General features: G+C 42.3%; 1 protein-coding gene across 1 annotated transcript; it reads left to right on the top strand.

Moving 5' to 3' along the window:
• The first annotated feature begins 7,891 nt into the window (after positions 1-7,891).
• LGMN (legumain) lies at positions 7,892-50,785 on the top strand. Its single transcript, XM_084630776.1, has 14 exons — positions 7,892-8,044; positions 14,928-15,097; positions 35,127-35,224; positions 36,351-36,432; positions 38,963-39,048; positions 41,009-41,084; positions 41,686-41,748; positions 42,763-42,829; positions 44,192-44,310; positions 45,000-45,089; positions 46,212-46,409; positions 47,129-47,299; positions 48,415-48,482; positions 49,983-50,785. The coding sequence occupies exons 2-14, from the start codon at positions 14,960-14,962 to the stop codon at positions 50,020-50,022; spliced, it is 1,296 nt and encodes a 431-aa protein (XP_084486902.1). The 5' UTR covers positions 7,892-8,044; positions 14,928-14,959; the 3' UTR covers positions 50,023-50,785.
• The last annotated feature ends 8,218 nt before the right edge of the window (positions 50,786-59,003 follow it).

Genomic DNA, 59,003 nt, shown 5'->3' with positions numbered 1-59,003 from the left:
GGGAAAGCAAAGAAATCTGTGAGGGACAAAAATTCTGCACATGCGCATTGGCGCAGAATTCTCGCAGGTGTAATTAAAGTTAAGAGCATATTTGTTTAAATAGTTACATACAATTTAAGTGTGAGAACCCAGGAGATGAGGTGGTTTCAATATCAGAAGACTCTGTACTCATGGGGAATTTGGAACTAGAAAATCCAGCAGAGCTTGTTATAGGATGAGTGTGACTTAAGGACCTTTCCCCCTACGTTTGCTTTCACAGCATTGTTAAAACAAATACAGGCTGAATGGTTTAGTAGACCCCACACCAAAAGAGGCAGGACATTCATTACCTTCTGTCTCATATAAGGATTGTCTCCAATGGTTAGGGCATTAGCCTGGGACCTCAGAGATACAGATTCAATTTCCTTCTCTACCACAGATTTTTGTGCACGTCACTGAGTCTCTGTGTGCTGCAGTTCTTCTTCCAGTGGGTTTGCGATGATAAATACATTAAAAGATTGTGAGGCACTCAGATACTACAGTAATGGGGGCCATACAAGTACCTTAGATAGATGTATCCATCTACCACTAGCATATGGAGGGATGTTTGGGTAAGCTAATTAGTAGAGGTGGGCCGTAATCAGAACCTTAAACTGGAATCCCTTAGAATGTATTTCTGTCACTGAAATCAGCACATGTGACTGAATACAGAAGGAGTTCTACTGAGTAAGGTGGTGCTATTTTTACACAGACATTTTTAGGCCTATGTTTTTAGAAATGACTAGTGATTTGGGTTGCCTCCATTTTGGACCCAAAAGAGGTCTGATTTTCAGAACTGCCGAGCACCTGCCTTCTGAGAAGCAGGTCACCTTCATGTGTCTCAAGTTGGGTACCCAAAAACAGGCTCTCAAAATCACAGGCTACCTCTGGAAATTCAGGCCAAAGTTTCCTTGTCTACAAGCACTTTTTCCCCCTTTATGTTTATGTTGCCCCCAGTAATGCAAGATGTAACAGCTATGATTAACGTAGCGCTATCTTGAAACTATTGTATTTAATGTATGGTTATCTGTATGTTTGTGATATGGTTATCCCCTGGAAAGCATGAAAACTTTGAAGTCCATTATATTAAGAAGGGCCAGATGATATGGGCCCATCAAATATCCAGACTTTTGTATGTGTGTGTTTCTGGCTTATTGGGGAGCAGAGATGGGGTTGAGTAATGCAAAATCCCAAAGCTGGTTATGTAGATACCTAGCCTTTTGAAGTTTGACCTTGTGGGAAAAAAGGGCAGTGATTGGTTTTACCTCTTTTCGGGAGGTTGGAAGATAAAGCAAGTGTTTTGGTATAAAAGTCTGAGTTTAAGCTGACACGGGGGAGGTCTTCTTTTTGATTTAACGGGTACACATGACCTTTTGTCCAAGAGGAAACTCCTGAAGGATTGGAAAGAATAGAATCTGCCAGAGTCTCCATAGGACTATTGGGGGGCTACTGGTAAAGCAATTAGATCCTGTTATTGCTGTATATGTTTTCTCTGTATGCTTTTGTCTTTAAATAAATGTACTCTGCTTTGAAAGGGCTGTTTGATTCCTGGTAAATCACTGTCATTGTCCTTGGAGTGAAGACAAAGAGCCGGAGTTGGACGTTTACCAAAGCTGTTTGGGGTGAAGGCAAGTGACGCTGGAAGTCTAACCTCCTGGTTGTGGGGAGTGGGACATGGGTCCCATCCCAATGACAGGTGGTAGCTAGAGGCTTGAGACAGCGTTCCATGAACACACTTCAGAGGGTCTCAAAGGTGCAGTTACCCTGAAACTGTGACACAATAATCTGAGAAAGAGAATGAAGCATGAACTCCTTTAGCTCCCCAAGCTTGTTTAGCTTGAGTTGACCTCCCTGTGTTCTTATGTCTGACTTTAGTTCTGTCATTATTTCCTTCAGAACTATGGGAAAGTCAGTGAAGTTCCCTCTTATTTTTTCTGCATAAAAATGGACTTTCTTTTCTTTGTTTCTTTGAGTAACTAAGATCATCCATTCCCTGGATAATTTTGCTGTAAAAATGTAACCAGAACTAGATCATAAGTCTTTTCAAGGGTTCTGGATGTCCAAGGGGACCAGGATCATCATGTCCGACCTCTGCATGGATTCACAAGATAAACAGTTTTGCATTTCTGCCACCTACACCCATCTGCCAAAATCCTGTCTTGCTGATTTTATAAGCTCAGACTCACTACACTGCTTCATTAACCATGTGATTTTTCTTCCTTTCTCATATTGCATCTGACTTTGCTTTCAGAGTTTCATTTCCTCTTTTTATTTTGTTAATAAACACAAGTTATTGCAGACCCCTAACAAAGGGATGAGAACTATGAAGGGCTCTCAAAACAAGTCAGGACAGACTAATGCAATGTGAATATTTCTACAGCTCAGGACTGGTTTTAGGCAATAATTTAGCCAAAGCACCCAGCACTTAACAACACTGTGATCCTGCCAAGACAGAGTTTGTTGACTTCAGGGCAGGGTGAAAGGCGTAGCCCTTCACCTAAGCCCACTGCTTGTTGGTGGCTATGAAGGAAATCTTTGAAATTTTAAGGAGAAGTTGGGGTGGATAAGATATTGTCTGTAACCCCACCTATTTAGGCAATGTGTTGGTATTTTTGCTATGTAGATATGCAAATAGGCTTATGCAGTCCATCACCTTCACGCTATCGTCAAATTTTTTGTCCTGTAATAAATGACAGCAGAAACAAATCTATAGTCATTTTTAACAGTATAAAATTAGTTGCTGAATAGGCACACTAGTCTAGATTAGGTTAGGTAGAACTGCTCTGGTCTGGGCTCTGAACTGTCCTAGGGATCCTGTTATTGAATCAAAAGACTAATTTTAATAGATAACATGCTTTTTAAAGCAATTACATCAGCACAGTTACAATGGTCATAATTTTGTACCATTTTCCTGTTTGAAAATGTTCAGTGACAATTTTCCCAAGACGTAAACAGGAAACATTTTTTACAGAAAGTCCCTGTAGGGTTTAAAATGTACAGTCTCTAGAAAATTTTCTTTATAGATTAGCAAACTCACTAACTTCATATGCTACTTTTTCAATTCATTCTATTAATGGTGTAAGCTAAGCATTTGGTTCAGTGGTGTAAGACCTACATTTGATTTGTGGCTCATGTCTGTCTCCCCCAGACTGAGAGGCTTCATATAGATAATCCCTGACCCATGGGAGGGTTGCTGAGGTAGAAATAGCCTACTTAGCCTCAGGTTTGATACATGTTTTTATAGAAGCCCTTCTGGTTGATTAAAAACAGCATTGATGGGTTCCCAATCCAGTTCTCCTTAGCTGTAAGGATAGTGAGTTGGTACCATAACTCTATGTATGTTAGAACATCTTCAAGACTACACCAGAAATGCAGAAGACTTTTTTGTGGGAGAGATGGCAAACTGTGCCATTATCAGTCTCCAAAGCTTCAGCCCAACCTTGCACTATAAAGCTGGGATGCAAAAGTGAGACTTCTGTTGGAATGATATTTTCAGAAAAGGAGAATTTCAGGTAAATTATATAAACTTACCACATATGACTGTGTACAATACCAACGTGACTGTGTTGGACTTTCCATTCTGTGTTTACTGAAACCTCACATGAAAGCTGCAGTTAAGGACTTTTTGGTTTTTAAGAGCAGATGCATGTTCTGTTTTGGTCAGCAGTTTCAGAGTTTTCTAGCCAATTAGTAATTCACAGTTTTCAGTTCTCAAATAACCTCTGGCAATGTTGGTCTGGTGGAAATGCATTCAAATGCATCAGGAGTTTGTCATGCGATGTCTGGGTGACAGCTGTGTTTGCTTTCCAGAACTGTTACAGCACAATCAGAATGTTTTATGTGTATGATATTCTTCCCAACTGACACACACACTCCTCTCTCTCTCTCTTCTCTTCCTCCTCCCCTTTCTCAAAACAGAGTATTTTTCTCACCAACCTGCCAACAGATGCACCTTTTTCATCGCTCCCCTTCCACTAGGGGGTAATGGCCATGCTAGATTGTTAGCTCTCCTTTCTATCCCTTGACAGCTCTTTTAATTATTACACTGCTGCTTAATATAACTAAACATATTTGGAGCAATTCTAGTAAGAGTCACATTTAAGTTTTTCATTCATCTTGGAAAAGGGTTTCAAATATTTACTATTAATTATTGTTGTTATCATGCACAAAACCATCAAACTCCTTTAGTTTTCTGCTGCTGTCCAACCCATGGACACAGGATCATACAACTATGTTAGAATAGTCGATGTTTGACTCTCAAATCTCTCCCTCTTCCTCTATTAACTTCAGTCTAATGTCTCCAGTGCTGTCTTGTATATCTCATCCTGATTATCATGATTAGGCTGACAATATTTTCCCAAAGGGAAAATGGGACACCACATGGGGCTGACCCAAGGTACCCCCTCTGATTTCCCCTGGCAAGAGCCGGCCTGAGCTCCCCCACGGCCTGCCTGCGCGGGGCCAGCCTGAGACATGCCTCTCTCCCTCTCACGTGGGGCGGACCAAGCCCCCCTGCTGCCCACCCGTGTTGGGCCAACCAGAGCTTGTCCCCCTTTCCCCCCCCTGCGCCCGGGGCCAGTCCCAGACGTCCTGCCTCCTGCCTATGTGGGGCCAGTCCAGCCCAAGACACTGTCCTGAGCCCTCCCTCTCACGCAGGGCTGGCATTGCCGTTTGCCCTCTGCATATTCCTCCGCACTCCACGAGGGGTCGCACCTCACTTTTTTGGCAAAACTGGGCATTTGTCCAGTTTGCTCTTGCCAACTGATGAGCAAGAGCAAGAGCAAATGGTACAAATGCCCAGTTTTGTCAAAATGTTGTGATGGCCAGGGCAAGGCTTAAAGAAGGGACTGTCCTGGCAAAAACAGGACGTGTGGTCACCCTAATAATAATGCCAGTTCAGACATGGCAAAATTGCACACTCTATCTTTCCTCTCAAATCCTTCCTCAGTGTCAAAATTGAAAATTCCATCATCTCTTTTACCAAGCTTGCACCTTCAGTGTTTAATAGGATTCTTCCTCTCTCCTTCTCCAAAAGGCAATCTATTGCCAAATCCTTCCATCTCCAAAATCTATCCTTTACTGCTCTTTTCTTACCATGAAGTCCTGTCCATGACTTAGTCCCTTCTTGCCTGGACTACACAAATCTCGTCCTCACTGGCATTCTTGATTCTCCCCTCACTCTCCTTTAGTCCCATGAAGACTTTGCTCTTAAGATTGATCTACCTCTCCTACATCTACTGATGTTACTCACTTGCCTTCCTTTCACCTGCTGCATCAGATCCAAGCATCTTGTTTTTCCCTTTAAGCTCTGCACAACTGCACCCCTTCTCTGCTCTCTTTCTTCTTACTCCTTGCTCTGCCTATGTCTGTCCCAAGCTTGCCTGCCTACTCAGACCTTTTATATCTTTCCCCCACTTTTGTCTTCTCACTGTCATTGCCAGGGTCATTACACTTGAAACCCTCTCCATATCCAAACACCCACTCACTCCACTGAAGAAGCCTCTTAATGTTAACTCCATCGGAGAAAGAAGTGTATTTAATAAAAAAATCTGCACCACTTTGATCAGTGATATTATGCATCTGATCTAAGTGTATAAAGGTTAGACTAAGCTCATGGGGGGCAGAGATCTTGCCTTCTATATTTTACACATTGCTGAGCATCACATATAAAGGGTGTTTAACTATGTAGCTGCTAATTTCATTGGAAGCAACACACTTAAATCCCAGCATGCTTATCCGGTGTAACCCAAGTACGACAAACAATATGAAAAAAACCCTTGGACTTGAAATTGTTGGGTTAAGCAAGCACTCAACGACACCAGATAGATAGCAAGCACTCAACAGACACTAGAGCCAGAGGGTGTAGTTCAGGATACAAACCATAACCCTTGTAATGCAAATTAAGCTCAAAATAATGTTTTTTTCTGTTAGAAAATACAGTGTTGGGGACTTTGGCAGATCAGAAGGGTGACCTATGAGACACAATTAATCAATTTTAACAGTTTAGCCATAAAAGTTTGGGAGAAATGTGTTTGCTTGACAAAGACATCAGCATCCAAAAAAGGATTATCTCCAACATTGGTTAACCATGACCTTTTAAACTTATAATCAGGTGATAGGTTGAGACAGTTCAACCATACGGATTCCTCAGTTTTCTAACAAATTTCTGCCAAGGTCAGAGCAGAATTATGTAATTAAAATTAGTTTTCTTGTATTCATGTTAATGGATACTACAATGATCACAGATGGAGTCTGAAAAAAAGATAATATACCTTCTTGAAAAGGGGAAGGGTGAATTTAAAGGTTACTGTACTTGAAAAGGGAAAAATGGGCTTGTGTTGTTTTATGCTTTTTATGATGCAAAAAAGAATATGAACTTTTTAAAGTGTTTTTTTTCCATTAGAAAGTCAGGTCTTGTGTAATTTAGACTCTATTGGGACAAGAAACCTAGTGAATAGCTATTTTAATTTGAGAATGAAAGCTGAGTAATTAAGAAGGCAACGGAATCTTATCCCTAGTCTACTAGAAACTGTTGCTTGTATAACAATGTCAGTTTTTATACTGGCAAAAGGCCTAGTGTAGACAGCTATACTTCAAAAATGTGCTTTTTCTCACATAACATTTTGTTCAGGGAGCTGATATAAGCTATGCTGGCAAAAACACATTTTTGCTGCTAGAAGTTGTGTCTACATTAGGAGGTTTGCCAATATAGCTATATATATATATATATATATATATATATATATATTTGTAAAACTTGAAAGTTTTCTGGTATTTTTTGTTTTAATTTCTTAACACATATTTAATTGAAATGACTAATTAATATTTTGGGAGAGAACTTCTTTGTTAAAGGTTCAAAACTGCAACCCTTACATTGACTCAGCAAAGTTGTAAGGTCTACAGACAGTTTTTGTACTAATTTAGCTATTTCAGTCTGGGATGTGATTTTACACTTATTTTTAAACTGAAATAGCTTTTACTTGTATATCTAATGGGAACAAGCTATACTGGAAGACAGGGTTGCCTATGGGATTATGCTCATAGGGAAATATTGCTATAGTTATACCATGGTAACAGGATAACTCCCCAGGGGACACTCTTATTCCTGAACAATGGCGCCTTTTTCTAGGTTAGTTTATACGGCTTCCAAAGCAACATACGTTTAGCTAAAACAGAAAAAGGCACTCAGAATAATATCCACGTGGAGAATTAAGGCTATAACTACAGCAATATAATTATACTGATATAATGATGCCAGTAAATTTATCCTGTTGACAAAACCCTATAATATTTAGCACTTATATATCACTTCAAAGGTCCAAAGCACTTTACAGACATGTTATGGTAGGGCAACGACCCAATCCCTTATTTTAAGGGACACACCCTTATTTCATTGTTTTGTCCCTTAGAGTGACCACTTGTCCCTTATTATTTTATGGTATATTAAATGTATTAAAACGTATAAGTAAAAATCTAAAATTAAATAGAAGCTTATGCTAATTGCATTGCATACTTGTAGAATCGTACACAAGAGAAAAATATATACTATGCTAAGGGAAATGGCATTTCCCTAAAATGCTCCTTAAAATAAAGTGTTGTCCCTCAATTTGCATGTGGTTTCCCCTTACTTCCACCCAAGAAAGATGGTCACCCCAGGGGTGGCCTGTAGCCTAGATCACACCCAGGTTGGATTCTCCGTCGGGCACAACCATCACGTGCCAAACGGTGCCGAGCCCTTATCTTTCGCACTGAACACCTGAGCACTACGACTCCCAGCATGCATTGCACCGAGGGCCGTTGGATTTGCTGCCGGAGGCAGAGCACAGCATTCTGGGAACTGTAGGACGGCCTCTGGCTGCGCCTCTGCGCTGACAGGATTGGCCGATGGCGCCGCCACTCACCCGTCTCCCCGCCCAGCCTGAGGCCGGCTGGCTCTATACAAAGACCCTGGCCGTCCGCCGCAAATCACAGCGGTCGAGGTGCGCGTGAGGAGTTAGAGGCGTTTCCCGCCTAGTACCCGGTCTGGGTAAGAGCCGGCCCGAAGGGAGGCAGCGCTGCCTGGGCGGGCGAAGGGAAACCAGCCTGCGCCCTGGGCACGCGGGGCGGGGGCAGAGCTGTGGGGGGCTGGGCGGAGGGGAGCCCTTCTGGAGAGTGGGGGCGGGGCAAGAAATGGCTGTAGGGATGGGAGGGGGCGGGGGAGGTGAGGGACCTCGCCCTGCGAGGGGTCTGGACACCAGCGGGCAGGGGCGCGTCGCGGATCCACCCTGTGCTGGGGGGCTGGGCACTGAGCGGGGAAAGGGGCAGAGCAAGACTCCGGCCTGTCCGGTCATTAGCAGCCCGCTGGGGGCAGTGGGTACAGGGGAGTTCTTCTTGAGGGGGGAGGAGGGGATTTCCTCAGCTCGCAGTGGACCTGGACCACATAAAGCATAGATAGGGGTGATGTCTCATTCCCACTAATACTGTGCCAAGACCCCTTAAGTCAACAGGCTACAGCTACTAGGCGTTGACCCACCAGTCCAGCCAAGGGGTTTTATTCAAATATATAAGGGGCTAACAGTAATTCTGCTTGGTCTGAAATGGGTGTCCATTGCAGTGTCCAGCCTCTGTTAGTGGTGTAAAACCAACCCACTGAAAATGGCATTACAAGTTGTTTTTAAATAGAGAAACAACTGATCAGCTACAAAATCCAGGTGCAGCTGTTTGCACTGAGATAAAGAAATGGTAAAGAGGAACTGAAAGGAAACACCACCTGTGTGACCTGGGGCTTTGCTAAGGAAACTTTTGCACAAGACAGAGTTGTAGGGAAGTAATTTACTTAGGAGCCTGGTGTATGTAATTGGTCGGTATAGTTAGTAATAATAAATTCATACAACCTTTTATGAGCACCATTGACAGACTTAAAAACTAGATCCACTGTTTCCAAGAGAAACTATAATGGGTTAGGCATTGAATAAACAAAGGAAGCTATAATCCCTGCACAATCTAAAAGTAGATGCAAGTGCAGAGGAAAAATATACAAATAAAGTGATCACAGTAAGGAATAGCTTCAGCTTGAGCGTTTGTTTATTGTTGTTAAACATAAGGCCATTATCAGTTGCACCTCAGTCTAGCCGTTATTAGTCAGTTTCTTTTCTCACACTTCAAGTTGTTCATCAGCAGGGATGAATGTGGAGGGAGGTACTGGTTTTGAAGAGCAGCTCAGGAAAAGCATTCCATGCATAAAGGGAAGGGCATAGAAGAAAGTGGGAACATTTTTGTGGGAGAAGAAGTCTCTTACTATCTGGCATGCATAGATTTGGTCCTCTAGGACAGTGGTTCTCAACCAGGGGTACACGTATCCTGGGAGTATGCAGAGGTCTTCCAGGGGGTACATCAGCTCACCTAGATATTTGCCTAGTTTTGTAAGCGGCTACATAAAATGCATTAGGGAAGTCAATACCAAGTAAAGTTTTATACCGACAATGACTTGTTTATATTTCTTAGTATACTATACACTGAAATGAAGTACAATATTTATATGGTAAAAATGAGAGAGTAAGCCAATTTTCAGTAATAGTGCGCTGAGACACTTTTATATTTTTATGTCTGATTTTGTAAGCAAGTCGTTTTTAAGTGAGGTGAAACTTGGGGGTATGCAAGACAAATCAGACTTCTGAAAGGGGTACAGCAGTCTGGAAAGGTTGAGAGCCACTGTTCTAAGGTAAGGTTTTCATTAGAACACTAGTCAAAAGAATTTAAAATTTCCTGCATAGATAATGGACTTTCCCCACACTCTGTGGATTAAGTTGGAAATGCCCTATTGCACTTACATGCATTTTTTTTTTTTTATAGTTGAGGTGGACAGTATTAGCTTTATATGAAAATCTGTTAAACATTTATATTATAGTAGTGCCCCAAACTCTAATCAGGGTTGGACTGAACACTGTAGAAGTACACAGTATGATACTGTTCCTGCCCTAAAAGTCTAAAAGTATAAAATGGCAAGACAAATCATAATGAACAATTAGAAAAATGTTAAGTATAAAGTTTTCTAGTTATGTTTCCCCAAACCTCCCTCCTCGCTATAAAAAGGTGTCATAACCAACTTGATCTACCATGGCTGACCAAAGTGCTTATTTTTTACTGTTCACGCTCAAAGTAGTGGTAGTCCTGTTTACAGAATGATGCATAACACATTATATAAATTTTTGCATTGATATGTACCTGCAGCTTGGACAACTATTTCATGATAAAAAAATTACTGACAAAATGTCCCTACATGTTAAGTATGTGAGTAGGTGGATTTGAAAGTAAACAGCTGAACCAATTTCACTGAGACCTCGAGAACTGTCATGTTACAACCTGGATTTCTTAGGATGTTAAGAATAGGGCTATTAGTTTGTCTCAGTCACAGGGAGGAGCTGCTGTCTCATTTTTGCTGGGAAATGGGGGCATGTCACTGCTCCTGCTCCTGCTGCTGTAGGAATGGATGAGCTAGCACTGGGATAGCAGTTTGAAGCAATTTTAAACTTAAGGTTAATTGTTAAATTGCTTTACACAATTTTTATTGTAAAATAAAGGCTGTCTTGATTAAAATACGGACTGGAATACTTTCTATTTACTGTAAATATGGCCTTTGCACATTTTCAATGACTGTACCATTTTTTGCATAAATGATCACAAGAAACCACTAATTCCAGTAATAATTAATGCATATATCAGTCACTAGTGGATTTAGTAAAGCTTCATGCCGTAATTATCAATATCTAACCCCAGCCTCTACTGCTTGCAAAATATATTTTTAAAAGGGAATTAAAGCGGGAAAATCCCCACTGAATTATAGAAATTAGGAGATTTTCTACATGCTGATTTCAGTGAGAGCTGTGGTTACTTTGCACTTCTGATCCAGCCACTTACCGTAGAACCTTAGTTACAAACAACAGAGTTACAAATTGACTGGTCAACCACACACCTTATTTGGAACTTGATGTACGCAACCAGACAGCAGCAGAAACAAACAAAAGCAAATGCAGTACAGTACTGTGTTAAACATAAACCCCTAAAAAAAAAAGGGAAAGTTTTAAAAAAAAAAAACAAGATTTGACAAGGTAAGGAAAGTGTTTGTGCTTGTTTCATTTAAATTAAGATGGTCAAAAGCAGCATTGTTTTTTGCATAGTAAAGTTTCAATGCTGTATTAAGTCAATGTTCAGCTGTAAACTTTTAAACAACCAAAATGTTTTGTTCAGAGCTACACACATTTCAGATTCACAAACTCTGAACAAAAAAACATTATGGCTGTTCTTTCAAAAGTTTACAACTGACTTACTACAGCTTTGAAACTTTCCTATGCAGAAGAACAATGCTGCTTTTGACCATCTTAATTTAAATGAAACAAGCACAAACACTTTCCTTACCTTGTCAAATCTTTTTTTAAGTCAGTTGTAAACTTTTGAAAGAACAGCCATAATGTTTTTTTGTTCAGAGTTTGTGAATCTGAAATGTGTGTAGCTCTGAACAAAACATTTTGGTTGTTCAAAAGTTTACAGCTGAACATTGACTTAATACAGCATTGAAACTTTACTATGCAGAAGAACAATGCTGCTTTTAATCATGCTAATTTTAAATGAAACAAGCACAGAAACAGGTTTCAGAGTAGCAGCCGTGTTAGTCTATATCCGCAAAAAGAAAAGGAGTACTTGTGGCACCTTAGAGACTAACAAATTTATTTGAGCATAAGCTTTCGTGAGCTACAGCTCACTTCATTGGATGCATGCAGTGGAAAATACAGTGGGGAGATTTTATATACACAGAGAATATGAAACAATGAGTGTTACCCTACACACTGAGAGTGATCAGCTAAGGTGAGCTATTACCAGCAGGAGAGGAAAAAAAACAACAACCTTTTGTAGCGATAATCAAGGTGGGCCATTTCCAGCAGTTGACAAGAACGTGTGAGGAACAGTAGGGGGGAAAAATAAAAATGGGGAAATAGTTTTACTCTGTGTAATGACACATCCACTCCCAGTCTTTATTCCAGCCCAATTTAATGGTGTCCAGTTTGCAAATTAATTCCAATTCAACAGTCTCTCGTTGGAGTCTGTTTTTTGAAGTTTTTTGTTGAAGAATTGCGACTTTTAGGTCTGTAATCGAGTGACCGGAGAGATTGAAGTGTTCTCCAACTGGTTTTTGAATGTTATAATTCTTGACGTCTGATTTGTGTCCATTTATTCTTTTACGTAGGGACTGTCCAGTTTGGCCAATGTACATGGCAGAGGGGCATTGCTGGCACATATCTACCATTGTGTAGTTTCCACTGCATGCATCCGATGAAGTGAGCTGTAGCTCACGAAAGCTTATGCTCAAATAAATTTGTTAGTCTCTAAAGCACAGAAACAGTTTTCTTACCTTGTCACACTTAAAAAAATTTTTTTTTAGTTTGTTTAACACAGTCCTGTATTGTACAATATGTGCTTTTTTGTGTCTCTGCTGCTTGATTACGTATACTTCCAGTTCCAAATGAGGTGTGTGGTTGACCAGGCAGTTTGTAACTCTGGTTTTCGTAACTCTGGTGTTCTACTGTAGCTGTAAACAACTGCAATGTTTATCATTCTAAATATAGTGAAGACCTCTTATCAGTTATTAAAATTGCTGTATCTAAGGTGACTAGGTAATTAGATCTAAATTATCACCATCATCCGGGTCACCCAGCACATTTGATCTTTGTGAATTTTAAACCCTTCAGGGGAGAGACCATTTCTTTTTGTCATGTATAACAAGACATACTGCACATAATATGTATATTCCCACGGTTCTACTTTTATTACTAGACTGAGAATTGCAGTTGTCTTTTATTTTTAAAGCAAATGAGAGGAATTTATTACAATTGTACTTCTGTGTACCTGTGAATTCTTGGTAATCAAATTAATTGAACAGGTTTCCTGTTGCAGTTTGTGACCTGAAGGTTAGCATGTGACAAGGAATATTTTCCCCCTCACATTACTGGTCTGGTTTCCTCTTTCAACACAGCACAGCACACTGTCTTTTTAATCTACCTAACATCTTTTCAACAGTCTAGGCTTGTCCCTCAGATAGACATTTTTTAAAAGTTAGAATCAAGCAGTGAATTAGCAAATGTGTAAAAGAGCTACTATACCTGTTTGAGTTTGTTCTAAAAGCTATTCAGAAAACCCTGCAGATGTTAGCATTTATAATTTCTTTTTGTACCTTGCTAGTATTGCTGTCTAGTTTACTTTTTTCTGCTTTAAATTTAAAACCGAGGGACTAAATCATGAAACAGAACGTGACAGACGAATAGGACTGATGAAAAGTAAACACTGCAAATGTTGTATAGAAATTAATCTCTATTTAAAATTTAAGGTCTATTAGACATTGAGCTGAACTCCATTTTGCTTTGAGATCTTGAATATGCCTATGACACTGCCTTGTTGACTCAGTTTGGCCATCAGCTGTAGTGATTCACCAGTCTGGTTGAGCAAGAAGCAGCACACATTGGTGGTCTCATTAATCCAGATAAAATTAAGTTCCTGGCCATTACCATCAAGCAGACTCCAGCTCCAGATTACAACCAGCTCAGTATTAACCTGTCCAGATGAGACATCGAGCAGGTAGCAGCTGTAAACAGTTGAGCAGAGTCATAGATAGTGCTGCAGGGTGCTTGAAAGATGTAGACATGTATGGCAGCAGCTGCTGCTATGTTTTGGGCCCTTCAACAGGCTCTGTGGTGTGGTTGTGGCATCAAGCTTGCTGCAAAGCTGCAGATCTATAGAATCACTCTTATGCAAACTATTGTGTGGAAGGTGGGCACTGAAGAAAGCCAAAAACCACTCCTTTAAAGTTTTTGATTCTTACAATCTTTGTCAGCTGCTTCATATAAAGTAGCGGGACAAGATCATAAATGAGGTTATTTGAAGCCAAACCCAGCAACTGCCACCATCAGCACTGGTTTGGTTTTGATGGCTTTCTTGGTATGGACATATCAGAATGAGGACCAACAAAATTCTGAAGCATGTGTACCAAGGAATATAACTATATGGCTGATCATGTAGTCAGGAAAAGCTTTGGTGGTGCGACAAAATTGCCAGTGGCGGACAAATTGAATAGATCATTTTAAGCACCTTGCCAGAGATCGGTTTGGGTGATGCTCAATTTGCCAGGAGGCTGTAACGCTTCGGGATTTGCCTAGGAATAGACATTATTTGGTTTCCACAATATAATTTACAGTGAGTAATTTACATGTCCTAAATCCCTAGTCTTGGGTATTTTTTTTTCCTTGTACATGTCTGCCCAAGGCAGGTTCTAGAATAGCAGGCCTGGGGCCATGTTACCCTCTGGTTATCCATGTAACAGTAAGAGGTCAAAATGATTATCAGTTCTGTCTGAAAGGAGACCAGCATTGGAGTGGGAGTAGTTTAGTCTCCTCTTTTTTGCGTTACGCCAAAGGTGAATGATTATTATGAAAGAACAGTGGAAAATACAGTGGGGAGATTTTATATACACAGAGAACATGAAACAATGGGTGTTACCATACACACTGTAAGGAGAGCAGGGACTGAAGAAACCAAATAGAATGAAAAGTGTTATGAAAAGTCTCATGGGTTTTTATTTCAGAAGATTTTTATCTGTAAAATGTGGATGATAGTGATACTCATTTCACACATATGGGTCCTAACCAATTTACTAGCTACTGTAGAACAAAATATCCAGGTCTTTTGGCTTCATTTATTTTGGTTCATTTGTATTCCTTCAAAGACTTTTTTATTCTGGGTAGTTGTATTTTCACTTCAATGTCAAACTAACAGGAACTGAATCGCACCTGTATTGCAATGTGCTGTATTTTTAAAATGCAGAAATTGCTGCTTTGGCTTTATTCTACCATCTTCTGACCTAGTCTTTGAAATTTATTCCTTAGTTTCTGGAATTGTGGAGTAAAGAAAGAAGAGAATGATTTTGAAAGCAATTGTATTGCTAGGCTGTATCCTGGGAATCAACACATTTCCTCTCGAGGATCCTGAAGATGGAGGCAAGCACTGGATTGTCATCGTAGCAGGGTCAAATGGCTGGTACAATTACAGACACCAGGTAAGGATGACCTGTCCAATTCATTACGACATTCTAACAGTGTTTCATGGCATAGTATACAAATACCAGTCACTGTGCAATGTAGTTTCTTCAAATACCTGTCCCATAAACTTAGTTAGATGCTCAAATGGATGACCTTGTAAACTGGAGTAATAGGAATAGGATGAAATTTAATAGTGAGAAGTGTAAGGTCATGCATTTAGGGATTAATAACAAGAATTTTAGTTATAAGCTAGGGACGCATCAACTAGAAGTAACGGAGGAGGAAAAGGACCTTGGAGTATTGGTTGATCATAGGATGACTATGAGCTGCCAATGTGATATGGCTGTGAAAAAAGCTAATGTTGTCTTGGGATGCATCAGGAGAGGTATTTCCAGTAGGGATAAGGAGGTTTTAGTACCGTTATATAAGGCACTGGTGAGACCTCACCTGGAATACTGTGTGCAGTTCTGGTCTCCCATGTTTAAGAAGGATGAATTCAAACTGGAACAGGTACAGAGAAGGGTTACTAGGATGATCCGAGGAATGGAAAACTTGTCTTATGAAAGGAGACTCAGGGAGCTTGGCTTGTTTAGCCTAACTAAAAGAAGGTTGAGGGGAGATATGATTGCTCTCTATAAATATATCAGAGGGATAAATACCAGAGAGGGAGAGGAATTATTTAAACTCAGTACCAATGTGGACACAAGAACAAATGGATATAAACTGGCCACTAGGAAATTTAGATTAGAAATTAGACGAAGGTTTCTAACCATCAGAGGAGTGAAGTTTTGGAATAGCCTTCCGAGGGAAGTAGTGGGGGCAAAAGATCTATCTTGCTTTAAGATAAAACTCGATAAGTTTATGGAGGAGATGGTATGATGGGATAACATGGTTTTGGTAATTTAAATATTCATGGTAAATAGGCCCAATGGCCTGTGATGGGTTTTTGATGGGGTAAGATCCAAGTTACCCGGGAAAGAATTTTCTGTAGTATCTGGCTGATGAATCTTGCCCATATGCTCAGGGTTTAGCTGATCGCCATATTTGGGGTCGGGAAGGAATTTTCCTCCAGGGCAGATTGGCAGGCCCTGGAGGTTTTTCGCCTTCCTCTGTAGCATGGGGCACGGGTCACTTGCTGGAGGATTCTCTGCTCCTTGAGGTCTTCAAACTACAATTTGAGGACTTCAATAGCACAGATATAGGTGTAAGGTCTTTTTTAGGAGTGGTGGGTGAAATTCTGTGGCCTGCATTGTGCAGGAGGTCAGACTAGATGATCATAATGGTCCCTTCTGACCTAAATATATCTGAATCTATGAAATGTCAGAAGTATTTACTGTGGTATGTAACCTATCACTTAAATTAGCTTCTGTACCAGATGACTGGAGGATAGGTAGTGTGACACCCATTTTTAAAAAAGGCTCCAGAGGTAATCCTGGCAATTACAGGCCAGTAAGCCTAACTTCAGCACCAGGCAAGTTAGTTGAAACTATAGTAAAGAACAGAATGAGCGGACACAGATCAATATGATCTGTTGGGGAAGAGTCAACATGGCTTTTGTAAAGGGAAATCATACCTCACCAATTCATTAGAATTCTTTGAGGGCATCAATAAATGTGAACAAGGGTGACCCAGTTGTTACAGTGTACTTGGATTTTAAGAAAGCCTTACAAGGTCCATCACCAAAGGCTCTAAGCAAAGTAAGCAGTTATGGGATAGGAGAGAAAGTCCTCATGAATCAGTAACTGGTTAAAAGACAGGAAACAAAGAGTAAAAATAAACACAGTTTTCAGAATGGAGAGAGGTAAATAGTGGTGATCTCCAGGGATTTTTACTGGGACCAGTACTGTTCAACATATTATAAATGATCTGGAAGAAGGGGTAAACAGTAAGGTTGCAAAATTTGAAGACTATACAAAATTACTTATGGTAAGTTCAAAGCAGATTTTGAAGAGTTACAAAGGGATGTCGCTAAACTAGGTGACTGGGCAATAAAATTGCAGATAAAATTCACTGTAGATAAATGCAAAGTAGCGCACGTTGGAAAACATCATCCAGCTATACATACAAAATGATGGGATCTAAATTAGCCGTTATCACTCAAAGATCTTGGTGTCATTGCAGATAGTTCTCTGAAAACATCTGGTCAGGTGAAGTGGCAGTCAAAAAAGCTAACAATGTTAGCAACCATTAGGAAAGGGATAGATAAGACAGAAAATATCATAATGCTGCTATATAAATACATGGTGCACCCACACTTTGAATACTGCGCACAGTGCTGGTTGCCCCATTTTAAAAAGATATATTGGAAAAGGTACAGAGATGGTCAGCAAAAATGATTAAGGGTATGGAATATCTTCTGTATGAGGAGAGATTAAAAAAAGCTGGGACTATTCAACTTGGAAAAAGAGATGACTAAGGGGGAGGGAATATGCTAGAGGTCTATAAAATCATGAATGGTGTAGAGAAACTGAATAAAGTGTTTGTTTAGTCCTTCACATAACACAAGAACTTGGGGTCATCCAATGAAATAACTAGGCAGCAGGTTTAAAACAAACAAAAGCAGTACTACTTCACACAACGCACAGTCAACCTGTGGAATTTGTTATTGGGGGGCTGTTGTGAAGGCCAAAAGAATAACTGGGTTAAAAAAAAAAGCTAGATAAGTTCATGGAGGATAGGTCCATAAATGGCTATTAGCCAAGATTGGCCAGGGATGCAATCCCAGGCTCTGGGTGTCCCTAGCCTCTGAATGCCAGAAGGTGGGTGCTGGGATAACAGGGAGTGGATCATGAGATAATTGCCCTGTTCTGTTCATTCAGTTTGAAGCACCTGGCATTGGCCACTATCAGAAGACAGGATACTGGGCTAGATGGTCCATTGGTCTGATCCAGGATGGCCATTCTTATGTTCCTATGTAAATTTTGAATTAGCCTGGGCATGAACAACTTTCTGCTATCATCTCCCTCTCAGTTTCAGATTAACAGGTGTTTCCTTTTTTCATATTTAATTTGGAATGTTTTTCTGAAACTAAGTGAATTACATAAATAAACTTTAGTAATCTAAAAGCCAATCTCCACTTGATCTTTTCCTTTATCATTCTAACCCTCCAACACCTTTCCACTATTCCTTTTATTTTTTTTAATTATTTTCTTGTTCAGCCCTCTTCTTTCTTGACTTGACAAGCCAGAATAGTGTTGTCTTCTTTAAAAAATAAATAAAGGCCAGAGAAGGCCATGACCATCATCTTGTCTGATGTCCAGCTAGCAGGTCATAGAATTTCATTTGGTCATTACTGCATCAAATTGTGATGATTGAACTAGAGCAGGTTTTTCTGAAAGCAATTCTGTATGCTCTTGTCCATTATGTTCTCTCGACTCTCACTTCCAACTATTTGGCAACTTTCCCCTCTCTCTCTCTTTTCCCCCTTTACATCCCTACCAGTAAAACATTCAGTTAAATCTCCCACTGTATAGGTGTCCTGTTCAAGTACCTGGTCCTGGGACATCTAAGCTTAAGGGTTTTGGAGGCTTGCTTTAAGCTATGTTTTGAGGTTCTGTTGCTGCATAACAACTTCACCAGCTCCCTTACACACAACACTCTGGTGGGAGAACACTCATTTAAAAAGACTGAGGTAGGAATAACATTGTATTTAAAATCTTCAGGAAAAGTTGTTCCTGTGCAAGCTCAGTAGCAGCTTTTAAAAGATGGCGATTGTTGTTCAAATGGTAGGTTTTTTTTGGAGGCTTAAAAATCCTTTTTTTTTAATCAGTGGACCCAAGTTCCCTGTAAGCTGTGTGGTGGCGCAGCAACCTATTTAGTGCTGTGCAGGCACTTAGGGAACACGCCCAGGGACCTGCCGGTCCCATCACTTTCTAAGTGTATATCTTGGGAATCTTGTTGTTTTTAATCAACATGAAATGTAGACAGCAGAAAATTATCCTTCCATTAAAAAAATTCTGTTAAGATTAAGAAAATCAAAACAGCAAACCTTTACAATTTCACAGCTTACAAATACTTATGGGAGACCTTCTTTATAATAGAATTGGTCTAGCCAACATACAGTAAAACCTGCTCTAATATCACCATGAGACCCCAATCAAAACCAGATGCCCAGTAGGTCTAACCTTTAACTAAAGGTGGAACAAAATAGTACTTTGGACTACTATCACACCTTCCATCTCAGAGCATGACATAAATATTGTTTATGCCTCACGACATACCTTTGAGGTAAGTATTTGTTCCCCAATTTCCAGATATAAACTGCAATATAGTGAAGGTTGAATGATTTGGCCAAGTCACATGCTAGAGCCAGGAATAGAACTCAGGTCTGGACTCCCCATCCCATGCTTCCTCTTTCTAGAAATCCTTGAAACTACTTTAAAGTGCTCACATATGACACTTAATTGCTTGGTGGAGATAAAAGAAAGGGAATTCTAGAGCCATCCAGGAATGAGCTCAAAATTATTCCAGAGGAGAGTGTGTCGAAGATAGTGTTGTGACAGACTATAATTGCAGTTAGAATTTTTATCCTATTGACAGTAATTAATTCAGCTAGATATTAAATCTTTTAAACCAACCCATTGCTCATTTGTCAACTTTGTGTAACTTGGTTGCTATTTCTGGCAGAGAAATTGAAGAGGATTACATCACATCTTGTATCTTTTAATTAAATATTTCCCCACACACAGTCCAGTCTGTGCAATTAAATTACAAAATATGAATTGTCCTCCGCAGTATCTCTTACTCAGCTTGTCTGCTTTCATTGCCTCACTGAATGTTATTCTTGGAAAGCTTACTGTTTACTTCAATTGTTGTTAACTCAGTAAAGTATGATCACTCACAGCTTTTTACTTTGTCAAGTAAGAGTCCTTCTTCTTCCCTTCTCCCCCCCCCGATGTTTAACAGCTCAGGTGTCCGAGGCAGACAGTCCGTTTACGCTTCATCCAAGGTGCAAATTTCAAGTAATAGCATGCAAAATGTATATCTATATACAGCACCACTGAAATGCATCTTGTAGCCACCTGCAGCAACTCCACCCTAGTAACTCATTAATGCACAACATGCTACAGAACAGTGGAGGTCTTTTGCAGGAGGAAGGAACATTTTGATCAACTCCTCTGAAGCTAACCCTCCTCTTATATAAAGTACCATGGGATTTTTGATATCCATGCTCAATGGATGAGACCTCACCTTTTTAAAATATTATGTGAGAGATTTCATACACAAAATACTTCAGGGAACTCAGTTTCCATACTGTACCTTGTAAGGATGGAGGATTGAGTCATCCATGATAGGATATGTACCTATAGTTTCAAGTAATCTAAGGCCTTCTGTATACTTGAGATTCAGCCACAGTGGCCAGCAAATGGTGTCACTGCACTGGTGCAACCCCAACTGTAAGTAAGGCAAGTACAAACAGGAGAAATTGTTGCTTTCCTTATCTACACTGGGGATTTGCACCTTGAAGCTACAGTTTCTGGACATGATGGCTGAATTGGAACTAGTTCCAAATAAAGCCAAGACCTAAGCTATTCATTTATTTTCATCTTTCATAAACAGATCATTTTGGCACCTTGACATTTTTATAAAACATCCACAACCCAAAGTAATGAGCTTGTCCTTGCTGCAAAGTTAACTTAAGGGGTTTTCTGTGTAGAGGGACTCAACTCAGGAGTGGTGGTGTTTTTAACTCAAGGTAGTTGGCCTGTCGGGGAGTATAGAGTAAACCTTGAGTTAGCACAATTCAGCAGCTGCTAATGTGACTGCTCTGCAATCCTCTAATGCCTTCCACAATTCTCCATGGGTGCCCAAAAAGGACAGACAAGTTCTCTACAATGCACTTGGAAAAGTATTCAGAGAGTGGCTCAATTTATAGCATTTGCAAAAAACCCAGGGTTATTAGTATTAGTGCCACACATGTGAGTGCATCTTGTGTTGTGCAGTGTGACTGCTCTTGCTCAAGCTAGGCTAATGTCAGTTAACGGCCGTGAAGACCTACCCAATGAAACAAACATACAGTTGGCCTCACAACAACCCATCACCATATAATCCACCAATCTCTGTGAAGATACCCAGACATTATATCATCCCTCCCCAGAAGTCCAGGGAAATAGATAGGCTTTGCAGGACACCCTGAAAGTCAATAGATACAGGGCAGATCTGTACTTACTACAGTGATGCAGCTGAGCTGATGCAGTGTTTTGCTTTAGGAAAGACAGTTCTCCCCTTGGCGTAGTTAATCCACCTCCGCGAGAGGCAGTAGCTATGTTGACAGGAATATCCCTATCTACATCAGTGGTTTTCAAACTTTTTTTTTCTGGCGACCCAGTTGAAGAAAATTGTTGATGCCTGCAACCCAACGGAGCTGGGGATGGGGGTGAGGGCTGTGGGGTGAGGCTGGGAATGAGGGGTTCAGGGTGTGGGAGGGGGATTTGGGCTGGGGCAGAGGGTTGGTCTGTGGGAGGGGGTCAGGGCTGTGGGCTGGGCATGCAGGCTCTGGGGTGGGGCCAGGGATGAGGGGTTTGGTGTGCAGGAAGGGGCTCACCTCAGGAGGCTCCTGCTCAGCAGCTAGGGTGCTAAGGCAGGCTTCCTGCCTGTCCTGGCATTGTGGAGCGTGCCGCACCCCAGAAGCCACTAGCAGCAGGTCCGGCTCCTAGGCAGAGGTGCACAAGCGGTCCGTGTGGCTCTCGCCTGTAGACACTACCACCCCAGCTCCCACTGGCCGGGAACCAGCCAATGGGAGTGCCAAACCAGTGCTCAGGGTGGGAGCAGCACAGGGAGCCCTCTGGCCTCTCCGTCTAGGAGCCAGACATCTGCTGGCTGCTTCCAGGGCACAACGCAGTGTCAGAACAAGTAGGGACTAGCCTGCCTTAGCCGGGCAGCACCGCTGATGGGACTTTTAACGGCCCGGTCAGAGGTGCTGACCAGAGCCACCGCAACCCAGTGCCTTATATTCAGCTTGCAGTTTGAAAACCACTGCTATAAGAGGTGGCAATAGAATCTGAGGTCTTTATCTCTGGGAATACAGCTGAAGAAAATTAAGTGAAATCCTCCTCCAGGAAAATTCAAATGCTGAAGACAAAAATAAATGTACATAAAATATCTGAAATCTGTTATCTTGGAATCTGCTAAAAAAAACTGGTTTTACACTTTTTCTCTACCATGCTTTCCAGCCACTGTTTGCCATTTAAGTCGGAAAAGATATACATTGAGTAACATTCCCCTAACATGCCAGATAGAAAAGCTTTTACTGTATTAAAATCCCTACTGTTGACAGCTAGTTTTGCTGCTGGTTCCATTTTCAGCACCTTGTCATCTAACTTACTAGGAACAAGTCTAATGGATGTGGTTATGAACGCTGTAATGGTAGCCTTGTCTACACTAGCGCTTCCAACATTATTAACACTGTTACAGTTAAACCAACATTAGCAACTGGGAAATCTTTCAAGAGTGTCCGTAATACAGATCAGGCTATTGAACCAGTGGAGCACAGTTAGGGAGGCTAATGAAACAGCAGCAGGTATTTTTAGAAATAGTTGACATTTTTAATATATATCTGGTATAAGAATACTTCACTATCAGAGATGTTATAGCCTCTCATTTATTACTTCAGATCACTACACTGTTCCTTTAACAGGACACAAACCTAAAAATTTAGTGTAGTGAAACGAGCAATTCTTGAGAGATTTTTGCAGAAAAAAAACACACAGCCTCATACCAACACTAATGAAATATTACAGGCATGAAAGAAGATGGGGGGCATGCTGTATTTAGGGATTTTCTCACATACTGGAGGAGAGTCTAAAGCTTCCACTTATAAAGTGTTTTTGGTTTCCATCTCCACGATGAAGAAGCAGCCATAGTGGAACCCATACACTATTAGCCATAGTAGCTCCAGCCAGCCATCCTAGCACAAAGGTGGGAACTCCATCCCTCCTTATCCCCTATATAGCTGGTTTTGACTTTCAAGTTTAAAGGAGACCATTTAAAAGCTATTGTAGTTATACATGAACAGGGTAAGATCAGGTCTGCATTAGAAACTTTGCCAGTATGCCCTGAGCCTACCAGCTTCTATACAAGGACTCTTTTACTGGTATAGCATATTGGCAAAGTGCTCCTATTGTGGATGCAGATTGCTGGCAAAGTTGTATAATAAAACCACTCACCATGAACAAAACAAGCTGTATGGGTAAAATGAAGTTTTATCCATATTTCTGTGCCTATATGAGGGGCTTTTAGCAGCACGGCTATGCCAGTCAGGATCCAGTGCCCCAAGCTGACACAGCTGTGCCAGCAAAAGCACCTAGTGTAGACCTGGCCATAGTAAAGTCAGCAGGGGTATGTGCAGAAACTTAACTTTGACCCCTTTTGGGGTGGAGGGTGCGTGTTCTGTTCCTTCCCCTCGTCCCAGTCTTGGGAGGAGCCCACTCGTCCTGTCCTCCTGGCAGGAACTCGCTCACGTTGACATTCAGAGCACTGGGCAGAAATCACATTACATCAACACTCACCGTTGGCCTTTGCAGTGCTTTGTCTTAATTAAAACAGTCGGATTCCCCTGGTCTGCATCAGTTTTAAGTCAGCTGCCAACGCTGGCCAAGGTAGAACACCTCCTCCCCACATCTCCATGGAGTGGGAGAGGCAAGCGACCCTGTCAAAGCTGGGGTGATCCACAGGAAGGGCCCAGCTCGTGTCCAGAGGAGTCGCCGCCCCCCGGGAGAGGGCGGTGCCTTATCCAGCCGTGGCTTGCGCCCAACCCTGCTTTGCGCCTCAGGCCTCCCCTGGCCTCGGCAGGAGCTCTGGCTTCACTCCCACCCCCTGCCCTGGCCCAGCAGGAGCTCGCTCTTCCTTCCCCCTGCCCTGGCCCAGCAGGAGCTCGCTCTTCCTTCCCCCGCCACCACAGCCTCAGGGCCGAGAGAAGCTCACTCTCCTATCCCCCCCACCACTGTGGCCCCAGGGCTGGAGGAGTTTTGTGCCCCCAACAATTATTGGGGGGGCCTGTGCCACTGCTTTCCCCCCTCCACTTGCACATGCCCCTGAATGTCACTTAGGAATGTGATTTTTTGAGATTTCTAAACTTCCAAAAGTCCTATTCTAGATGCAGTTATATTGGCATGAATGTTTATTTTGCTTGCCAAACTGATCTAAGCTATACCTGGAAAAGCACTCTTGCCCCTATAAGCCGCACCAGTGCTAGCAGGCCTTTTTATCTGTATAGCCATCCTGACAAGCCTTTTCAAATATAGACCTGGCCATGGGCGGCGGGTATCGTAGACAGGGGGAGGCCATGCCTCCTCAAACAGCCTAGCGTGGTCCTGCCCATGTTCCACCAGACCCCCTCCTGCCTGCTGGTCCCTTCTGTGGCCGAGAGGCTGGGGCAGGTGGGCAGGCTGGGGGCAGTGGTGCGCAAGACCATGCCACACCATGTCCCCCATCCTCCTGCCACTGGGACCAAGCTGGGGCAGGGGGAGCTCCGGCCGTGCTGCCCGCCCAGTGCTGGGGCCAGGGGCAATCCAGCCACACCGCTCACCTGCCCAGTGCTGGGGCGCGTGGTGGGGCAGTGTGCTCCGGGCTCTGGCGGGGGAACAGAAGGGGGGGAGGGGCCAGGGACTAGCCTCCCCCTAGGGCGCGTTCACCCCGCCGCCCATGGACTTGGCCAAAATAACTAGCCCAGTGGTCCCCAACCTTTCTGTGGGAATAGCATATTCCTATTCCCAGAAGACTGGTGGGCGCCAGACCCCCCCGCCACTGAAATGCTGCCGAGAAGCGACAGTGACAAAAAGCGCCGCTGCCAAAATGCTGCCGAAAAACGGCCAAGCTTCTCAGCAGCATTTCAGCGGCCGGTTCTCCGGTGGCTGCGCTCGGCAGCGGTGGCATGTCCTGTGGGTGCACACAACTGACCTGGCGGGTGCCATTGCGCCCGCAGGTACTGCATTGGGGCCCCATGAACTAGCCACTTTTGAAAGTCTTGGCTATGCATTCCTTCTAGTTCCATTCTTTATGCAAATGCAGCTGAGGAAGAAATGAGGAAACCTAAAAGCTTAAGGTGCAGTGAAGAAACCCCAACCTCCTTCCAGGCTACACAACGTGACAGCAGTTTCTCTCTGAACAATGAGTAAACAAGTGAATTTAGTTGTCATTAAGAAGAATGTCTCCCACAGTTTTTAAAAAGTGCCTTAACTCCTACTGAGACTCTGTCTACACTGCACAGTTAACCCAGAATTTTGGGGCCTAGATCAGCCTCACCCAGGTGTGAGCATCACCACTGGAAACCATAGCTGAATTACTGTGTCCTCAGTGTTTATGCAGTCATCTGTGTGCTAGCAAAAGGTTCTAAAGTAGACTTGGTCTTTGGGAGCCCTAAATGAGATGCTTTAAACTCAAAAAGAAAAGGAGTACTTGTGGCACTTTAGAGACTAACAAATTTATTTGAGCATAAGCTTTCCTGAGCTACAGCTCACTTCATCGGATGCATTCTTTTTGCAAATACAGACTAACATGGCTGCTACTCTGAAACCTGTCTTTAAACTTAAAGGGATCTGATTTTGAGAGACTGGATACCTATGAATTTTTGAATATCAGACTCCTTTAAAGTATGTTTAGGCACCCAAAAAAATCACTTGCTTCAGGTTGGGGGGCTTTCTGTAGGCAAGGACTGGCCTGTCTCCCAAGATTTGTGAGTGTGTTGGGTCGTCGTTGAGGATAGGTTGTAGATCCTTAATTATGCGTTGGAGGGGTTTTAGTTGGGGGCTGAAGGTGACGGCTAGTGGCGTTCTGTTATTTTCTTTGTTAGGCCTGTCCTGTAGGTGACTTCTGGGAACTCTTCTGGCTCTATCAATCTGTTTCTTCACTTCAGCAGGTGGGTATTGTAGTTGTAAGAATGCTTGATAGAGATCTTGTAGGTGTTTGTCTCTGTCTGAGGGGTTGGAGCAAATGTGGTTGTATCGCAGAGCTTGGCTGTAGACAATGGATCATGTGGTGTGGTCAGGGTGAAAGCTGGAGGCATGTAGGTAGGAATAGCGGTCAGTAGGTTTCCGGTATAGGGTGGTGTTTATGTAACCATCGTTGATTAGCGCTGTAGTGTCCAGGAAGTGGATCTCTTGTGTGGACTGGACCAGGCTGAGGTTGATGGTGGGATGGAAATTGGTGAAATCATGGTGGAATTCCTCAAGGGCTTCTTTTCCATGGGTCCAGGTGATGAAGATGTCATCAATATAGCACAAGTAGAGTAGGGGCATTAGTGGACGAGAGCTGAGGAAGCGTTGTTCTAAGTCAGCCATAAAAATGTTGGCATACTGTGGGGCCATGCGGGTACCCATAGCAGTGCCGCTGATCTGAAGGTATACTTTGTCCCCAAATGTAAAATAGTTATGGGTAAAGACAAAGTCACAAAGTTCAGCCACCAGGTTAGCCGTGACATTATCGGGGATAGTGTTCTTGACGGCTTGTAGTCCATCTTTGTGTGGAATGTTGGTGTAGAGGGCTTCTACATCCATAGTGGCCAGGATGGTGTTATCAGGAAGATCACCGATGGATTGTAGTTTCCTCAGGAAGTCAGTGGTGTCTCGAAGGTAGCTGGGAGTGCTGGTAGCGTAGGGCCTGAGGAGGGTGTCTACATAGCCAGACAATCCTGCTGTCAGGGTGACAATGCCTGAGATGATGGGGAGCCCAGGATTTCCAGGTTTATGGATCTTGGGTAGTAGATAGAATATCCCAGGTCGGGGTTCCAGGGGTGTGTCTGTGCGGATTTGATCTTGTGCTTTTTCAGGGAGTTTCTTGAGCAAATGCTGTAGTTTCTTTTGGTAACTCTCAGTGGGATCAGAGGGTAATGGCTTGTAGAAAGTGGTGTTGGAGAGCTGCCGAGAAGCCTCTTGTTCATATTCCGACCTATTAATGATGACAACAGCACCTCCTTTGTCAGCCTTTTTGATTATGATGTCAGAGTTGTTTCTGAGGCTGTGGATGGGAAAACCTGGATTTGTGCTGGAAATGGCCCAACTTGATTATCATACACATTGTAAGGAGAGTGATCACTTTAGATAAGCTATTACCAGCAGGAGAGTGGGGTGGGGGGAGGTATTTTTTCATGCTTTGTGTGTATAAAAAGATCTTCTACACTTTCCACAGTATGCATCCGATGAAGTGAGCTGTAGCTCACAAAAGCTTATGCTCAAATAAATTGGTTAGTCTCTAAGGTGCCACAAGTACTCCTTTTCTTTTTGCTTCCAAAGTGACAGACTAAACCGGAAAAAGACCTCCTTTTACCAGAATAAAAGTAACCACATGAGGAGTTGTGGTGGTATGAGTGGTTTAAATTCACACCCTATCTTGTGTGGGTGTAACTTCCCCATGTAGATAAGCCCTAAATGTACAGAGAGAGAAGGTGACAATGGTTAGGAAGCTGCATCAATTAGATAGTTTTATTGAAAAGAGCCAGTGTTTTGCACTTGAGGTTTTACAGTGTTAACACCTGAATGGTTGGTATCACCCCTTATCTCCACTACAGTAAATGGGTCCTATGGGGAAAAAAAAAAGATTTAGAGTGTATTGGAAAGGACATTGATGAGAAAATGAGTTGCTCTAGTCTGCTTTGAATGTACATATAATTAAAAAAAACTTACCAAAACAAACACTGCACACACAATCCCCCCTCCCCCCCGCCGTCCCTGGGGGGTAGGGGAGAGGGTGAGAGAACAAATGACTCACAGGACAGATGTTCGTCACATTGTTTAAGGCACGACTGAAAGACCTTCAGATACTTCAATGATGAGGACTGTTTAAGAACAGATATAGAACAGAATAATGTGAAAAGTACTTCCAGACAGCAGATGCAAGAAATGTAAAATGATAAAATGTAAATGATAAAAGGAAGTAAAACAATCACGCAAATAACAAACATGGCTATGAGAACAGTGTAGGAGGATGTGTTTGGGAAGATAAGTAATGGAAATGAGATTTTTAGACATATCAAGCAGTAGCAATGGCACCAAAGTGCGGAGGAGGAGGTTGAAAAGTTCAGAGAAAAGATGCTGAAGCAATGCTGGGGGTGGGAGGAGGAGAAAGGGCCACAATATGGAGGAGGGTATAACAGCAGCAGCAAGTGGCAAGAAATTTAGCCGAGGCTGGTTGCCCTGTCTAGATTAAAATGATGTAAAGCCTAACCTACAGAACCTTTTACCAGCATAGCTATGTCAGTTAGGAGTGGTGGTGTTTTTTTTTTTTAACCGATATAGCTATACCAGTAACAGCTGTAGCCTAAATACAATTATACAGGTATACCTGTGTTTATACTGGCATAGCTTATGCCAGTTCCCCAACCTGGCACAAACTATACCATTATAAACACAATTTCTCTGATATAACTGTATCCACATGATAAGGTTTTGATGGTTTAACTATACAGGTAAAGCCTAATGTAGACAAGGCCTAAGACAGAATATGCAAATCCTCACTTTTTGCCTTTTAAATGTCTCCCAATATATCCTCTCTCTTCTTCAACTGATCTCTATTACAATTAGTAGCAGTAGTACGGGGAGCACCTGGAGGCCTGCTGAGGTGCTATTTGTGCCTAATGCTTTGCAATCATAGGGTAAAAAGATGTTTCCCCACCCCAAAAAGTTCTACCATCTAATTAAGTCAAGATGTAATAAGTGAGTGTAACACGCAATAAGGAAAGGGAGAAGACAAAGGAAACTCATACAAACCTAAAAAGAAAAGGAGTACTTGTGGCACCTTAGAGACTAACCAATTTATTAGAGCATAAGCTTTCGTGAGCTACAGCTCACTTCCTCAGATGCATATCATGGAAACTGCAGCAGGCTTTATATATACACAGAGAATATGAAACAATACCTATTCCCACCCCACTGTCCTGCTGGTAATAGCTTATCTAAAGTGATCATCAGGTGGGCCATTTCCAGCACAAATCCAGGTTTTCTCACCCTCCACCCCCCCCCACACAAATTCACTCTCCTGCTGGTGATAGCCCATCCAAAGTGACAACTCTTTACACAATGTGCATGACAATCAAGTTGGGCTATTTCCTGCACAAATCCAGGTTTTCTCACATCCCCCCCACCCCCATACACACACAAACTCACTCTCCTGCTGGTAATAGCTCATCCAAACTGACCACTCTTCAAGTTAAAATCCAAGTTAAACCAGAACATCTGGGGGGGGGGGGGGGAGGGGGGTAGGAAAAAACAAGAGGAAACAGGCTACCTTGCATAATGACTTAGCCACTCCAAGTCTCTATTTAAGCCTAAATTAATAGTATCCAATTTGCAAATGAATTCCAATTCAGCAGTTTCTCGCTGGAGTCTGGATTTGAAGTTTTTTTGTTTTAAGATAGCGACCTTCATGTCTGTGATCGCGTGACCAGAGAGATTGAAGTGTTCTCCGACTGGTTTATGAATGTTATAATTCTTGACATCTGATTTGTGTCCATTTATTCTTTTACGTAGAGACTGTCCAGTTTGACCAATGTACATGGCAGAGGGGCATTGCTGGCACATGATGGCATATATCACATTGGTGGATGTGCAGGTGAACGAGCCTCTGATAGTGTGGCTGATGTTATTAGGCCCTGTGATGGTGTCCCCTGAATAGATATGTGGGCACAATTGGCAACGGGCTTTGTTGCAAGGATAAGTTCCTGGGTTAGTGGTTCTGTTGTGTGGTATGTGGTTGTTGGTGAGTATTTGCTTCAGGTTGCGGGGCTGTCTGTAGGCAAGGACTGGCCTGTCTCCCAAGATTTGTGAGAGTGTTGGGTCATCCTTTAGGATAGGTTGTAGATCCTTAATAATGCGTTGGAGGGGTTTTAGTTGGGGGCTGAAGGTGACGGCTAGTGGCGTTCTGTTATTTTCTTTGTTAGGCCTGTCCTGTAGTAGGTAACTTCTGGGAACTCTTCTGGCTCTATCAATCTGTTTCTTTACTTCTGCAGGCGGGTATTGTAGTTGTAAGAAAGCTTGACAGAGATCTTGTAGGTGTTTGTCTCTGTCTGAGGGGTTGGAGCGATACAACCGCATTTGCACCATTTATGTCAGTATTGTGTAGTTTAGTTATACTGATATGGTTATGCTGATAGGTTTCCCTGTGTAGCTAAGCCCATAACCATTTACTGTAGGCACCACAGAAGAAGTAGATCTTTGGGAAGGATTTCAAGGTCAGAAGAGTGACTGTACAGATTAGTGCTTTCCAGTTCTCTTTTTCCCTAGCAAACCTCACAAACGTCTGCTTCATATCTTACGTTTTTACACTGCTCTCTCCTATTCTTGTCTTGTCTATTGTCAAGATCTGTGTTTAATGTAAGCAGTTTGGGGTAGGGACTGGTGAAGTGCCATGCAGATGTCAATGTTGAAATATAAATATTTAAGTTTACAGAGCTGGATGGAAGAAAATCTCGTCTGATGTAATAGGAAATATAACTCCTTTAGTAAGGATGGGTAGATTTCCAAAGTAAATCATGTGACGAGATTGTGCTACAGCAGATTTTTTTTTTTTTTTTTTAGCATGGAACGTACCTCGCCTTTTCCTGGAATCTTGCTCAATTACCACCCCATCTCTGTGTCAGACTCTGAAGACAGGGCTTTTCCTATATTATTAACATTTCACTAATTTAACTAAATTTGATCTGAGTAAACCAGGTCAAACCCCTAATGTGGACACTCCTAAACCAGTTTAACCTTTGCTTAGCATATGCTAATAAATTACTGATTTAAACTAAACCAATGTAAGTGAGGTTTAATCATGTTTCAGTGTCTACGTCAGGAGTTCTCTCTGGTTTAATTGGATTGATTTAATTAAACCTGTGCAACTTTTCTAATGTTGACTAGATCGGGGTGGGCAAACTATGGCCCGTGGGCTGGAACCAGCCCGCCAGCCATTTTAATCCGGCCCTCAAGCTCCTGCTAGGGTCTGGGGATTGCCCCACTCCGACGCTCCAGTTGGGGAGTAGGGTCGGGGGCCGCTCCATGCTGCTCCCGGAAGCAGCGGCATGGCCCCCCTCCGGCTCCTATGTGTAGGGGAAGCCAGAGAGCTCCACTCTGCATGCTGCCCCGCCCCAAGTGCCACCCCCGTAGCTCCCATTGGCCGCAAACCACAGCCAATGGGAGCTACAGGAGCAGTGCCTGCAGACTTGGCAACATGCAAGGCTGCCTGGCTGCGCCTCGCATAAGAGCTGGAGAAGGGACTTCTGGGAGCTGCTTCCGGGAGCCCCTTGAGGTAAGCGCTGCCTGGAGCCTGCCCCCCTGAGCCTCTCCCCATGCACCAACACCCTGCCCCAGCCCTGATCCCCCTCCCGCCCTCCAAACCCCTCGGCCCCAGCCCGGAGCACCCTCCTGCACCCCAAACCTCTCATCCCCAGCCCTACCCCAGAGCCTGCGCCCCGAGCCAGAGGCCTCACCCCCACACACCCCAACCCTGTGCCCCAGCCCTGAGCCCCCTCCCACCCTTCAAACCACTTGGTCCCAGCCCGGAGCACCCTCCTGCACCCCAAAACCTTCATCCCCAGCCCCACTCCAGAGCTCGTACCCCCTGCCCCAGTCCTGATCCCCCTCCTGCCTTCCAAACCCCTCGGTTCCAGCCTGGAGCACCCTCCTACACCCCAAACTCCTCATCCATAGCCCCACCCCAGAGCCCACACCCCCAGCTGGAGCCCTCACTCCTCTGCCCCCCGCACTCCACCTTCCTGCCCCAGCCTGGAGCCCCCTCCCGCACCCTGAACTCTTCAGTTCTGGCCCCACCCCGGAAACCGCACCCGGAACCAGAGCCATCACCCCCCCTCTGCACCCCAACCACAATTTTGTGAGCATTCATGGCCTGCCATACAATTTCTATTCACAGATGTGGCCCTCGGGCCAAAAAATTTGCTCACCCATGGAGTAGATCATAGGAAGGGGTTAGAATTAAAAACAAACAAAGAAAAAAGCAAACCCTACCACCACACACAGCATAACCTGAAAGAAAACCTCTCTTGGTGTAATGCTATTTGAAGTTCCACTGGAATGTTGAAAAATGCATTTCTGGAAAATTTCTTAGTTATCTAGGGGTAGAGGAGAATTATTTTGTCCTTAGACCATTAAATCATCAACGGATTGTAGAGCTAAAATAATTTGTTCGTGAGGGAAGTTTCTAAAACAAAATATTAGCGCTTTCCTCGTGGAGACACGTATTTTTTATATAAGATCACTTTAATGTACATTGTAATTTCTGTTATAAAAAAGAGATTTAACTATAGCAGTAGTGTGTCTCTTTAAAGAAAATCTGCACATTCATATCCTGTTTATAATAAGGACAAGAGTTTGATTAGAAATTCTGTAGTTTAGCTTTTCACACAACTTGTGTTTACATACCCTTAAGATACTTAGGGTTATTCCACAAGGAATGTAATTAGGCGCGGGAGAATTTGTCCTAGCTCAAAACTGACCAAGTTAATTTTTCAGATGTCAGACCGCATAAATCATAACTAGGCCAAGCACTAAGTCATCTAAGGCCTAATCCAGAGCTCATTGCAGTCAAGGGGAGTCGTCTTCTCCACTGGACTTTGGATCAGGCCTTCAGTGCGTGGGATTTTAGTTTAGATTTCTTTGCAGAAGGCTTTATGTTCCCAGTAACCTTTCAGTGACGTCTATTATGCATAAGAAAACTTTACAAAAACATTCATGTAATGAATGGCTTTTTTCCCCCCCAATCAGGACTTGGAGCAAATTGGATTTTAATTGTACAGAGATGGTACTAATACTGTCAGTAACCATTTCTGTGCTATAATCTAATTGCTCCAAGCCCTGACTGGAAAAAAATTATTTGTATTACCATAGCAGGCATGAGTCCTGGTAATGGATGAGAAGGACCGTGTTGTGCTAGGCCAGCGTTACTCAAATGAGGCCACCGTGGCCACATGCCGCCACCAGGGGCTTTTCTTGCGGTCACAGCCTTCTGGGCTGCGATGGGGGGAGTGCAGAATAGAGCCCTCTCCCACTCCCTGTTGCTCCTGGATGCTGGGGCCAGCAGCAGGGGTTGGGCCCTGCCCCCGTCTGGATTCACCTGGGGCACAACGCTGGAGGAGCAGGCAGCCAGAGAGTTCCCCACCTTCCCATGGGTGGTGGGGCTCAGGCTTTGGGCTTCAGCCTGGGGTGGCGGGGCAGCAAGCTCTGTCTGTGGGGCTTCAGGCTCCAGCCCTGGGCTCTGGCTGCGCAGTGGCAGGCTCCAGCCACATGGCTTCAGACTCTGTCCCTGGACCCCATCCTCCGGGCCGCGGGGCTTTGGGCTGTGGCCACAGGGCTTCAGTCTCCAGCCCCCCCACTGCCTCCTCAGCCCCATCTCCCCTGGCCCCCTGCTGTCTCCCCCTACCCTCCATACATGGCTTAATTTGCCAGGACTGATTAAGTCTACTGTGAAAAGTGATATTAACAAATATACTGGTATCACTTTTCACAACAGACTTCTAGATAGCAATAAATAAATTGCAATGATTTGGATGTGTATATGTGCATATTTATTTGATTATCCTAAAGCTAATCAAGTATTTTAGGAAAAAGTGAGAGAGTGGCCATCAGCAAGAGTTGGTGGCCACACTCTGAGGCCACCAAAAAATTTGTCCTGAGAACCCATGTTAGGCGATGTACAAATAAAAATATTGTCCCCACCCCAAAAAGCTTACAACCCTAGTATAAGACAATGGATAACAGATGGATATAGACCAATGGTTCCCAAACTTTTCAGGGTCGTGTCTCCTATTACCCCGGTCTGTACCCCCCCAGAGCCTGCTGGAAGCAGGTCCGTGGCTTGGAGAGGGGGATGCGGACAGGGTGAAGGGGGTTGACGCTGGGGTCACAGCTGGGGGCCGGGCCAGCAACAGAGCTGGGTGGCACTCCCTCCTCACCCCACTTGGGGGCTGGCCCAGGCCTCAGCCACCCCCACCTGAACATTCCTCCATGCCCCCCCTCTCCCCCAGTGGGGTGCCTCCCAGAGTTTGGGGACCTCTGATTTAGACAAATAGATTAGGGTGGCGCAAGGAAACAAAACTCCATTGATTGGCATGATAGGCAGTGGTCTCAGCTGGCAACCCACTGTCAAGATTTTTGTAGGTGGTATAGCAAAGAAAAGTTTTAAGGAGGAATTTGAAGGTGGATAATGAATTAGTTTTGGAGATGTTTACAGGGAGCTTCTCCCAAGCATGGAGGGCAGCCTGGGAGAAAGCACTAATGTGCTTGTTTGAAAGTTTAGCGAGTGGGTGATGGAGGCTGGTATTATTGGCCTATCAAAGGTAAGAATTGACATTTCAGTTGCAAAGGAGAGATAATAGGTAGGTTTGGGGATAGGCTGTGAAGGGCCTAGAAAGTGAATATAAGCAGTTTATGTTCAATGCAATGGAGAAGAAGTCATCAGTGGAGGACTGATGAGAGAGGGATGACGGGGTCAAAGCGGCAGGCTAGTAAAAAGCCATTAAGCCTTTGATGACAGCTGTGTGTTCAGGCTTTCCGGAGGCTCTCAATCCTTCATATTTACAACTAGTTACTGAAAGCCTATGCTGTTGCACGTGTGTCATTCAGAAAGTCACGTGTTTAAAAAAACAACAAACAAAACAAAACCACACAAACACCTGAAAATGGAGCCCTTGTTTCCCATACACTATGTTGTAGTGAGAAGTATTGCAGTTTGTACATGTTTTCCAAAGTCTGTGCACAGAGCTCGCCCTGGCCGGAGGGACACGCACCTTTTTGCAATCCCCAGCTTCTGTGATCAGCTGCCACATTCCACCTGCCACAGAATCTTCGCACTCCAACATTCCAGCCTGTTCTCACAGGGACCAGTGATGCTAGAATCTGGTGATACTCTGAACAGAAAGAGCTCTCAGCCATGATTATAACTGTTTTCATCCCTTCACACTGACTTAAGACATTTTAGGCTTCAGAGTGACAATTGTGAAATCCTGTTACTTAGATGAGGATGTTGGTCCGGAGTTTCTTTTAGACAAAATCTTATAAAGTGATTTTCTTTTGTTCCCAAAGATTAACAAGGAATTAGCAAGGACATTCTGCTCTATTTCAGGCTGATGTATGCCATGCTTACCAGATTGTACACCGAAATGGAATTCCAGATGAACAGATTATTGTCATGATGTATGATGACATTGCAGAAAATGAGGAGTAAGTGAAGAACATGGCAAGAATATTAAACCATGTATATTTTTTTCTGTTCCATAGTTAACAGTAGTACTTTGTGTGTATGTAGTATCTCAAAAAGAAGAATCCTAAGCACTTCACAGAGTATGTACAGGGACCACTTTAGCCATCACTGAAATGAGTTCACTTTAGGATGTGTACCTTGCAAATTTCTAAATTTCAAGAGTAAGATCCTGATTTCAGTTATGGCAGTGTAAATTCAGAGCTCTGTGGTAACTTACTTTTGCATGTTGTGAAACACAAACAATCTTAATTTTTATTATACATAGTAAAAATGATCTGTTATGTAGCGTTTTACAGTACAGACATGCCTATATAGTGTGGATATCTTTAAGGGCCTTTGTCAGCCTGTTTAGTCCCCAAAGCATACTTTCCATAAAAAAGGAAATTCCCATGCATCATCTGATTTGGTACCTTTGACCATATTTGCCTTTATAATACAACCAGCTCTTACATTGCACTTTTCACCAGTAAATATTGAAATGCTTTATAAAGGAGGTCAATATTTATGTGCAGCTGCACCCAGTTTCAGTGATGGCCCTTCACTCTGGACTAATTTCAACACTCAGCTCTTACTTTTGGTTCCTAGAAGCTGTGTGGGCACAGTGACAGCCACACCTTAGTCAGCTGCCTTAATTGATAAACAGAATTAGGTGACACTAGCTGGTTAATATTTTGCTATCAGTGTCTGCAATTACACAGCACTGGCAATGGTTCAGGTGTCAAAAGAGAATAAAACCGTTTCAAAGCAGAACCAAAGCAAGGGCTACTTGAAGCACCTAAACTGATAAATCCAGGGATTGTAGCCATGACGGACCATGTCCTGCATCCTCAGAACAATTTACCTGGTCTTGCCACTGCGTTCATGGGGCTTGAGCTGGGCATATGTAATTGATAAGGCACAAAGACCTCCACATGATTGTTCAAAAATCAGTTTTAAAGAGGTGATGCTTTTGTAAATAAATATGTACAAATATTTGGGCTTGATCTTGTCGACATTTCATGACCTTTTAATATTTTTCTAGTTAATTTGTTGGCGCTATACGGCATATGAATTATTCTTAATACATGTGTCCAACTTAATTTTCAGAAATCCAACCAAAGGCATCATCATCAATAGACCCAATGGCACAGATGTGTACAAGGGAGTGCCAAAGGACTATGTACAAGAGGTAGGACTGAAGTAGTCTCTATTATTCAACCAATATGTTTGAGATTTAACATTACCTAGTGACCCAAGTAAATCTTTTTTCACCCCCAGACTGTTAGATATTCCCTAATACATTTAATATTAAGCCTCTGGTTGATACAAAGCACTGGAGGGTGTTCATCCAGTTAGATGGCTTGGCCAACCTTTCCTAACTAGGATGTAAACAGAGGGCATATTAAAATGGAGCAGAAACTATAGCAATAGACTATTCCATTATTTCTGCACCATACTCAGAGTGAGGGGAGGGAAAATCTTACAATTAAAAAAAATCATCAATAACTCAATATGTAAACATGTCCTGATTAAATTTAACTGTAGTTTATGGCTCAGTACCCCAATATCTGAGTGATTTACAAGTTGCTACTAAAAGTATGCTACACTGCATACTCCTTACTGTGGGATATAGAGTATGTACACTGCATGCTCCCCTAGCATAGGTCTGAAGAGCAGTGTAGATGGTGAAGCACTGCTTAGGTGAGTAGGGTGAGGACAAGCCTGAACTCTGTGGGTATATACTCTACACAGCTCTACATGTCCAAGCAGTGCCTCCCATCTACATTGCTATTTTTAGCAGTGTAGTGTCCCTCTGTCTCCCTGCTGCCAGAGTCTTTCTGTGCCACAGAGGAAGGTTCTGGCATTGGAGAAGTGCTCTGGTGCGGGGAGGCAGCAGGTAAGGGCTCTGGAAGCTCCCATCTGTCTCTCCCCTGCCAGAGCCTTTCCTTCCCACAGTGAAAGGCTCTGGCAGTGGGGAGCTGCCAAAGTCTTTCCCTTCTGCCTCCCCACTGCCAGAGCCTTTCACTGCTGTGTGTAGCTGCACACCACAGTGGACACAGCGTGCTTTTTACTGTGGCATGTAGCTACACATATCCTACACGCTGCCACCAGTGGTGTGCCATGTAGACATACTTAAATTGGAGGTAGTCTCAGAGATCTGCGTATGCCACCACAAAGGCTGTTGCAAAGAGCTATAAAAACAGCACTTAAATTTCTGTTCATACTGTCACCTGAGTGCTTATCTTCTCTACACTTCATTGAAAGTAATCATTAACTTTTCAAATAAAGGCATTCCTAACTTTGTTAAAAAAAAAAAAGTTATTTATTTCACTGAATCCTGCCAGTAGTTTGAGACTTCTACTGGATAATTAATATTGTTTAGCAAATGTGGCTTAGGTTTTGTACTTGTTTAACTGGAAATGAGCAGCAGTAGCCCTTTGGTATCAGCTTAAATGGCAAGAACTTTTTGACAGAGTGAAATCTACTTAAAGGGATTGAGAAAAATCAGTTGCTTAACAGAGGAGGATCAGAACTGTACTGGATATAATAAATTTGGGATACTTTCAGGCAGTCTCCCATGAGAGGAGATCACCTACTAACGGTGACGAGAAGTATAGGTTTCATTGTATTTTACACGTGCAATGACTGGAGCGTTTTCCTAGCTTCCTTCACTATGACTGTTGCCTGATTTCCAAGAGCAGTCATGATCTAACAAACTGCAGTGAGTGACCATCATGATTAAGGACTTGTCTACACCAGAAAGTTGTACTGGCATACTCCAAGGTATAAATTTAAACAGATACCAGTTATACCGGTATAACTATGTACATGCTTATTTTGGAATAGGTGTCTTTTTTCAGTTTAGCTTATGTCGCTTTAGAAGGAGGTTAAGCTAAACCAAAGAACCACTTTTATTCCAAAATACCTGCCCACATTGGGGTTTATACTAGTGTATCTATATCATTTTAGGTATACTGGTATAATTATACTTGTGGCACCTTAGAGACTAACCAATTTATTTGAGCATAAGCTTTCGTGAGCTACAGCTCACTTCATCGGATGCATACTGTGGAAACTGCAGAAGACATTATATACACAGAGACCATGAAACAATACCTCCTCCCATCCCATTCTCCTGCTGGTAATAGCCTATCCAAAGTGACCACTCCCCTTACAATGTGTATGATAATCAAGTTGGGCCATTTCCAGCACAAATCCAGGTTTTCTCACCCCCCCCCCCCAAATTCACTCTCCTGCTGGTAATAGCTTATCCAAAGTGACCACTCCCCTTACAATGTGTATGAAAATCAAGGTGGGCCATTTCCAGCACAAATCCAGGTTTTCTCATCCCCCCACCCCCACGAAAGCTTATGCTCAAATAAATTGGTTAGTCTCTAAGGTGCCACAAGTACTCCTTTTCTTTTGGCGAATACAGACTAACACGGCTGTTACTCTGAAACCTGGTATAATTATACTGGTATAGCTAATAAAACTTTCCTGTATAGACAAGCCCTTACAGGAAAAAAAAAAGCTGCATATGAAGATCAGTAATAATGGTTATCATAGGAACCAGCTCCCAAAGCCCACCCCAACAGCATTCCTCTGCATTGTAAAACACTTGTTGGTTCTGTCTGACAGAACCAGCCTGTCTAGGTGAGTAGATAAGGTTGACTGTTACTGCGCTTCATATTTAATTTTAAAACTCTCTTAATCTGTAGGATGTTACTCCAAAAAATTTCCTTGCTGTTCTAAGAGGTGATGCTGAAGCAATGAAGGGCATAGGATCAGGAAAAGTATTAAAAAGGTAACATAAAAGTTGTGTTCAGGAAATGATAAATCATATCACATGGGTGGACACTCATGTGCTGATGTTGAGTAATGGGATTTAAATGCAATCTTAGTTATATTGTTGTCCAGACTGAGGATTAGCAAGACTGGTCAATGGCTATTCTACATCTTTGGAATTAGTAATGTGACAATTCTACTTTTTTAGCAATCTAGTATCAAAAAGTGTGTCTGTATCTGATGGATACCAAATATAGTGTGGACTGAGATCTAGATATCCACAATAGAGAGCAACTTGACCATTGCAGACAAGTTGGTGGAGAGAGAGGGGAACTCTGGCATTGGAATCAGGTGGAAGAAAGGAGAAAAGTTACAGAGCTGGACTGTATTTAAATTGGTCATTGCCACAGAGCTGTAGTCATGTGAGGCTTTGCCTACATAACTCAGGCTTAAAATATTCAGTGTATAAATACAAGATTAGAAGCGCTGAGAAGGGTTCTGAGCTTTTATTAATGAATATTTTGCTGTACTACTGCAAAATTGCTCAACTGGAATGAGGTCTAAAAGGTGAACACAGCTAAACATTTCATTAGCCAAATTAAAAATTGCAGTTAGGCCCATGGCTACTCATACATGGGCATTTTCAACCTGCCTCCCTCTTCCCCCCCACATAGTTGTAAGTAAGGGAGTGGATGTGCGGTGGTCCCAACATTTATTGCTACTCAGTAAGAAGACAGTTAACCTTACTTGCATCCATGCATAGTTGCCATTTGCATGAATGGAACAATCTTCTGATCCCTGCGGCAGACTACACAATGTCTTCTGAGATCAAGGCCTTTAAGTATCCAATACACAAAGAATTTCAGAACCAGACTAGTACAAAAAAAAAAGTGAATTAAATAAATAAATAAAATAAATAAAAAACAAATTTTAGCAGAATAGAGAAATAGTTGAATCCTAAATTGGATAAACGCAACCATATAATTCAGAGCAGCTTGGCCACATTGTAATTGTGTGAAGAAAGACTCTCATTAAGGGTCTTAACAACAATGAAGAATCTTTAGAATCTCTTCCTATTATTGCTATATCTTTTAGGTATGGAAGTCCTTTGTTAACTGTGTCTGGTACTGGCCTACAATATTCCAGATACATCAGGGGAAGATGAAAACCCATAATGCATCTGGTCGTATTGTGCATTACTGTACAGATGGCTTGTCTACACTTGAAACGCTACAGCAGCCCAGCTGTAGCTGCACCACTGTGGCACTTCAGTGTAGACACTATTTATGCTGATGGGAAGGATTCTCCCATCAGTGTAGGTAATCCACTTTAATAGAGCATCAAGGATTAGAAGGCTAAAAATCCCATATTTGAGTACATTGCATTCTTTGAACACATTTAAAATGTACCAGTGTTTTCTGATATTTTCAGCACATATTTATGAAGCTGAACTAGATTAACCTGAAATTAAAAATAATCATGGAAATAGCTATTGATTCTCAGGTTTTATAAAACTATTTTACAAAAGCTTAATCTGGGACTAAAATGACCCAAAATGTTTATATTACAAGAATAAGACACTTAAATCCATTTACATTGCTAGTGTGAAAATTCTGAGTCTCTTAAAAGACATAAAATCATACAATTGTAGGACTGGAAGGGCCCTTGAGAGGTCTTCTAGTCCAGTCCCCTGCACTCACGGCAGGACTAAGTATTATCTAGAAAGACCATCCCTAACAGGTGTGTGTTTTGTTCAGTTCAGGATTCTGGCTTCCTACTGCATTCCTTTTCTACTCATCCATCTCTTCCCATAAGTATCCAAAGTGCAGTACGTAATTTAAAAAGGCGGTATAGATGAGACTACATCTTCTGATTTATCTTCACAGATACCAGCATGTCTCAATACTATAACAGGTTTTTATGTAAAGATTAAGCTGAAATGTTTAGAAAGTCAGTTGTTTCTGAATTTCTCTTGGCAGTGGTCCCAAGGATCATGTGTTTGTTTATTTCACTGACCATGGAGCCCCTGGACTACTGGCTTTTCCTAATGATGATGTAAGCATTTTATTTTGAACATTTTTAAAGTTACCATAAAAATAAATATTTCTAAATCTAAATTTCTTAACACACTATTTTTTCTTGGAAAGAATATAAGGGGCCATGTTCTGATCTCCCACTTTACACCAGATCTCAGTCTGGGACATGATATAAAATAGAATACTGAATGTTTGAAAGCTGAGGTCTAGACAGACTATTTATTTGTTGTGTGATTTTTATTGCTTAGCTTTGCAGTGCATCATTCAGACCTTTGTGGGTATGATTATTCATCTTGCACACTGTAGTAAATACTGTAACCTCTGTTTCCCCGGGGGGGGGGAACATTGAGGGTAAAAAATATAACTCCATGTTAAATTTGGACTTGATGATCACAGACTACAGTAAATCACTTATTTAAGTACAAAAGGGGTACAAGTGTGGATTAAATATTCAAGCAACTCTCTTGTGAACTCTAACAATGAAAATATTTATATCTCCAAACAATTAGAAGCAGTAATATATAAAAAGTAGGAATCATTTATTCTGATGAAATTAGTTTCTTCCCTTATTTATTTTGCTGAATTATGGTGGTATTAAAAAAAGTGTTCTTATTTTACAGCTCCATGTAAAGGACTTGAACAAGACCATTTATTACATGTACCATAACAAAAAATACCAAAAGGTAAACAACAGTTTATCAGATATGAAATTAATAGAGGAACTAATGCAGAGGAAGCATCTTTGTGACATCTTTGGCTGCACTTCCTTCAATTGTTTAAACAATAAAATCATAGTTGTTGAAGAGGAAGATGATTCAAAGCCTGAAATTTAGATGGATTGCCCATCTAAATGGGATATATATTCCATTTTTGGACTGTCTTCAATTGCTTACTTTCCAGTTGTAGCATGTGATTTATTTGGATCAATGTTGAAAGGTTTCATATCCTGATTTAGCAAAGTCCTGTGACTCCCATATACTTTGATCACCAGTAGAGTTGAAAAACACCCACTATCACTTCACTCCTGCTTCTTTTGCTTTGTTCACCCTTGACCCTGTGTATTATTACTGTAGGAACCCTGTGTATATCTTGTGATTCACTGCTGGTTATTGTTACAAAATAACAAGTCAGCTGAGGATAAAGGGATACTTACAAAAGCTAACATTTAAATTAAACAACCCACCACTTCTTTTATCTAAGTGGTTTCTATTCCCATTTCAGCACAGGTGAAGTCACTTAGAGCAAAGAAAACTAATTGGTATCTATAGCTGTTTGTTAGATTACCTTCTTAAATAAACTTTTTATTAATCATGTCAGAGTACTAGTTAGTTGTGTTTAGGTCTGTATAAGTGGTGGTGATGTCTCAAAAATACTGAGGCTACAGCCAACTCAGAATGGTATACTATTTCCAGTTTAAAAAAGCCGACCAGCTAGTTGAATTCTGCTTGAATTAGCAAAAAGATCCATGTGAGATGTACATAGAAAAGTCATTAAGAAACCTTTTTAATGCAATTTTCTTTACTTGTTTCAGTTTTTCAAAGCAGGAAGTGAGCTAATTTGCCTTTATGTGTAGGACTATGTGTAGTGTGCTGTTTTAGTGGATTATCAGTAAGGACCAGATTAATTAGTGTCTGAAAGGAGTTGAAACTCTTCTCCAGCCCACTGTTTTTTCCTAACGTGTCTCACTTATTCTGCAGCTGGTGTTTTACATTGAAGCATGTGAATCTGGATCAATGATGAACCATTTGGCTGATGATATCAATGGTAAGTGATCAGTCAGCTTTTTGGCCTGGCATTTCCTAGCTTGAAATGGTCAAAATTTCTTGTGGCCAATGTGCTGCATATCCTGACTTGATCAGAAGTGTGGAGGGCAGTCCTGGGATTATTGCACCCACCTTCATGTAGAGGTTTAGCAGAGTATCAGGACTGTTGGATTCTGTCATTAGCTCTGCCACCAACTCGAGACTTGGTTTTTGACAACCTCTGTTCTCTTCAGCCATCTGCAAAATGGTGTGTTACTCACCTACCCTCAAAGACAAGTTGCAAGGGTTAATTGATTATTTGTTAAGCATTTTAAGAATGTACCATGGAAAGAATTATGAAATGCAAACTGTTAAAAAGGCAATAAAGTCTTCAGTTTTGGTGTCCTGCTTTTCACCAGATTCTAACTCTTTTCTGCCTGAAACAAAATGACTTGTATATACAAAGAAATAACTATTGTTATATTGATATCACAAATGCTACATTCAACTTCCTTCAAAAATTCCTGCAAACATACAAAATATGCCATGCTATGTCTTTAGCTACTGAGGTCTTTTGGGTGTCTGAATTTTTCAGAGCTAGGATTAGGCTTCCTGTCCCAGTAATGGGATAACTTGCGGAGTGTTTTGAACTGGTATCCCATTGTGTTAGAAAATACTTGATTGGTAATAGAACATTGTTGGATGGAGCTGTTCTAAAGATTTTTTTTTTTTACCTTAGTATGCTCACTGAAGAGTGTTAATAATGTACAGTATTACTCCAGTGGCAGTGTTTTCTGGAAAAGAGGAATTTCAGGGATATTAAATGAGACAAGGTGTGGGTGAGGTCGTATCTTTTAGTTTTACACTGAAGAAGAGCTTTCTGTAGCTCAAAAGCTTGTTTCTCTCACCAACAGAAGTTGGTCCAATAAAAGATTAAACCTCACCCATCTTGTCTCTGTAATAACCTGGGACTGACAGGGCTACAACAACACTGCATAGGGACATTCAATGTTATTCCAAATCAAATATCAAATTAATACCAATTGTTAGCATGCAGAATAGGCAGTTCAGCTGATCAGTTAAGAATCTATCCTTCAACTAAGATAGCGTTTGTATTTGCAGTGTTTTGAATAGAAGCTTTTGATCAAAGCCTCTTTCCCCAACCTACACATTCTTCATTATGTGCTCACAATAGAACACACAGTTGGTAAAAGAAAAAGAGCTTTTTCAGTGGCACCAACAGCAACTGTGGACAAAATATTAGCAAGCTGATTTTTCAATTCAAAGCACTGAAGTAAATGAATAAAATCCATGACATTCAGACAAGTATAGCAGACAGTTAAGTACCACTTAAATAACGACTGCTCTTCCATTTGTCTGACAGTTTATGCAACTACTGCTGCCAATCCTAGGGAGTCTTCTTATGCATGTTACTATGATGATAAGAGACAGACCTACCTAGGTGACTGGTACAGTGTCAACTGGATGGAAGATTCTGATGTGGTAAGTTACTTAGATCAAGTATTTGGTGCTTTAAATTTAAGACAATTATAAAGCTTTAAGCATTACAGTTTTTCTTTATACAAGTGTTTTTTATCCTTTAGGTTTTATTTAAGATTAAAAATTGTTTAAATTCTTAATCATTAGTAATGTGGAACTGGATGGCTTGTATACTTAAACACTTTACTGACCAATTCAATATTTGTGCAAGTTGTTCATTTGGACATCTTTAAATTTAGTTCAGAAACTTAATTCCTCTTTGGTGGGTGTTGAAGTGGAAAAAGTTAGAAACAGCCTAGCCACTAATTTTGAGTTCACTTAGCTTGAAGTTACTAATTTGGGGCAACATCATGGCAAGCTTTTGAACATGAATCTCAAAGTGCAATTACTGAACAGTGTATCCAGGTTTCCTTAATGAACCTTAAATATGAACAAAAGTGTTGTTTTGAACCAAATTTACAGTAGTAACGAAACACTTTAGGGATTTTTTACTGCAGTTGAGAAGATGTCATAGAATCTCAATTTCACCCAAGTTTCCTAACGTTTCATTTAATCTCTTTTGAAGTGCTAATAGCCATTGCCCTGGTATTCACCTCCTGCTCAGGGGGAAGCTAAGGCTCTTCTAAATTTTCCTTGCATTTTTACAACAGCCATATTTTGATGTCTATAAACATATAGATTTCTTCATGCAGGAGGATCTGAAAAAAGAAACTCTCCATAAGCAATTTCTGATAGTAAAGAAACACACCAACACCAGCCATGTGATGCAATATGGAAACAAAGTGAGTATTCATTTAAGTGGTTTCCAGGTCAAGTCCTTCCCATATATTTTAATCCCTTCAAAATTGCTGTACCCTGATGAGGGGACAAATCCTCAGCTTCTGAATATCTACCTGAAAAACTAAAGCCTGCTCAAAAGCTAGAGAAGCAGAACGCAAGATCTGAATTTTGTAGCTCAGGCCTGTAGCCACTCATATCTAGAACTGCAGGCATTCAGTCTCTGCATTTACTCTTCAGATTGGAAAGTGCAAGACAGGAACCAAGAATTTCTCATTTCTCCCTCTCTACCCCCCTGTCCACAGCAGTTTGTCCTTCCTTCTACACGGTGAACCTTACTCCTTCCTAATTCTCTGCTCACACCCTCAGAAGGGCCAGTAGCCATTTGCTGCTCCTCAGCCCCTCAACCTTTATGGGCATCTTGAGCACAGAGTTTCATGCTAGCCTCCTAGCTACTCTTTTGTTCTCTGCTGTTGCTGCGGTCACGATTGCCTTGAGGCCTGATGAGAAAGCAGGGCATAGTGACCAGGCATGCAGAATAGAATGGGAAATTCCTGGTCAGGTTTGCTTTCTTGCATCAGACCTCACCTGGCTCTCTTCTCCTACATGGATATAGCAAAAAGAAATGTGGTCTATGGGCTAATGCAGGGAACGGAGCGTGAGGACACAAGGGTTCTCTTCATGATGCTGATTTAACCTCCCAATGCTTCACTTTACCCATCCATAAAAGGGGTGTATTAGACATATTGCCAGAGTATTGTGAGCCTTAATAAATGATAATAAAATGCTTTGAGCTCTTTGGGTAGAAGGTGCCATAAACTGGCAAGTTATTCATAAACGCAATTGAAAGCATCTTATCCCATTGTACTAATAAAATGATTTTCTGACATGGTCTTCAATCTGTAAAGTTCAAGCTGTTCAACCTGATGGCCTTTTGCCTTAGGGAACTTTGAAAATGAAGATTAGCCACTTTTAAGGCAACCTACTGCTTGTAAAACAATACTTACCTTCATGTGCCTTCCGTAGCCAAGCGAGTTTAGAAAATTAACAGGCTTGCATGGCAACACAAAGGACCTCTATCTAGCAGAGATGTTTAACCTTTGTGTGTTTTTCTTTCTAATGTGCAGAGCATCTCTTCTATGAAAGTGGTGCAGTTTCAGGGCATGGGAAGGAAATCCACTCCTATTTCACTGCCCCCAGTGGCACACTACGATCTCACTCCTAGTCCTGATGTGCCTCTTGAAATCATGAAACGGAAGCTGTTGGCTACCAATGATATTTATGAGGCTAAGAAGATTGCAGGGGAGATGAAAACACATCTAGAGGTAAAGCTAAAAATTCTGACAGATTCAGTTCCATTATATGGATGTAAATCAAAAGTAACTCCAGTGTGACTCATGGAGTTACTGCAAATTGACCCCAATTAATGCAAAAATACATCTTATACCAGTAACAGCCATTCTGATATTTTTCTCCACAATTATTTAAACTTCCGAGATCTTTAGACAAGGCATCTTACCAAACGGGAATATAAACATGCAAAAACTAACCTACTAGATTGTACTGCCAGTGGTTCTACCACTAGGGGATATCCTCTCGCCCCCATAATTCTTGCACAAGAAAACCATACTTCAGAATGACTGCTTACTTTAGCCTTTCAGAGATCAGACTTTCTCCAAAATCTCTCTAATATCATTATTGAAGAGCAAATACATTTTCCCAGAAAGCTGCTACAGCAAGTCTAGTCACGATTACTGTATGTTTCTCCCCCTTTTTGCAGGGAGAACTAATAGGTTAAATGGAGGCTCTATTGGAAGCCCACAACCTGTAACCTTTCTGATTTCCCTTCTTATTTGTTCATGTTTTATTAAGGGGCTGGCCCAAAAGGGACTGCAAGTTCAATGTTATTTCTTTTAGAAAACAGGGTATTTTTTAAAAGCCCAAGGGTTTGGTTTTTTTGAAAGAAGGAAGTGGCATTCAGTTAATAGTCTCCAAATTAGGGTCAGGAAAAGCACATTGTAAGTTGTCTTTGCTTTGTGTACAGGCTAAACGGATTATTCAGGAATCCATGCGAAAGATCATATTCTTCGTAACAGCATCCAAGGAGCGAACTGAGCAAATTCTGTCAGACAGACTGACCATCAGTGACTATGACTGCTACCAGTCAGCAGTGAATTACTTCAAAGCCCACTGCTTCAACTGGCACTCTCCCTTGGTAAGTGTAACATTAGCAAAAAAAACAATAGATTTGTCAGTTGGACAAGCACAGCTGCCAAGATGTTCTTTCAAAGTCAGTTTTTACCAAAAAAGAAAATTGGGATTATTGAACACCCCTGTATTTTCACTTTAATAAAACTTGAGAAACATTTTCAGAAGTAAAAGGAAAGACACTCCGTCTGCAAGCAACCATCTACAAGTAACAAGATGATCAAAATAGAGGAAGGATTTCCTTCCCTCCTTTTACTGTTTTCTCCTTGCCTTTCACGTGTAACAGGACATTCAATATTGGTTTTTAATCAACTCAATGCAATTAACAGCAGCCTTGAAATATAGTACCTAATGTATATAATTATATCCTACAAAGAAATCCCCTTGACTGTATGTTGTACACTACCTGTGACCGCCTACTACATATTATTTGGTTCTTGTTGAGTTCACAGACATAGTTTTTGAGAGCTTTACTACAAATAATTACTTTTGTTACAGTAGTATCCAAGTCTCAGTCACTGTGCAGTGCCCCATTGAGCTAGGCACTGTACAAACAAGTAACAGAGAAATCGGTCCCTGTCTCAAAGAACTCACAGTCTAGGTGTCACACAAGACAGATGCAGAAAACAGACAAATGGATGGGTTGAGAGGATGCAGCAACCGTAAAACAGAATTTAGTGGAAAAAGCAGAAGTCTTAAGTCATCACTTGTCTAATCTATGAAGCACTGAGAGTGCTCAGCACTGTACATGAGACAAAAGCAGCTATGCTCTCTGCCTTAAGGAGCTTACAATCTAGAGACACCATCCAACACAAGGGGAGGTCATATTAGTCTACATTAGAGTTGTGGTTTCATTCACATTGGTTAGAATTATGAGTCTTGCATAAGAAGGGAATCTGCAGTGAGATCTGAATAAAGAAGATGGAATTAAGGACATTGTATGGCTGAAGGTGCAATGAAAAGTGTGAGAGAGGGGTAACTTTGGTCTGATGTTGGAATATTCCAACAAGGATAGAAATCATTGGTGTTAACAGCATCTACAAAGCTCTTTTACTTCTATCTTAAATAAAAAGAGGCTGGGATTTGACATGGAAATGGTTAATGTTCTTTGTTCAATTGCAGTATGAGTATGCTCTGAGACAGCTGTATGTCTTGGTCAGCGTTTGTGAAGGAGGATATCCTATTGACAGGTAATTCAGCTTGCAATAGCAGCCTTATTTATTGCCTTATATGCCGCGCTGATTAGGTCTCAGCTGGAGTTTTGTATCCAGTTCTGGGTGCCACATTTGAGGAAAGATGTGGACAAATTGGAGAAAGTCCAGAGAAGAGCAACAAAAATGATTAAAGGTCTAGAAAACATGACCTATGAGGGAAGATTGAAAAAACTGGGTTTGGTTAATCTGGAGAAGAGAAGACTGAGGGGGGACATAACAGTTTTCAAGTACAAAAAAGGTTGTTGCAAGGAGGAAGGTAAATTGTTCTCATTAAGCTCTGAGGATACAAGAAGCAATGGGCTTAAATTGAAGCAAGGACAGTTTAGGTTCAACATTCGGAAAAACTTCCTAATTGTCACGGAAGTTAAACACTGGAATAAATTGCCTAGGAATGTTGTGGAATCTCAGTCATTGAATATTTTAAGAGTAGGTTAGACAAACAACTGTCAGGGATGGTCTAGATCAGTGTTTCTCAAATGTGGCCTCCTGGGCTGTGATGTGGGGAAGGCAAAGTAGAGCCCTCTCCCACTCCCTGTTGCTCCTGGTTGCTGGGGCCAGCAGCAGGGGTTGGGCCCTGCCCCCATCTGGAGTCACCTGGGGCCCAATGCTGGAGAAGCAGGCAGCCAGTGAGTTCCCCACCTTCCCATGGGTGGCGGGATTCAGGCTTTGGGCTTCAGCCCTGGGGTGGCAGGGCAGCAAGCTCTGTCTGTGGCGCTGCAGGCTCCAGCCCTGGGCTCTGGCTGTGCATGGCTTCAGGCTCTGTCCCTGGACCCCATCCTCCAGCTGCGGGGCTTTGGGCTGTGGCTGCAGGGCTTCAGGCTCCAGCCCTTCACTGCCTCCGGTAGCCCCGTTTCCCCAGACCTTCCATCCATGGTTCAATTTGTCCCCAGGCTTGCCAGGGCTGATTAAGTCTGCTGTGAAAAGTGATACTTGTATGTTTATTAATATCACTTTTCACAGCAGACTTACTAACTAGCAATAAATAAATTACAATGATTTGGACGTGTATCTATGCATATTTATTGACACTGCTATTTTTAGCATTGTAGCAGTGCCTCCCTGCTGCTGGAGTCCTTCCACACCACAGGGAAAAGCTCCAGAAGTGGGGAAAAGGCTCTGGCAGCTTCCCACTTCAGAGCCTTTCCCTGCTGTCTCCCTCCACCAGAGCCTTTCATTGACACATGTAGCTACACACTGCAATGCAGACACAGCCCGTTTTTCCCTGCGGTGTGTAGATACACATATCCTACCCTGCCACAAGAGATGTGCAGCATAGCCGCAGCCTGAATCTTAAAATGGCAAGACTGTTTTTGAAAAGGCATCTCTACCATAACTAGTCTTTATTTACATTATGGATGCAGATACCCAATGAGTAGATACTAATTTCCTTATTTAAAACTATCACATTAAATGAATCTAAATAAGGAGAGACTATGATGTATTTATAATTGTTGTTGTCGTCGTCATCTGTTGCAGAATACAACTGGCCATGGACCATGTGTGCCTTGGATATTAATGGAAACAACATTCCCATTAATAATCCTTACTAAAAGCGATAGCCTTTTTTTGACACTGTAATCATCAGGACTACAACTGCATGCAAAGAGAAGAGAAATGTCAACCACTATATCAGTTTTAAGTAACGCAGTGGGAGCGGTGTTGGACACCACTGAACAGATTCAGCTCTTAAAAGCCTCCCATCTGACATTATGGACTTTATTGCATCCCCTTAGTATTTCGGATATAACTGGTGTTCTACAAAATGCATTTGGGCAGGGTTACTGTTACCCATGCAGCACTTGAAATGGAAATGGTTTGTTTCAAAGCACAAAGCAGGCTACAGTAGCGTCATTTTTAAGAGTCTCCAGTTGAACACTACACACAGTCTATTGGGGATCCTAACTTTATGATTAAAATTTGATCTTTAATTATTTTGCATTTGAAACTTGATGAATACTAATTAGCTTTAAAAAGTGGGGGGTTTATTATTAATGAATTATGTTTCTAGTGACTATTTGCAAACTGGTTGAAAAATGAAGAAGCCATAGTTTGTACATCAAGCTCTAAATCCTTAACGGTATAAAGAAATCAGTTGTACTTGAGAATTATCCAGTTTGTAAATTGAATGGGCATAAAGTTGCACTGTTTCCCAAAGAATAAAAAAAATGGTCTAATTCTGTAACTTTTAGCACCATTATGTAAGTGTTATGTACACACAAGTCTGCAGGAGATGGTACAGCACTTGGAATTATCTTTGAATAAAAAGAAAGTTGAATGTCCCATGGGCCTTTAAGGCATTATGCTGTTGTGTCTTAACAAAAAACTTGTTTCAGGAGCTAAGTAGAAGCTTGTACATTTTGTGTGACTGACTGAAATGAACTTCCAAACTCTACACTTATAACCTGCTTAAAACACATACACTTTCCTCTCTTAAACAGTGTCCCAAACACTTACTTGAAGAAGCCACTTTCTACTGAGATGTCTCAGTGAGTCATAAGCTGAGAGACAGCTATATCAAATTATAAAGTGCTTTGTAATAGTTTAAAATTCCCCATACCTTTCTTCCCTGTTCTTCATGTCCAGAGTACCATTGGAGTACTTCTCAAAAGAATGCTATAGATTGGATTACCAGACCTCCTTTTGCTCTTCTTGGAAAGGGAATGGGTGTGGGGGAAAAAACTAGGCCATTGTTTGGGGTGTGGTGTGGTTGGGAATTCTGGGTAGCCCTTCTGATAGGGGCAGGAGTTGCTTGAAATTCCATTTATATAGGGAGGAGCAAGCTAGAAGCATTGCTCCACCCTCAGGTTTCTGCTGCCTCCTGAAGAAAGGGTATAAGAGACAAGTTCCAGAGCATTTTTTAGAATAGGTGGTGATAGACGTAGGGTTTGTAAGAATCTATGCTTCAGTGTACATGAAAGAAGAATTAAGCCTTCATTCTTGCCTAAACATCAGCCTTCCTTTCCACCCCCCTTGTGTCTTTTCAGTTGTAAAACTTTTACAGATGGTAAAAGTCTAAAAATAAAAATGAGACCACAGAATTTCAAAAGGCATGAAACATCCCTATCAGCATTATGGCTCCCTGAGTTAATAGCGATAGAAGGAAAGAAGTGACGTTTGAAGACCATACAAAATAAGGCCCCAATCCTGCAAGCTTTTACATGCTCACAGATCCATACACTTGTCTGGAGTCCCACTGAAGGCAGTGGGGTCTAGCTGCATGGAAAAGCTTGCAGGTAGGGGGGCTGTGAGACCAGCATATTGTGGCAAGCATCCAAATTCCCTTCAAAACAGCAGTGAAAACAAAAGTTTCAGAGTAGCAGCCGTGCTAGTCTGTATCCGCAAAAAGAACAAGTGTACTTGTGGCACCTTAGAGGCTAACAAATTTATTAGAGCATAAGCTTTCATGGGCTACAGCCCACTTCACTGGATGCATAGAATGGAACCTAAAGTAAATAGATACATATAAAGAAAAGGAGTACTTGTGGCACCTTAGAGACAACCAATTTATTTGAGCATAAGCTTTCGTGAGCTACAGCTCACTTCATTGGATGCATACTGTGGAATCCATGTCCAGGATCTTTTCTTTTTGCGAATACAGACTAACACGGCTGTTACTCTGAAACCTGTCATAGATACATATATACATACAGATAAGTTGGAAGTTGCCATACAAACTGTGAGAGGCTAATTAGTTAAGATGAGCTATTATCAGCAGGAGAAAAAAACTTTTGTAGTGGTAATCAAGATGGCCCATTTAGACAGTTGACAAGAAGGGGTGACAGCCCATTTAAAGCCAGTGATTTGCAGGCTCTATTCCTCACACCCAGGAATCCTCAGACCTTCTTGTCAACTGTCTAAATGGGCCATCTTGATTATCACTACAAAAAAGGACCTTTGATGATATTTAGGCGCCTAACTCCCATTTATATCAATGGGAATTAGACACCTAAACACCTAAAACACTTTTGAAGCTCTGGGATCAGAGCTCTCCATTTCTCCCAGATAATAATATGGCATCTTCCTTCTGAGGGTCTCAACATGCTTTAAATAAGCCCCGTAACGAATAAGTATCATATGAAAAATGAGGCTAAGTGACCTGCCAGCGATTACAAAGCACGTGTGGCCTGGCTCAGATTTCTTGCTTCTCAACTCAATTTTCACAATTATCCTATACTCAGGTGGGACTTGTGCCTGAGCAGACATTACATGATTTGGCATTAATGCACTGGGGGCGGTGTGGAGCCTCACTGCCCTAGGGGAGCAGATCTGGAATGACAAAGCATAAATTTTAGTTTCTTACCTCACATCCATAAACTTTTCTGCGAGAATAATTTCCAGAGTGCTATTTTCCATAACGTGACTACTCATGGCTGTGTATCACCAATTCCTAAGTAACTAGTATGGCACGGAAGAGAAGGAAAAAAACTGGGAGATGCACCACACCCCAGTAACTCCTTGGATTCAGCTGAGTTCTCACCCTAAAAGCACTCAGACCTACTGATGTTGTTAGGCCTTTACATAGGGCCCTTTTTTTTTTAGCAAAAAGAAAAGGAGTACTTGTGGCACCTTAGAGACTAACCAATTTATTTGAGCATAAGCTTTCGTGAGCTACAGCTCACTTCATGATGAGCTGTAGCTCACGAAAGCTCATGCTCAAATAAATTGGTTAGTCTCTAAGGTGCCACAAGTACTCCTTTTCTTTTTGCTAATACAGACTAACACGGCTGTTACTCTGAAACCTATTTTTTTAAGCAGCAATTCAATAAAAATCCCTACCAAGAAAACCTTCACAATGCAGGTTAGCAGGCTCACCATGCTACCTGACGGTTAATCACCGGGGAAGGATCCACTCAGCACCAGCATGCCAATGCTAACAGACAACAGTTCCCTGTTCACATGAGGGTGTTTTCAAAAACAAGTGTTAAAAAACTAGTTCAGGAGTGACCAAAGTTTGGCCGATGAACCATGGAGTTCTACAATGTGCTCCGCAGTCATCCGCAAATTTAATATGTGGCTACAGTTACTACATTTCCCAGTATGCAGTGCTTCATCTGAACTTGGAAATGGGGCCACATACATATTAAAGTTAATTGGCTGTTCCCTCTATGCACATTTTGTGCAGTTCTCAGCTTTCTGTCAAGGTTTCCTGCCCTAAATTGGGCAAAGTTCACATTGCATGGCTTTAATAAGCTACAAGAAATAAAGCTTAAACTCAAGCAACGTGTGCCCTCCATGCCTTAGCCCTAAGTTGGTTTCACCTCTTCCTCCTCTTATGTTAACAGATGTCTGTACAAAAGTCCAAAGCAGCTATTTTGCAATTGTAGGTTCCAGGCATCAGGCTGTACGGAATCAACTTCAAGACCTCCATTAAAAAGGGGCCCATAGGAAGCCATTTGCAGTGCACAACTTCTTTTACTGGGCCTAGAAAACCTCTCTAAACAATGCAGCAGGTTCCTGAGCACCGTCTACTGGCACATTATGTTCTTTGATTCCTGTCCATCAGCTCAACAACAGTAGGGGGGAGGGGGGCAAATGAAGCCTGTTCCATTCTTCATTTGGTTTCTGTGGTTTACTATTCACCAAATGTTTGACCATGACTCCTTAGACTGCCTTTCACTAGTGGTTGCTGCCACTTGCTACCCCATGAGGGTTAGCATAGCAACTGAGGCAAGGTCCAGGGGTGTGGTGCTGCAGTGCCCTTGAAGCCAGTTGTGAATGCTGAGTGAGTTGTTAGGCTGAGCCCATTACAGGTGTGGCTGGGTACTGTGCAGCTGTTGAACTCCCCAGTGTACCCCAGCCCATTCTCTAATAAATAACTCTTTCCAGATCCACAGATGCCTCTTTGGTAGAGCGCTCCTGTAACTGTGTTCACTTCCTTAATGCTAAGAAAGGCAAAAGAACCATTCATTTGGAGTCTGAATTTTTGCTCTGTAGATATTCACAGATGCCATGTCATTGTTATCTCAGTCCAGACCAAGACGAGCTGACTTGAGTGTGTTTGCTAACCTAGGGTGCCCAAACCCTACAAACAGCCCTGTGCACAGCCCATTTAAAGCCAGTGATTTGCAGGCCCTATTCCGCCTGTCTCTGAGAGCCAGATTCTGTCTGGCTCGTATGTGGATGTATCATGGGGCAACCCTAACCCTAACCCGATGAATCATAGAATCATAGAATGTCAGGGTTGGAAGGGACCTCAGGAGGTCATCTAGTCCAACCCCCCTGCTCAAAGCAGGACCGATCCCCAATTAAATCATCCCAGCCAGGGCTTTTTCAAGCCTGACCTTAAAAACTTCTAAGGAAGGAGATTCCACCACCTCCCTAGGTAACGCATTCCAGTGTTTCACCACCCTCCTAGTGAAAAAGTCCTAATATCCCACCTAAATCTCCCCCACTGCAACTTGAGACCATTACTCCTTGTTCTGTCATCTGCTACCACTGAGAACAGTCTAGAGCCATCCTCTTTGGAACCCCCTTTCAGGTAGTTGAAAGCAGCTATCAAATCCCCCCTCATTCTTCTCTTCCGTAGACTAAACATCCCCAGTTCCCTCAGCCTCTCCTCATAAGTCACGTGTTCCAGTCCCCTAATCATTTTTGTTGCCCTCCACTGGACTCTTTCCAATTTTTCCACATCCTTCTTGTAGTGTGGGGCCCAAAACTGGACACAGTACTCCAGATGAGGCCTCACCAATGTCGAATAGAGGGGAACAATCACGTCCCTCGATCTGCTGGCAATGCCCCTACTTACACATCCCAAAATGCCATTGGCCTTCTTGGCAACAAGGGCACACTGTTGACTCATATCCAGCTTCTCGTTCACTGTCACCCCTAGGTCCTTTTCCGCAGAACTGTTGCCGAGCCATTCGGTCCCTAGTCTGTAGCTGTGCATTGGGTTCTTCCGTCCTAAATGCAGGACTCTGCACTTGTCCTTGTTGAACCTCATCAGATTTCTTTTGGCCCAATCCTCCAATTTGTCTAGGTCCCTCTGTATCCTATCCCTACCCTCCAGCGTATCTACCTCTCCTCCCAGTCTAGTGTCATCTGCAGACTTGCTGAGGGTGCAATCCACACCATCCTCCAGATCATTTATGAAGATATTGAACAAAACCAGCCCCAGGACCCCGACCCTTGGGCACTCCACTTGATACCGGCTGCCAACTAGACATGGAGCCATTGATCACTACCCGCTGAGCTCGACAATCTAGACAGCTTTCTATCCACCGTATAGTCCATTCATCCAGCCCATACTTCTTTAACTTGCTGGCAAGAATACTGTGGGAGACAGTGTCAAAAACTTTGCTAAAGTCAACGAACAACACGTCCACTGCTTTCCCTTCATCCACAGAGCCAGTTATCTTTTCATAGAAGGCAATTAGATTAGTCAGGTATGACTTGCCCTTGGTGAATCCATGCTGACTGTTCCTGATCACTTTCCTCTCCAATAAGTGCTTCAGGATTGATTCCTTGAGGATCTGCTCCATGATTTTTCCAGGGACTGAGGTGAGGCTGACTGGCCTGTGGTTCCCAGGATCCTCCTACTTCCCTTTTTCCCTCACGAAAGCTTATGCTCAAATAAATTTGTTAGTCTCTAAGGTGCCGCAAGTCCTCCTTTTCTTTATGTGGCTTCAGTAAGGGCCAAGAAAATCTTCATCCCTTATGCTCAGGGGCCTTCCGGGGCTGAGTTGCCATGTCTCTGTCACCCCCGCAGGCCCTGGCCAGAGGAGCGGTCCAGCTGCACGTGGGGCATAGGATGCACCTCACAAACTGGCATGCTAGCTGCTATGCAGAGGCTGCAGCGCTGGGAGGCATTCGGAGTCCCCAGGGCAGTGCCAAGCCACTACTGCCCCAATGCAGGGCAGTGCCTAAATGGCATGGCTGAGACGTGTGCTATCGTATCTGCTGCCATCAGTTAGCCGGTCTGGCCTAAATCCTGCAATGCTTCCTCAGGGAAAAGGCCCAATGAGGACCGCAGCATGTGTATGATTATGGGCAATAACAGCCACAGTGCTAAGTCTCACTGTGCTTATGGCGTCTGTATTATGCTCTCTCTTTCCTGTGCAGGCAATAAGAATGGACAAGCAATTATTCTATGTATTCAAAACACAGCCTGTGGATTAAGTTCTGATTCTGTCTGATGTCAGTAAAATGCCTTCCATTGCTTTCAGTGGGCTTTGGATCAGGCCCTAAATGACCAGCATGTGTAATTGGGTTAGTGAATTATTGCCAGATTGTATTAAGCATGGCTCTGAAGGCTTCCATGAACGGAAGGGTTACTTTAAAAAGCTGGGGTTTTTTTACGGACTTTGCTGTGACCAGCAAGTTTCCCTTGTGCATTATTCCTGGCCTTGCAAGTAAATTATGTCCAAATAGTTTCACAATGTTTCTGTGGAAACTAAGCCCTGAAGAGCACTTGGCTGGCTTACACAACTTCACTTGTTCACAGGGTAAAGTCTATGACTCTCGCTCGATCTGCTGATCAGTCATGTGAGGGCTAGTGTTTGAGTCACTTAGTAATTGTTCCTTGACTAATCACATGATGGCACTGGGTCATCAGACCAGGAAGTTTCCTTCAGTTAAATTGTCAAGTAAGTTTCTTTTAGGTAAAAAGGAGCATTGTGGGAGATACTAAGCAATAAATAAATAAATCGCTTTTAATCCAAACAGTTTCTTCCATGTTTGCCATATTCAGTATCTGGAACTGTGGCCTCCAGTTGAGAAACAATGACTTAGGACTATCTTGCAGCATGGTGACAGGATGGCCCAAGACATGTGGGCACAGCTCCTCAAAGGTCTTTAGGTACCTAATTTCTATTGAACTCACAGGGAGTTAGGCTCCTAGATACCTCTGAGGATCTGGGCTGTGGAGCCTTTCCCCGCCTGTTCACTGGTTCATATCTGACCCAGGTCACTAATGACTAGATGTGCGGCTCATAGTTTATAGTGGACGATGTCTGTATCACAACGGACAATCTCAGTAGAGAAGCCAATGGACATATGGCATGTTCATTGAACTTCCTTCTAGCACTGGCGTTGCATCTCCAGCTAGGAAACTACCCTCTCATTGGACCTGGCAAGTCTTAATTGCTTCCCATCACTGCTGTTGCTGGCATCTGTTGAAGCTTTCAGCAACAACCCTGAGGTGGTGGTTATGCGAAGCTGTATTGGCAACACAATGCCCCCGAGAGCTCCAGCCTGTGCAGGGGAATCAAGACTCCCCCGTATGGCTGTCTTTGGGGTGGCTGCAGTGCTCAGAGTGGGGTGCTAGGGAGTAGCCCCTGCAGTCAGGAAAGTGCAGGGCTGACGAGCGTGCCCAGTGGATGCAAGTGGAGTGGGGTCATAGCTCTAGCCTCACTTGAGCACTCTCAGTCCTCTGCCACAATCTGGCTCCCAGTGGCTTGCCTTGAGAGAGGGAGACACTGTGCGTTTCTTGAAATATGTGGTTTAGTTTGTATGTTTTCATTTATTGGTGACTTAGGGCTTGTCTACCCTTGGAAATTTACTGAAATAGCCATTCCAGAAAAGTTATTTTGGCATATGTGGACACTCTCATTCTGGTATAACAGGCTTAATCCACAAAGTGGATCCACTTTCTCAATTAAACTAATTTGGAAAATCTATTCCAGACTAGCTATTTTGATAAATTTCCCAGTGTAGACAAGCCCTTAAGCTGATTTACTGCACTGGAATCGGATCTTACTGGCAGAGCTGTGGAATGTCCGGGGTTCACATTTCTCTCAGGATGAAAAATGCCAGAATTCAGGATAGATTGTTTTATATTTGAAAGACCTCAGGTAGAGACCAAGTAGCCTGTACTTTCCCCTCAAGAACTCCTCCCCATGTCTTATTAGTATTTGCTTTAGTGTTATCATTTATATAGTGCCCCCAAGTGGCCAAGTGCTCTACATACATATAGGAGAGAAGCCCCTTCCAAAGCCCTGAGAGTCTAGAGACTGAGCCTACAAGCACTTATTCACCAGGTGTAGTAAGCCCGTACTACTGTCAATAGTCTTGTTGATTTCAGTGGGAGATACGACACCTCTAATCAAGCCACTGATTTACCTGCCTGAATACGGATTTAAGGACAACATTCTTAAAGTGACTCATGACATTGGGTCCCTCAATTCTAGGGAGCCCACCTTGCAACAGGTTAATGGAGCCCAGTTTTCAAAGGATGGGATGCTCAGCACTTTGTGTGTCTCAATTTGAGTTCCCAAAATCATTACTTAGCTTTGAAAAATCATGGCCTGTGTGCTTAATTTTAGGTGCCCAAGTTGTGCCCTTTGGACTGAGGCAGCTAAATATTTACCCTCCTTAATCTCCTCAAGGTAGCTATGTTGAGTATGAGGTAGTTTAATGTAGGTGGGATGGGTGGTTGTCTTTTTTCCATAAGACCTATACAGATGAGGGTGTGTATGGCCATTAATAATCCCATGATGATAGGTGGCTCCCTCCCCATACTCCATTCACATGGGCTATGTTGGGTGTCATTTGTCTGGCCAC

The sequence above is a fragment of the Lepidochelys olivacea genome, assembly GCF_965140295.1.
Source record: "Lepidochelys olivacea isolate rLepOli2 genome assembly, chromosome: 6".
Lineage (NCBI taxonomy): Eukaryota > Metazoa > Chordata > Testudines > Cheloniidae > Lepidochelys > Lepidochelys olivacea.
Note: the sequence above shows the minus strand (reverse complement) of the source record. Positions and strands in the feature narration are given on the sequence as shown.

Excerpts from the sequence above, each read along its gene's own strand:
- LGMN (XM_084630776.1), top strand. The coding sequence starts at position 14,960 with ATGATTTTGAAAGCAATTGTATTGCTAGGCTGTATCCTGGGAATCAAC. Across the intron at positions 44,311-44,999 it reads GGATGGAAGATTCTGATGTG|GAGGATCTGAAAAAAGAAAC; the intron begins GTAAGTTACTTA and ends TTCTTCATGCAG. Across the intron at positions 45,090-46,211 it reads TGATGCAATATGGAAACAAA|AGCATCTCTTCTATGAAAGT; the intron begins GTGAGTATTCAT and ends TCTAATGTGCAG.